The sequence below is a fragment of the Carex rostrata genome, chromosome 6, assembly GCF_964058835.1.
Source record: "Carex rostrata chromosome 6, lpCarRost1.2, whole genome shotgun sequence".
Lineage (NCBI taxonomy): Eukaryota > Viridiplantae > Streptophyta > Magnoliopsida > Poales > Cyperaceae > Carex > Carex rostrata.
This window is the reverse complement of record NC_135923.1, coordinates 7837957-7908816: the sequence shown is the minus strand read 5'-3', so window position 1 is coordinate 7908816 and position 70860 is coordinate 7837957. Positions and strand designations below refer to the sequence as shown.

The following is a 70860-nucleotide window of genomic DNA, read 5'->3' as shown; positions in this document are numbered from 1 at the left end:
TTATACTAACATTTTCAACTAGTCTGGGCTTTTTGTTGTGTCCTTGTTTTCATTTTTTATTTCTTCTTTTGTGAAAGAGAAATTCCAGCGATGATGGATGCAATTTATTCAAAGTTCCTGCTACTTCTTTTGATTATGCTCTGGTTATTTTAAAATTTGCATTTTCACATGCATGTGTTTCGCACAGGCTAAAACAATGTACACATGTACTCTCTCAATTTTGTTTTCTTTTTGTAGTGTAGTGTTACGTGATCATTTTCTTTTATTAAAGAGCTTCAGTACACACCAACATCTATATCGAGAAATGAACCTGCATCTTTCAGTAGAAAGGCGAGTGCTCGTAACACGGCACTAAACTCGCAGTTCTATTGTCCTGTGATCATAATTTGATTTTGTTTGTGTGGTTCTTTTTGTTTTTTTTCATGTAGAGGAATGCCATTTGATCCGGCGGCGTTTAAAAGCTGGGCTGCAAAAGGAATGTGTCCGGCTATCCTTCCTGTGCTTGACTTATTTAACAAGCTCATCAAGCGAGGATACAAGGTATTCCTTCTCACCGGCCGAGACGACTTGACATTCCGTGACATAACCACTGCAAATTTGCAGGATCAGGGATATTTCGGTTATGAACGGCTCATCATGAGGTAAATAACGGAACCGAGTATGTTGATATTGCCCAATTTCCAAATCAAATCACCAATAAATAAACTGTGTTTGTGTGAAAATAAAATTTCAGGACCGCAGATTACAAGGGAAAAAGTGCGAAAGTTTTCAAATCGGCAATCAGGAAGCAGTTGATCGACGAAGGATACAGAATAAGAGGCAATGTAGGTGATCAATGGAGCGATTTACAAGGCGATTATTTGGCTGATCGGAACTTTAAGATCCCCAATCCTATGTACTACGTTCCTTGAAGCTCTTTTTTCCTATTTTTCCTCTTAAGAAGAGGGTTAAAACTTAAAAGTGTAGCGATGAATAAGAATTTAAGGAGATATTTATGATTTTCAAGATGAATTATCAGTTGTTGAGACTTGTTTACTAGATTGAAAGAACGAAGTTAAATATATGCGAATTAGACTTCAACTAAACAAATTATTTGCACGTACGGTGTTCATTCAGACGACAGTAATAGAGACGACAAATATTTTATTATTCAATTTGGACCGTCTGATAAAATTTGAACTACCCAGATCGACTGATGCCATGTATTTTTAGAATGGATTTGTTACTCGACCCAATCCGTCCAATTCCAGTTGGAATGATCTTAAGGGCGTGTTTTAGATCAAGATAAAGAATATGTAAAGAAAGGGAAATAGAAAGGAGTGGTGTAAAAAGTATATTTTATCTGCATTCTAACTTTAGAGTTATAAATTTAAATAGTTTATATATAAAGTTCACATCGTTTTCTTTTTCTTTTTGGACGATGTTCCTTAATTAGTATTTTTATATGATTAGGGTTATGTTTTGTTATACTAAACAGAGGATCCAAATGAACTAATATATAGGATAAACAATAAAAAAAAAAATCTAACATAAAATACTACAATTCAACATAAAAAATATTACAATCCAATCTAACATAAAAAAATATATATATAATCAGTCAGTGTGAAACGGTATGGTGTGTGTGTTTTGGGCCTGAAAGACAAAGTGTACATCCTCTTCTCTTGTATGGTGTCTGAGTACGTGGCCGGCGGTGTCACAAAGAAGGCCTCGGTTGTTATTTGCGACCCACTAGACTCATGATCGTGGGCTGTTGGAGGATACGGTGCTGAATACATCGGGCAATAGCTCGTCTCATTTGCATCCTCAGATGGTGCAAGGTCATCCAAACTAAATGACCGATAATATTGTGTTCCCATATAGCAATCACGTTACGGTAAAAAACATATAACAAAACAATTAATATGTTATGGAAAATAATATAACAAAAAAATAACGAAACATCCTGAAAATGAAAAAATAGACTCGCTGCAAATTGTAGTGATTTTCTATCTAACCTAAAAATAGCAAAAAAAATAATATCTAAAAATGTAAAATTTGACATCAAAGTACAATTTTTTTTATGAAGATTATGCTTAATAATTTAGATCAAGTATTTAAAGTTAAAAAAATAAAAATATATATCAATGGTACGAACCGACATGTGCTGTACATAGTACCGTAGTCTCACCTCTCTCGAAATTTTTATTAATAGAAAAATGAAATAAAAATTATTGACAATAATGAAAGGTTTTGTCAGAATTTGAAATCTAAGAAAAACTTCATGATTTATAACGGCGAACGTTATGAACCATTACATCCTGGTTAATAAAATCTAACCCGGTAGTTAAAAAAAAGGACGTTGATTTCAATAACGTCCAAACACCATGAATAAAAATAAAATAAAGGACGTTATGTATTGTAGATCTCTGGAGATGGGTTGTTTTTGTATGATCTTTGGATGTTACAGACAAGGAAATAGGTTCTTTTCATGTGGAGGGATGCCATTTGATCCAACGGCGTTTAAAAGCTGGTTAGCAAAAGGAATGTGCTCAACCATCCTTCTTGTGCTTGACTTATTAAAAAATCTTACCGAGCAAGGATACAAGGTATTCCTTTTCACCAGCCGATACGACTTGACATACCGTGACATAACCACAACAAATTTGCAAGATCAAGGATATTTCGGCTATAAACGGCTCATCATGAGGTAAATAATGAAACCAAATATTGCCCAATTTCCAAATCAAATCACCAAGAAATAAACTGTGTTGTGTGGAAAAAAAATTCCAGGACCGCAGATTACAAGAGAAAATGTGCGAAAATTTTCAAATCGGCAATTAGAAAGAAGTTGATCGACGAAGGATACAGAATAAGAGACAATGTAGGTGATCAATGGAGCGATTTACAAGGTGGTTATTTGGTCGATCAGAACTTTAATTTTTTATTTTTATTTTGAGAACCTGGCAGAGACTGCCAAGAAATAAGATTTTATTAATAAAAGAAGGCCGATCGAAACTTTAAGATCCCCATTCCTATGTACTATATTCCTTGGACCAGTATTTTAAATAGAGCGATATAGTATTTTTGAATCCTAAACGCTAAGTTATGGCATCAAAACGAGCTATTTGAGCTATGGACTCTATAGCGGTAATAACGGTCCACTATAGCGCATAGTGTGTAGCGTAAATAGCGCACACTATGCAACATGAGCTGTTTTTTTTTTTCTTTTCAATTTATATGAGCTTTAAATAAATGCTCAAATTGAATTTTAATCGTGATTTTTTTTTGCAATTGACTTACTAAGCATAAAATGATACTTGCTATAAGGTAGTTGGAATATTTTGAATAGATTAAGATAGTTAATTATGCCATGATGTATATATGATAGTTGGAATATATTAAGATATTTCTTGAAGTAACAAAATGATACTTACTATATGGTAGTTGGAATATTTTTAATAGATTAAGATAGTTAATTATGCCATGATATCTATGTTATTTTGAAATTTAAATAAAAAAAAAAAAGATAGGTTATGTCATGATGCTAAAGATATTTTGAATAGAAAAAGATTGATAGTTTATGATATTAGTATTACTATGGATATTTTGAGTCACAATTTGGACTTTGTATTGGTTTAATATGAATATTATAATTTTTTAATCAATTTGGTGTTATTTATTGTTCTATGAGACTTAGATAATATTGATATTTAGTACAAATATATAATATATTTTTTTATAAAAATAAAAAAATGCTATGTAGCATAGCTTTCGCTATAGCTTTTTATGTAGGCTTCCCACTATTACGCAATAAACACTATTTAGAACCTTGCTTGGGACTGTTTCCATATTTTTCCCTGTAAGATGAGGGTTAACAGTGTAGAGAAGAATAAGAATTTAAGGAGGTATTTATGATTTTCAAGATGAATTATCAGTTTTTGAGAATTGTTTGCTAGATTTAAAGAAGTTATCTAATATATTTTTATGAAAGTTGGTCTTTAGAGAGACCATTCACAGAAGAATAACTAAAAAATGCTCTGTTTGCCTCAGAACCAAATAGAGCTCCTGGTCGTGATGGTTTCACATTTAAATTTTATCAATTCTTTTAGGATGTGGTCAAATCAGATCTTATGGTGCTCACTCACTATTTTTTTTTTAAATACCCTAGATTTACATAAAATGAATAAATCAGGTATTTGTCTCATCCCAAAAGAAAAGGATGCCAAACTAATCACCAAATTTAGACCCATTAGTTTAGTAAACTATAGCTTTAAATTACTCTCTAGACTTCTTACTATTAGGTTAGAACCTATAATGTTTAGAATTATAGATCCTAGTCAATCTGCCTTTATTAAGCATAGATTTATCTTAGATAATCTAATACTTAGACAAGAGATTTTACATTCATGTCAAACAACTGAATAACCAGGTGTAGTGGTCAAAGTGGACTTTGAGAAAGCCTATGATAAGATCCATTGAGATTACTTACTTGAGGTCTTAGAGAGTATGAACTTTGGCTCTAAATGGATACAATGGATTACACATTGGCTTTGTAGTTCACAATCTAGTATACTTATCAATGGGCACAACACTGAATATTTCTATTGTAAAAGGGGGGTTAGACAAGGAGATCCTCTCTCACCCTTTTTGTACATTTTAGCTGCTTACACACTTAGCAAGATTTTCTATAATGGTAGAGTTCAAAATAAAATTGTAGGATTAGGACCACCATGCTTACAGAATAAAGCCATCACCAACTGCCACTATGCTGATGACACTATTCTCTTCTTGGCTGCCAATGAAAAGAATATATAATCAACATGGTGGGCTATGATGGCCTTTGATGCACTTTTAGGCATTAAAATGAATTACTCCAAAACTTATATGTATCCAATTCATGTTAGTAAAGATTCTAATTTCCACCAATTGTTTAGATGTCAATGCGATTCTTTCCCTTTCATGTATTTACAACTTCCTTTGAGTAATAAGAAATTAACAATTTTAGATTGGCAATTTCTGGTAGACAAATTAGAACATAGGTTGCCTAGTTGGAAATGACAACTGCTTTCTTTGGGAGGCAAACTTACACTAGTCAATTCAGTTTTATCCTCCATTCCACTTTACACTTTATCTGTATACAAACTCCCTATTACCATACTAAATATAATTGATAAACTTAGAAGACAATTCTTATGGCAGGGTAGTACTAGGTCGAAAAAGAAATACATTTTAATGAAATGGTCTGTGGCATGTCTAGCTAAAAAGTTTGGAGGAATAGGTATATTAAATCTTAGAGAGATGAACATCTTATTGTTACTCAAATGGTGGTGGAAACTCAAAAACTCTCACTACACTGACACTTGGAAAGACCTCATACTCATGAAATATTGTTCTGAAAATGCTACCTACAAATCTTTCTTTTGGATAGCTATTAGTAGATTAGAAACCCTATGTAATATGAGTATTAGCTTTGAACCAGGTTATCAGCATTCTAGTGTTAGGCTTTGGGAAGATATATGGTACCAACATTGTACACTAGCTACCAAGTTCCCTCAAATTTACAACTTGTGCACCAATAAAGAAATACTCTTATCAGAAGTCATCTCAACACAAGGGGGTCGTACATTTTAGAAGGACTTTAGTTGGAGCCAACCTGATTGACTGGTCTAGTATTCTCTTCATAATTAGCCACACACATCTTCCCTCTTCTTTAGACACACTTCACTGGAGGTGGGAGGTTTCAGGGAAGTTCACCACTCAATCTATATATCACTTGCTTAATCATAGAGGAGTATTACCTAATAATTCCCTCATCTGGTGGGTACTACCAGTACCACCTAAAATCAGGATTTTCATGTGGCTCACAATGTCAGATATGTGCTAAGCATGAGACCAGAGATCATCTCTTTCTTAATTGTTTTTTGGCCCAACAAGTATGGTTTTGGTTAGGTAAAAGCCAACAATTTCTTAGTCAATAGACTACCTGGGATGACATATATCACTATGCACTTTCACTTCCCTTAGTGGAATGCAACGGTCTTCTAGTGGTCCTTAGTGCTGTATGTTGGACGCTATGGAAATATAGGAATGATATATGTTTTAATAATTGTGCACCTAAAACAGCTAGGACTATTATTTTTCTAATAAAATTCTTAATTGATTACTGGTCAGGTAAGATAAAGTAACAAACTGCTGAGGCTGCTCACTCCTGGATGCCAGTGATTGAAGATGCTGTGCCATTCAACATCATTCCACCTGATATGGAGATAGTGCCATATGTGACTCCTGGAGCAGCAGAGACATATATGGCAGCTGGAGTTTTCTCTGGTTCTGAATGAATGATAATGCAATTCATTTTGTAGTTGTCCCAATCCTTAGCCCCATATTGAGTGGTTTATGCTTTGTGTCTTTAGTACACTTTTGGTCTATTGCCTCAAATAGAACTGGTTGTACTGTAGGTTGATGGTTGAATTGTTTTTTTTCTTTACTGTTGGTGTGACTAAACTTCCTCAATCATCTGACTGATGGTGCTTTTATAATTAAATTGTTTAAGTAATGAAATGGGCTTATAGCCTCTTTTAAAATATATATATATTTGAATGAAACTTTAACCAAGCCAATTATTTACACAGTGTCCATATAGGCTACCATAATAGAGAATAAATATATATTATTCAATTTGGACCGTCTGACGAAATTTAAACTATCTAGATTTATACTTTATTTTCTTTAGAATGGATTTGGTATTCAACCTAATCCTCTCGATTCCAGTTGCATGGATATTAAAGACCCACATAAATAAGGGTATGTAAAGGGAGGTAAGGGAAATGACACAATAAAAAGTTTACCTCATCTATATTCTAATTCGAAAATTCGAAAATTTAAATAATTATCTTCCTTCCTCTTAATGCTTTTCAAAATTAAATATTTTTAATCCAACAAACAGAAATTGGTCAGGTCTGATCACTCATCTTTTCTTCTTGTGTATTCTCTTCTTTGCAGTGTTTTTAAGGCCACATAAATAAATATCTAAATATGTGTCGTGTCGTGACTAGTCATGTCATAACTTGGATCATGTGCCGTATTGTAACCAACTCATATTTATATGTGATGTGCCGTGACCAAATTTGGATGGATGGTCACAATCTCACAACATATTAGTAATGTTGTGACCACACATGACATGTCCAAAAGTAATTGGTCACATTTGTCACATTTGACTATTTTTTTCATATTTTAAGTAAGTTTATTTAAAATTCACCATTCGATCAAGATCCAACAGTTCTAATTACACGTAACTCGCGTGACCACGTGCTGTGCCATGATCAAATTTTTCGCACGACATGTTGTGTCAAATTTTGAAAAGATGGTCACGTCACGGGACACGTGATCGACATACATGTCGTGTCATGACGTATCTGTCCACGTCGTGTTTTTTTTAGATCCCTACTATGAACCGCATATGCATATATGGCCTATTGTTGCACTCAAAATGTCATGCAGTTAGGGGTGTCAATGAGACCCGTTTACCCGTTTGCCCTACCCATATCATATTCGATAAGACAGTATGGGTGAGATTTTTTTTTTCCGTTAACTTATTGGGTATGGGTATGGGTAAGATTTTTTTTCGTTAGATAAACGGGTATGGGTATGAGTAAATGTTATTTCGTACCCGTTGGGTAACAGGTAATTATATAAAATAAATTATATCATAAGAAGAATATTATGTTAAACATTTTACTTTTTTTATTTGAATGTTAATTTATTATTTAGTTAAGGAATTGAATTTGTTAGAAGAGATATTTGTGATTTTATTTTTTTGCTTAATAAAAAACTATTATTTAGATATTTGTGATTGTATCATGATAAGTTTTGATGGTTTATTTATAAAAATAATAAAACTATTATATTTGTATTATTCGTTATTCGCCCACTACCTTTTCGTTACCTACTAATCTTAACGGGTATGGGTAGGAATTCTTAACGGGTATGGGTAGGATATGGGTAGGGTATGGGGAATGCCAATTCTTAGTGGGTATGGATATGAAAATGGTTCCACCCTACCCGTATCGTACCTATTGACACCTCTACATGCAATCACACACATATATATGCGGATTTAAATATGCATCCGCATATGCAATCGGGCGGACACATAATACTATACGGTACAATCCATGCAGACATATGTTCCGAAATTTTTATTAATAGGAAAAATATTAATTAAATATCGAGATTAGAGGAAGCTTTTGAATTTTTTTCAGAAATAGGGAAAATGGGATGGGAAATCACGGCCACTGGCCGTTATGCTTTATCCCGGCCATAGTTAGTGCTTAATTATCCTCCACTAAGCTCAATAACTGGTTAACCGGGAAAAAAACCAAAAAAAAACCGGTCCGTTATGGCTTGAAACGGACAGTGTCCGTGATGGGGCACTACGGCCAGGTGATACACAGCGAAAAAAATAAAAACCAAATCCTGTCCGTGATGCGTAGTAACAGACGGAAAAAAAGGGGTCGTGATGGGCCATCACGGACAAGTGAAAAACATAATTCGGTCCCTGCCAGACCTTTCTCTCTCGCTCTCTCGCTATTTTGGATTTAATTTATAGTATGTCTACAAGGCCGTTATGGGGCATCACGGACATAGGCCGTTTTACCCCATAACGGACAGGTTTTTTTTGGTTTTTTGTCCGTCCGGTTCAGTTATTAGATAATTAACGGTTCAGTTATTAATTAAGGTCTAAACCTGGCCGTGATAAACCATAACGGCCATTGGTCGTGATTTCCCGTCCCGTTTTCTCTATTTCTGAAAAAAAATTCAAAAGCTTCCTCTAATCTCGATATTTAATTAATATTTTTCCTATTAATAAAAATTTCGGGACATATGTTGATTAGGGTTTATATTAGTGGTACCCCATTTTGTGCACCTATAATGTCTCCATAACTTAAAAAAATAATTTAAGTTCACCTCTTTTGAGCTTTTAGAGTTTCTTTATATCCAAATTCATGATTTTTCTATGTAGAATTTTATGATAAATTTTATTTCATGAAAATTACTATCCATTATTATTTATTAGTGATCTTTAAGAAATTGAAATTTTAGAGTATTATTCTCATTTCAATTTTCAAGGAATTAATATGGTAAAAATTTTAGATATATTATCAAATTATTAGATTTCAACAATAGTTTATTTTAAAATATGTATATATAAATCTGTGTTAGAATTTACATATACGATCGCATAACATATATACAGTTTGCCACTATTTTTTACATGTATAAACAAAACCGTATTTTAAAGCATTATTTCTAAGCACACTCTAAAAATATAATCCGTCCAATTTCAGTTATTTCATCTCGTTTTGATCCGAATTCTCCAATTCCGATGGGACGGTTCCTTTGCATTAATGGGAAGCTGGATGTGAACTTTTGAAATCGACACCTACGAGTTGAATAATGAAAATATCAACTGTTGTTCACATTTTAAATTTAACAATACTATGCAATAAAGGTTATGGAAAATTATGATGCAAAATCAAATAAAGTAAATCAATAAGACATCTTAAGTCTTATCTGACTTAGTCTTTAACATTTTCTTTTCGTTCTTTTAATTTTTAATTCTGGTCCTTTTGTTGTCATCAATTTTTTATTTTTTTATTTACTTCCTCCTGCGTTTCTAATTACACCAACGTGTACAACTTTTTGACTTAAAGACTTTTATGGGTACAGATTTTAACAGAGAAGTTTAAATTTTATGCAACACATGAATTATACGCAACATTATTTTGATTAAAACTGCTCTGTTAAAATAAAGTCTTTACGACTTTACCCCTTCTATATGTGAATGTGTGATAGCATATAATGGAGACATTGTTAAAAGGGTTCCTTTCACATTAGGTATGAAGTACTTATACCGGAGCCATTGTTAAAAGGGTCTCCTTTCACATTAGGTATGAATTTAATACAAATATTATTATGAATGACCCGGTCAATCAAGACTTTTATCTTTCGTAAAAGTCAAGAAGATTCTAACATTATGTTTTAGTTTACACGAAATAAAGAGGAAAGATAAATAAAAAAAAAGAGTAGAAAAAGATAGAGAAACAAATATATTATATTTTTAATTATCTTATTTCTTTAATCTTGGTTACATTTATTGCATTTTAATTTAGAGATGAATAAAATTTAAATTTTAAGAAATAAAAAACATAACAGTCATTAATCTTGTCTTCTTATATTCAACAATATAAAATTTAATTATGAAGTTTCTTTTACCTTTCTCACCTTCCTCTGACTTGTTAAATACCTACTCAAATTTAACCTATCAATTTGCAATAATCAACACAAATGCTGACAAAGGATTATTACGAATCTATGATAATGACTGGTTAAAATGCAAAATGACACGCTAATGGTAATTTTCTCTTTGCACTAATTACACTGAACACGCCATGTAATACTTCCCAATAAATTATTACATGAAATTTCATCGCAAGTATTAATTGCAAAGGTTTAAATAGCATTTATCGCGTCATAGCGAACTGGTTAAAAAAACAGCTATACTCAAATAGCGCCGCTATAGCGCTGATAGCGCCATAGCTTTTATGGTTTGAAAATGCTATAGCGCACTATTTAGAACCTTTGATTAATTACGTATTTTGGTATCAAAGCTTCTATAGTTGACAGGTTGACACAAAAACATGGGCGGACCCAGAAATTTCGTCAGGAGGGGGTAAAAAAATATCGAATTAAATTTAAATAGCTTATTGGATTTAAACCCATTAACTAATTTGGTACTCGAAAAAAAATCAATGCTTTGAATTATAATTTATGATGTTTTAACTTATAATTCTAATTACGAATCATAATTCAATAAATTTATTTTGATTTTAAGACTAAATTTAACCTAAATTACAAATCAAACATTTAGAGGGAGGCAAAAAAAATTTTAGAGAGAGACAAAGTCGATTGATATCGATAGATCACCACTAAAACTCGAAATCCATGAGGGATACTGGATCTGCTCCTGCACAAAAGGCTGAATTCTCTTCTTCTTTTTTCCCATCTTTTTATTAAGCTAGGTATGATTTCGGATCCTCAGCACTATCTCACAGTTTGAGTTTGAATATTCGAAACATATGATAAGAATCTGGATCAATTCAGTCCAAACTTGTAATGCACGAAATTTCTTTCAAATTTGTGCTAATATATAATGAATGGACTGGATTCAAACTCAAACGATACAGTACCTTAGCTAAAATGAATTCAGCTAGATACGGGAACTAATAGTCTAAATGTCTAATACAACCCGAGCATAATTATGACTCACAGTCTTTTATAAGGCTTTAGATTTGAAGTTTAATTTATTAGAAAATTATTGATTGTAAACAAAATTTTGTGCGATCAAGTAATCCACTAGGCTCAACTCTGATAGCCACTATCAGTTCTTTCTTTCAAAAAAAGTAATCCACTAGCTGAAATACTGAATATTCATTTTTATAAATGAGGACATATAATACATATATAAATGGCCCAAAATATTTTGCAATTAATAAAAAATGAATTTATAATTAAATCTACGGAAATAATAACAAATAAGTTTCGAGAAACAGAAAGGATGAACTTGTTTTTGCTACTCTTACTATTTTTTTAAAACAGAAACAACAACAATAACAAAAGAGAGGAGAGATGTTATAGTTTTCCAAGATTAGAAATGGATAATATTTTTTATCATCAACAATCTCATTTTTTTTCTCTAAAAAGTTAGTCAGAGAAATAAGGTTGAGAGCAGTGTTGTAGATAATGGTATGTGCTCGTCGGACAGATAGGATGTTGTTAAGCAATTAATATGAAATAATTAGAAATAATCAATCATAACTAAAAATAATTAATTGATTAGTAAAAAAAACTCATAACAATCTGATCGCTGCCAACTATTAATCGGCCGTTTTTTTACTACGCTGAACTTGAGAGATGTTTTTCTCGCAAAGGAAAATATTATTCATTCTCAGTTTTATTTGCTATCGTTAGTGTAAGAAAAATCAGTTGGAATGGAGAAAAGAGTTCGCCTTCTTATATCTTGAAACTAATTTGTTAACTTCCTAAATATTTGATTATGAGTTATGTTTTTATTATTTTATATAACTCTTTTTTATATGTGGGTTTATTTCTTATCTAGTTGCTACATTACTCAAAACATTAATTACAATAATTACCTTTATTGTATTTATTTCATATTATACATTTGTTCCTTGTTTTTACAACATTGATGTTACAGGTTACTACTATTCCAACCTTGAATTGAAGAAGACCCTTCAATTCAGGTGATTATACAATTCCAGTAAACTCCACATTTCTTTGTCGTTTGGTAATCACAAAACGACCAATTCTGAGTTAGAAACACAAAATAAAATTTTCAGAAAAATAGGTTGCAGATGTGATTCCCATCAATAGTTATTAAAATAAGTTAACTTATATTAATCTTTGTGAACAAAATTTTAATTTATATTTTACCCTTTCTGCAATTAAGCATCGATAAAGAAATATGTGGACAAAAAGAAAAGACACGAGAAGTAATATCAAATAAAAAATATGTATGAAACGTTATATTAAACTCTAGTGATTTCAAACACAGCGTATTTGCATCTTCTCATCCACCAATACCTGGCGGTGACATTATCTTATTTTTTCACCATAGTCTCTACCTGGATTTAAAAAAATATATATTGTATTATTTCCCAAATAGTGTATTTACGTTAACAATCATAAAATGCGGAGTTTTTTTTATGCAAAATTAAAAGGTAAAAAGCTCGGCGATGAATTTAATCACAATAGACCATTGATTTTTGAGATTTTTTATTTTCAACATGAATATTATTATTGGGAAATAAATTAAGACAAATGGTTCATAATTGTTGTTTAGAATTTAGATTTTGAATTAATGAAAACAAACTGTTCATAATAGAGCACAGAGGTTTTGGGAATCGGAACCCTTATCCATATTATTATATCTATTATCTACAATGTACTGGGAACTAGTCTTACATCATATAATATTTTCATTGGACCAAACAGCATAAAAGCAAGGTCTGACGTTCACTTGCTCGAGTCCGAGTCCCTCCAGGTACCTGAGGTACAATTTTAAAAAATGAACGTTTGAGATTAATTACATCCATATCCAACTCAATCCGGTCCCTATGATGACTGTGGGGGTCTGCTTTGAGATTTGTGTCAAGCTAAAATAACGGTTCATATTTTCTTCTTGCACCTCAGGTACCTGGGGTGATACGGATCCCACTTGCTCACTGTCCATGCCAAGTTCAACCGTCGTACTTTTTATTTGTTTTTGTCTTACTTTCAACCTTCACTATCCCTCTCCAATCGCTGAGCTTGTCTTACAAATATAAACGCAAATCAATCACTGAGAATTAAATTTCCCACCAACTCGCCTCCAATTTGGACAATATAGTCCGCTTTCATGAATTTAATAACTCGATTGCAAAGTTGGATGAGGTCTCTTTTGTCTCTATCAGTGTTCCCCAAACGACCAAGTCAGACTCGCACGGCTGAGAAAAATCTACTTCTTTTGTTGTTAGCTTTCAGTTTCATTATCGGGGTTTAATTCGCCTCATTGGGGCTTGCGTTTGTGCTTTGCTTCTGTTCCTCCACTGGTATGCCCTTTTATGTTTTGTTTGTTTAAATTCCAGTAGCGTAGAAATTCATGCTGCTATAATTAATTTCGTTAACCAGTGAAACTGAAGTGGGATTAAGTATTTGATCTGAATACTGATTTTAATCCTAGATCGTTATATCAAAGCATACAATTTTTCTTTTACACATGGCGGCTGGGCTAAGGAGCATTTCATCGAGCACCTTAAATCATGCAGCAAAGCTGTACCCACAAACTTTATGAATATCATTCACAGTTTCTCTCATTTCTGGGGTGATTACATGCATTATTTCTGCATCATTTGTTGCACACAACCATATTTTGTCTTATGTTAGTACAATGCCTGACACCTCTTGTAACCCCCAAGTAACACTGGCATATTATAACAATTGACCTGTTATTTATCAGGTGGAGGTGTGATCTTTGGCACAAGGGACTTGAATTGGAAATTCTAGAAAGCTTCGTAAAACCACGATTTAGATGACAGGAAGCAAGTGGCTTGTTCTAATAATTCCCTTTCTAGCCATAATATCTTCTCTGCATTTGCAACTAACCAAGGCACAAATCCTTGATCCAAATGAAGGTGAACTTCTTTTTTCACCTTTTTTACTGACCTTTGGTAGAGTAAAATTGACTTTCTGTGTTTTCTCCTGAAATGCAGTAAATGCATTGAATGATATAAAAGGGAACCTAGTTGACCCAGCAGACCACTTGAAAAATTGGGGGAGTGGAGATCCGTGCAACAAAAATTGGACTGGAGTTATATGTTACAATACCACATTGTCAGATGGCTACCTGCACGTGCAAGAACTGTACGTTCAAAACTTACAATTAGTTTAGTGCAAATTTAGCAATATCTAATGCTTTATGTTACCAGTCACTATTTCCACTCGTTTTCTTCCCAAGAATTTCAGATGTGGTTCAGATAATTTGATCTTTCATAACCAAAAATATGCATGTACACCCATTGAGCTCTTTCTATTGAAATCTGAATGGTATTAATTCGTCTTTGTCAGTCTCATCTCTGTAATAACTTTCAGTACTGATGCCAAACACTTATAGGCTTGCTTTAAAGTTTAAACGATTGGTGATTACACAGGTCAGGTTGGTCAATTGGTTTCATGTAATGTCCAGTTTAGTTAAACTTAGGGTGCTCTTGGGTAATTTGGGTCAGATCATTTTAAGTTGCAGTTTTGTCAGATCACCAGTTGATTTTGTTTGAATCGTTAACTTCTATGGAAATCGGTGGGGTAAGCCTCCTCAGTATGGTATGCGGGTTATTATGTTAGGTTTGCTAGCATCTTCTTCTACAACGATTTTTTAACTTTGGGAATACCATAATGCTTTTTTTCTATATTTACATTTTTGTTTTATAATATGGAATTATGGATATCAATCACTTTAGTTTGGAAATAAGTTTGTTTAGTCCTCAATAGAGGATTGTTCTGAACTTTTTGAAATAACATTGCAATTTGATATACCCAAAACAGCCAAAAATGGAGAAGTGTTTGTTACTTCAAAACTACAAAAGTAAAAGATAGTGTCAAGTTTACTGGCTTTGTTCTTCTTCTGGCTTGCAATTTACTTCCTACTATATGCATGGTCCATACATTTGTAATACACATAAGACAAGGTTGCAGTGACCATAAGTATTTATCTGCTCTTCTATTGCAGACAGCTTCTAAAGATGAATTTATCTGGAACTTTGGCTCCTGCTCTTGGTAATTTGACTTATATGAAAATTTTGTAAGTGAACAGAAATCTTAGTCAAAGTATCCTTACAAAAAGTCAAACATTTCCCTTCAATATTATAGCCCTTCAATGTAGTACTTACGCACCCTCTCTCTCTCTCTCTCTATCTCTCCAGAGATTTTATGTGGAACCAACTTACTGGAAGCATACCTGATGAAGTTGGGAATATAAGTTCACTGTATCTACTGTAAGTGTAATCTTTACTCATCAATCACACAATGCATTTTTAAACTACCTTGCATGGCGTCCTTTTATTGCCTTCATGCGCATTGCTCATAACATTCTTAGCCATGTTTCATGCCTGGTTTACCTAGGCTGTTGTCTTGGATTACGGTAAAATAAAGTAGCCGTGCTCATCCTGTAGCTTCCAGATCTGGTATATTACCAAATTCATTACTTTGCTTGTTAATTGAACCCTTGACAGCACCACACCCATAACACACCAGTACCACATTACCGGTACTAAATAACCTGGCTGGTGAGGCACTCCTTGTTTATGCATTTTTTATTAATATATATGTCACAATATTCTTTCTTTTTGCAGGTTATTGAACGGTAACCAGCTGAGCGGTTCACTGCCAGCCTCAATCGGTTACCTCCGAAACTTGAATAGGATACAAATTGACCAGAATCACATATCTGGGCCCATACCGACATCGTTTGCCAATTTGAACACGACAAAGCATTTGTGAGTAAAACTTTGGTTTGTGTTCTTTCATAAACATATGAGTTCAATTTTTTTTGGGAAATAATAACTTGAATGTCTTCTTTCAGCCACATGAACAACAATTCACTCAGCGGTCAAATTCCACCCGAGCTATCCCGACTACCCAATCTTGTTCACTTGTAAGTATCTATTATTATTAATTTCAACTTTTAAGTGCACTGGTACCTAACAGGTTGTCAGTTTTTATCCTTTTGTTTTATGCGGTTTCTTTTGTGCTTGTCTTGGACTGTGCCCAAAAAATTTAAATTGAAGCTCCAGAACTAAACTTTGACGTGTGATCATCCATAAAAAGCTTGTATTGACAGTATATTACCAATTTCTCATAGAGATTTATGGAGGGCTAGTTTTTTGTATCTCTCTGCTTTAAACATATTTTAATATATATATTTTTTTTTTGCAGATTGTTGGATAACAATAATCTATCAGGCTATCTTCCTAAAGAGCTGTCTGAAATGCCAAGCCTTCTGATCATGTACGTCATATCACACCAAAAAAGTAATCTCGGTTCAGGATTCTAAAACCAAGGAACTTTTTTTTCATCCAATTTAATATGGTATTTAGTGGCCAGGCTTGAATATTAGTTGGTAACATCGTGACATAATTTATTCTTCAGTTTATCTCTTCAATTATTTGCTTCTTAAATATATTACATTAAAAATATTTGCTACTTGAGTACGAATCAAAGTAATATAAAAACAATTTTACTTATGAACTTAGTTATTTCATTTGTTTTCATGCTGACTTGGGTCATAATTTCTTTCTCCAAAAATTGCAGCCAGCTTGACAACAATAATTTCTCAGGGTCATCAATACCACAATCGTATCAGAATATGAGCAAACTTCTGAAGATGCAAGTTCTTTGTTCTTTTCCCCTTTAATGCCATTTGAATATATGAATCCTACTAATTCAAATATCAGGATATCTAAATGGTTTGTTTTGTTTTCAGGAGTCTGAGAAATTGTAGCTTACAAGGAACCATACCTGATCTCAGCACCATTCCACAAATTGGCTATATGTAAGTCCAAGTTTCTGTTTTAGTGCATCCATTTGACCCTTTCATTTTGTTTATTGTAATATACAAGAACATATAGTTACCATTATTCTGATCTTTTTTGTTAATTATCATGTTGCAGAGATCTTAGCTGGAACCAGTTAACAGGATCGATACCGACGAATAAACTTTCTACAAATATCACCACAGTGTATGAATTGAAGGACTTTCTTTCCAGTATTATATTAATTATTTTTTCTTAAAGTGTGATTTTCTCCCTTTTATGAGTACTGAAGTATATCTATATGGCCAACAACAAAATGCTTATCTTGGTTATTTGTTACTTGTCAATTTCTTGCAGTGATTTTTCTCACAACCTACTAAATGGGACCATCCCTGACTTCTCTGGACTCCCTAAGCTTCAGAGCTTGTAATTATTCATTTTTCTGTTGTTATTTACTACAATAGATCTCATTATTAATTCTATGTGAATTTGTAACTACACTTGCCTATTTTATGTCATGATTGATAATAAGTTATCTGCTGCAGGTCTCTTGATGACAACAATCTAAGTGGTACAGTTCCATCCAATATCTGGCAGGGCATGTCATTCGCTGCAAACAGTACCCTTATTTTGTAAGATTTTAATAGTTTGACATATCTTTATCTATTATTTATGTTTAATTATAAGAATCTGACAAAATCTTTACGCTTTCAGGGATTTTCAAAACAATGATCTCACAAATGCATCAACCTCTATCAATGCTCCTCGCAATGTTACCCTCATGTGAGATGCTTTACATTCATCTTTATCATGTAAAATTAACCTTTTATTCATCTTTATAGTTCAATGCACTTGATTGTGCCAAATGTGAGTAATGTGTTTGTGTTCTTAATCTTTTCATTTTAGTGTCTATGAGGCTAATACTCATTATATTTTCAGGCTGTCTGGAAATCCTGTATGTACAAATGCAAACCTACTCAATGCGGTAAGGCCGTATTGTGGGGTCCAGACTGTAAATGTATCAGGAGGTATCGCGAGCAATGACACCACCGCCAACTGTGGCCCTTGCTCCAGCATGGATTATGAAATCAACCCCTACTCCCCTTTCACCTGTTTCTGTTCTATTCCATTTACAGTTGGGTACCGGTTAAAGAGTCCTGGTTTTACCGATTTTCGTCCTTATAACGATGATTTTAGGGGCTATTTAACAAATGGGCTGGTAATATCACTGTATCAATTGGAGATTCAGTCGTTTATGTGGGAAGAGGGGCCGAGGCTTAAGATGAATTTGAAGTTCTTCCCTGATGGAAACAACACGCAATTTAGTGAACATGAATTAGATCGGATAAAAGACATGTTTACTGGTTGGTTGATTCCCGATTCAGATATATATGGTCCCTATGAACTTCTCAACTTCACCGAGGGTTTCTACAGTTTCTGTGAGAATATATGTTTAATTCATCAATCATTTTTGTTACACAACTGCAGAAGAGTTTAATGGCTGATGTAATTACTGCTAATTCTTGTTCAATTCCATTAATGTAGTGTATCAAAGTAATAAGAAATCTGGTCTAAGCACTGGAGCTGTCGTGGGTATTGCCTTGGGGGCATTTGCTGGTGCAGCTATTGTGGCTACATTTTTAACCATAATTATCATGAGAAGAAATGCAAAATATCGCACAGTTTCGAAGAAAAAATCTGGTTAGCACATGCTCTTATTTTGTGTATTTTGGTTACCGTCTCAGGCTTCAGCTATTGCAATCACTCAGAATATTATTCCTTGTTTCTTCTCCACTTTTTTGCCTTCTGTTTGTTTGGAGAAGGATTTTCATTGACAAAATATTTTCCTCAAAATGTGCAGTATCAAGAATACCAATGAAAATTGATGGATTGAAAAGTTTTACATTTGAAGAGATGGCGCATGCTACAAATGACTTCAGCAACTCTGCTCAGATTGGCCAAGGAGGGTATGGCAAAGTGTACAAAGGAATCTTGGCTGATGGAACAGTGGTAGCTATAAAACGTGCACAACAAGGCTCTTTACAAGGTTCAAAAGAGTTCTTTACAGAAATTGAGTTGCTCTCAAGATTACACCACCGCAACCTTGTTGCTTTGCTGGGTTACTGTGATGAAGAAGATGAGCAAGTATATCTTTTTTCTTTTTCTCATTTAATACAGTTAGTGCCTTATAGTAGTAAAAGTTCATGTTTGTTCATTAGTATGGTTATCCCCTGTAGTCTAGTTTGGTCAAGTGTTATTTCAAATAAAATATAATAATCAGCTAAATTGAAGGTTTTCTCCTTTCTGTTGCATTGGATCAGATTCTTGTAGGTTGTAATAATGTGCAAATTCGATAGCTCTCAAGGTTCCTATACTTATTACTACAAAGTCAATTTGATACTGCAACAAAGGAGGTTTATATGTAAATGAAAGAAATGGAAGGGGCTTCTTTGTAATATTTCTCGTGATGCAGGGACCTTCTAAAATATGTCCTATCTTGTTATAACTCTTATTTTCTGTTATAAGTGGGATCCTTCAGCTTTCTAGGGCTTCTGGGCTAATATTATATTTTGCTACAGTAGGTTCTGAATTTTTTTGACTATTTTACAGTGGCCCTCTTCTTCAATGATTTGGCTTTTTTTTGCCTATGATTAGAGTAATTTGGTCTCATCTTTTGTCAAAAAATGATAAAAACAAAGTATTGACTGATTATCCAATTTCCTCTTGTAGATGCTTGTGTACGAGTTCATGCCGAATGGCACTTTGCGTGATCATCTTTCTGGTTAGTGTACCTTTTCTTCTTGATATTTTTCTACTTTATTTTACATCATATCTGAACTGAACAAAAAAATTGGTCAACAAACAGAAACTGTGTATGGTTGTGTACCTCTAAATCTTATGAGCTCTGGCCTTAATTATAGTTTTAAACTAAATAATTGTCATCTAACAGGTAAACGCAAGGAACCACTGAGTTTTTCAACTAGGCTAAGGATTGCATTGGCCTCTGCAAGGGGCATACTGTACCTACACATGGAAGCAGACCCGCCTATATTTCACCGTGACATTAAAGCAAGCAACATATTGCTGGATTCGAAAATGGTGGCAAAGGTTGCTGATTTTGGTCTCTCACGCCTTGCGCCAGTGCCAAATATCGAGGGGGATGCACCTAGTCATGTCTCAACTGTTGTCAAAGGGACACCGGTGAGTAGACAAGTTTTTAGATTGTGTTATAGTTGAAATAATAAACTGTTGATTGGATCCAAAGTTTCATCAATTATGTACTGATGTGGGATTTAACCTTTGAAGTGTGAGTTGGGTTTACAAATGAATTTAATCTATTTTTTTTTACATCAATCAACCCTAACCCCTCTACTGTGCATAATGCCTCATTTTCTTGAACTTGACTCATTCTATGTTGAATTTACTATCAATTCTGCAATTAAACAAAGATAGACCAGTTTAAGAAGAAACAATGAAAAAAAAAGTACAGAAATGGCTAAAAAGGACGGCTACCAGTATGGCCGATCTTGTACTCCTTTCTCTAACATACAAAAAGAAGGTTAAATAATCCAGTCTGTAGAATGTCCTAATTTTTTTTTATTTTATAACCATAATCTCCAACATTTGCTTAATATGTGCTGTTCATGTATCACGACAGGGTTATCTTGATCCAGAGTACTTCTTAACACACAAGCTCACTGATAAAAGCGATGTGTACAGTCTTGGTGTTGTGTTGCTGGAGCTTTTGACAGGAATGCAACCAATTACTTATGGCAAAAACATAGTTAGAGAGGCAAGCAATATATTCATAAGAAGATTCAAATTTCTGATTGTATCCGGCAATATTTCCCGAAGTAAACAAATGTATTGTATTTTTCTTCTCTGGAATTACAGGTTATGATGGCTTCCCAGTCAGGCCACATCTTGTCAGTCGTAGACAGCAATATGGGCTCATACACAGTTGAATGTATCCAGAAATTTGCTGCACTGGCCCTAAGCTGCTGCCGGGATGATACCAATGAGCGGCCATCAATGAAGGAAGTTGTCAGAGAGCTGGAGACCATCTGGCGCCTGATGCCTGACGGTGAGCTTGGTATATCGGATTCCTTGTCATCGTCAGACTATGCCAAGAAGGGGACTCCCAGTTCGTCTTCGTCTCTGAATGTGGAGCACCATCAGCACCCGTTTGTTTCTTCGTCAGATGTTTCAGGTAGTAACCTCCTTAGTGGCGCCATGCCAAGTATAACACCGAGGTGATTTTGGTGGTGGTAAAATTCATGCATTGTTGTTTGTAACAACAGCATGGCCGGAGAAAACAGTTGGCATATTGTGTTAGCACAGGGTAATGGTTTGCATTTCTGGTTGTGTACATTGGAATTTGGTCTTTCAATTTGACATCTGCTGATAGACTGTGTTGTACTCTTAGGATGTAATTAAAGGTAATAAAGGAGCTATAAAACAAATGACTGCCAAAACAGCTATCAAGCCTATGATATGAATATTGCATCTATGTCTGTGGACTCTTAAGATCTGAACCATTCATTTTTAGATCTGACGATTCAGATCAAACCTTACCCATGCAATTATGGGTATATGTGTGGTCTGCGGTCTGCCTATGCAGCATCAGATTTTAATCTGAACGACTAAATTTTTTAGATCGGTGCAAGTAACGTGGAGTCAGGCCTAGGATAATTTCATACTTCCATTTTTCATATACAACATTGTTAGAACGCCACTAAACTTTAGCTGTATCTGAACATTAATTCTCCAGATGAGTGCTAAAAAAATATCATTAGCATAGTCCATAAAGCCGATTTAAATCAAAATATACATATTATATATAAAAAAAAAATTGCATAGAATTGTGGCTAAATATACCTAGAGTTAAGACAACAAGATATTCCTCACAAATTACGGCATTTATTAGAAGAACCACCAAACCTACGCCGTGCTAAAAAAAATGTAGCCACAAACCTTGTTTTGCTCAATGTTAACCAAGTAATGGACAGATCCATTTCTGTTATAACTGGATGAGTTTTCAACACAAAACCTGCTGATGCCGTTGGAGATTTCTCTCTGATATTCCCTCTGTCAGTACAGCTCATCAGTCATCAGCAGAAGAAGCTTCCACTCTTTACCAGGGTTAGATAGTTAATTAGGTTAGATTAAGCTAGTTATTAGACTTATATATATGTAAAAGTACACATAATTGAATACAGAGAAATGAACCTTTAAGTTCATACACTCAATTTGTCATGACCCGGGTCAGCCAAACGGGTCAATTCTGAAGACAGTTGAAGTTAGTTGGCTTATTGAATCAGATATGTTAATTGAAAGATCCGTTAATCAATTTACTGCTTTTCCGTTGTAACCTATATAAGGCAGAGAAGTGAATGTGTTAGGGTGGTGAATAATCAAATTATTTGTTGTTTGGAATTTTATGTTTTTATCTTTCAATGGGCTTGGCCAACCCATTGTACCAATTTACCAAAATTAATAGAAATTTCTATTTCGTTCTTGTTTCTTTCTCTTGGTAGTAATTGGGGTTGTTACTTGTTACACAATTTTGTTTCGGACTACATCCACGATGGGTTAAATATGAAGTTATGTAATAGCATTTAAATCGAATGATAAGATCACAAAATTGATATGAGTGCTCGAAGTAGCCCTTGTATTATGTATCTAGGTTCGTTCAGAGCAAACTTTGTTGAAATAAAAAAGTTGCATTGTTCATGGGTTAATAACTTCAATACGTCGTCGGTACATTCAATCGAAATATGTTGTCAGTACTTTCAATTGAAATATTAGCAGGGTAACGATACATATTATTGTGAAAACTACATCATAAGTAATCGATTTGGAGAATTAATGTTCGTGATCCATTGAGAAATCATGGTAATAGATCACAATATTTTTGGATTATAGTTGGAATTTGCCTAGAGATTCTTAGTGATACGGCCTGGCTAATAAGATTCACAATGACACAAGCTAGTTCAACTAATACAGTACTCGAAGAGGAGCAAAGTTCAACTCAATAGAGGAAAGATGAGATAAACTCAACTTGATAAAATTCGTAATATTTCGAAGCTGCCTTACAAAATGAGTTTGACTTCTTTCATAGCTTCATAATACCAGTCAAAAGCCATCTAAACATTAATACTACTCCAACTACTTTTTCTACTTTCTTAATTACTATCTAGAGACTACAAAACACAGCTTAGAAGACTGAACACAACCATCCATTTTGACTAAATTTAAAACACACTCATAACTCTCACCTAACTAATTAATGGTAGAATCCTCCAAAAGTTGTTACCTTGTTAGTGTGCCATTTTGACCATGTTATGTTCTAAATATGGAAGAACATATGACATAAATATTGTAGAGCTTGTTGTCAACTTTTCACAAAACTTTGAATCACATTAATTGGAGCTTGTATGAATAAGTTATGGCCAAAATACTGAAGCGTATGTAATGATTGTAGCTTTCATGGAAACGTTGCTGTAAGTGTCATTCCGTCGTGTTGATGCGTCCAAGATGTTATGAAGATCTGTTGAAGAGTCTCAGATGTTGTCATGGTTTGTTGTTGGAAGTTGGAACGATGAGTTCAATCTATTGGTTGAAAATGTTGAAACGGTGCGATTCGGACACTGTCAATCAGTATTATATTGTTAGCCGAATTATTTATTTGGTTAAGATGGCAAAGAGTTAGACATTCTTAAGCGGGACAGGCTGTTGGTACAGACCTTGAGCTTGCACCACCCCCTACCCAAGGCCTCGAACTTACAGCTATTGAGGCTTTGCATGTGGTCACATAGCCTTCACCCCCTACCCAAGGCCTCGAACTTACACGATATGTTTGATATGCTTATATGACTTCTCCATTGTAGTGGAAATCAGTGCTCTTCCGTGTCAACACTATTATCATTTTATATCCATTAAAGTCGCACCTCTATTGTCACCCAAATGTCTTTATTGTAGTCAATTCATTGCAATTGTTGATGTCTAGTTCGAGGTGTGAATATCCAATACTAGTTTTGCATGTTCAAAATTTAACGACTGCAATATACCGTAAGTATATTCAATCGAAATATGTCGTTACTACTCTCAATTTAAATATTACATATATAATAACATTACTTATTTATGATTGACCGTACCTGAAAAGATCGAGGTTGTTAGCTCTCTTTACGGACCCCTTGCAAATTCCTTAATAAACTCCCACAAGAATGTTGTTTCGGTTTTTGCATAAGAGCCTTGTTGAAATTGTTGAGTAATAACTGGAAGTATGCCTCCAGTGAATTGGTGAACCAAATTTGTTCAAAAATTGGAGACAGCATTTAAGTTTGGACAAAATATAGCATTTCTAACTAGTTTGGCAAAACCTATAACCAGAGTGAGGATATGGTAACATGCATGTTATATATACATGCCCCACGCCATGAATTCAATCTTTGTTTTTAAATTTCAAACAATCAATCTGAACCGTTCAATGTAATCTTTATATGAAAATGTACTTACAACCAAATTTTATATTTTTTAGAATTTTTTACTATTTTTTTAGATAGATAGAAACTCACTTGATTTGAAATTCCAGACTATCCAAAAGTAGTGGCTTTTTACTTATCTAAAAATAGTAAAAAAAATATAACAAAATGTAAAATTTGATCTTCAAATATATTTTTATTTGAAAATCATGTTTAACACTTCGAATCGACCGTTTAAACTTTGAAAATAAAAATATAAATGCATAATACAGTCAATCCAATAATATGCATATTAGCATAGCCTCACCCATTCAACAAAGTCCAAATTTCAGAAGTGCTCTAAATGATATCATGTGTCATATAGCAAAGTCTAAAATTACAGCGCAATTTCTTGATCAATTGATGATAAAATGTCTTTCAAAAATAACCAAATATATAAACATCATTATCAAATTTCACTACGAACTTGCTGGATGTACCCTTGAAATTTAATTTAGATCAATGCTCTATTTCTTTTTTTCCTAAGATTTAGCCCTAAAGTTTGAACATATTTCAGTATATTAAATTATTCCTGGAGTCTCTTTACTAACTTTATGGCCATTGCTGTTCCAAAGTTGTATATTTTATCTTGCTTCAAGCGGAACCAAAGAAGATCTTTGCAACCTCTATCATCATTGCTTCCCTCCCGCCACAATCTTCCTCTTGATGATGCATATATATATGTTTAAAGATTTGCAGCGGGCAGCAGCAGCCAATACTTCCTCTATTTTGGAAACTTGGCAATAAGAAAACATCACATTATTCCAGCATCTCAGAAGCTGAATTCATTTAAATTCATAGGCGACTATGAAGGTGCATTAAGAGTAGTGCACGAATGAATTCCCTCAAGAGTATATTACAAACCTGAAACCCAAATTACAGGGTATTGTGCCAAAAATATTACAAGCTTGTTCGGTGGTTAATCTAATATGAGATCTATAAGCGCTGAAATAACATAAAATTAAGAAACAGAGAGGCCAATGCAAAGTCATACTATTGTTAAGAGATCACCCATAACAAAGAGCAAGTGATCAAGTCGCATTAGTAGAATGGATCCATATACGGACAAATATTCTATGGTGGAACACAATGCACCATGCGAACATCACTCCGAAAGTTTTATGGCTATCCAGACATATATATATTAAGAGCAAAAGTCATCTCAAAGAGAGTTTTAGATGTGATAGTTGTTACTTGAGAAAAACTAGCAAATCTCAACAAAAAAAAGGATAATTAAAAAAAATTGCTTCACAAAAGACATTTCTCAAGTGTTGTGTGAAAACTTGTATCTGCATTCGGGGCACTCATAAAATACAGTTTGGCCTTCATCAGCTGAGCGTAACTGTAATTTAATATTTCGAAAGATTAATTTCTCAAATAAATAAAACAAAGGAGAGATAAAAAAGTAAATATAAAAGTTTAAGCCATGCTAACAAACCTGCTTAGTGTAGTATTCGAGCTGGGGATGTTGGCATTTGGGACATGATTCATTTACCTATGGGACAAGAATGGACAAAATTTAGCAAAAATAGCATGAAAAAACTATGTTCTCGCATATGTGCAAGGCATAGAATTGAGAGATACCAGTTGCAAACCATGAGGTACCTCATACGAGTTTGCATTTTCCAGAGTTAACTCAAATTTTGGGTTGAGATCAGGACCGTCCGATTTAAATCCGCACAAATATTAAAGAGCCCCGGGCACTACAGACGTGGGCTGGATTGGCCTGGATTTTGATCAGACAGTCATCTGAATTAACTCAAATGGTGACTTAATGAGGATGTGAATTCACCTCATACACCCCTAAGAATCACAATAGTACCCAAAAAAAAGTGCATTTGGAGAGACAGCTGTAGATAAGTACAGATTGACATGGATATTTTGATCATTTCCTATTTTCACAGTAAATAGATAGTATCAGTTGGCTAATCATTAGTAATTAAAAAGATGAATAAATTGCTTACGACTGCTCTTTGCACTGTTTCATCCTGCTTTGGAGCTGATTCAAGGATGACAAAAGGTTCAATCTTCAACTCTCTTCTAATATCCTATAAGAACAATAGAAAATTATCCCTTTTGGATAAAGGACAATATAATAACGAAAGAGATTTCAATTTTTACTATATGCTTCTCAACTCTTAAAAGCTTTTCTTATTTACCCTCCTATTATAACATTTTAAGTTAACCCTTAGATAATGACTAAAAAGCCCTTATCCCTCTTCCTCTTACCTTCACTTTTTTTATTTTATTTTCGTTTGACTCTGTCTGTTCTCATCTAGAAAAGAGTAGTTCAGCGTAAATATCACAGGTATAATTGGCCACTCATCTCTGTTGATCACATATACACATGTTCTTGTTTAAAACCTCTCTCTTCATCTCTCCCATTCTCTAATTTAACAAGAAGTAATATCTAACTGTGTATCACGGACATTATAAATGAAACTTATCAAGTCTGAAATCACAAGCTCTCCCTCCATGTGAATCCCTACAACCTCGGTAGTACAACTAATTTTTTTCTTCTTAAATGATACAGTACTTGAAATCTAGTAATGACCAGAATAGTTAGGATAAATCCGGCACAGAGGGCACGACAACCAGGAGGAGATTTTGCTGGTAATTTTAGCACAATGATTGCTGTACTATTTAGTTTACAGGTCAATTGTAACCACAATTTGCATCAGAGATTGTTGATTGTTGATTGTTTGATTTTGTATCCATATTTTCATACATAAAGAGCAGTGATATAAAATAAAATAAAATCTGGGTTGAAAATCAATTTAAGAGTCCATACAAGTAGGATGGATAAAGAAGATGGAAGAGAAACATATCCATAGACCATAGTAAGGCTCACCAAAGGAATGGAGCTTGTGCAAGTGAAGTGGTAAAGAGAGTTCAAAACACAAGCCTTTGAAGTCAAATTCAATGTTTGGTCTGACGACAACAAAATAAAATAGAGAATCATACAAGAGACAAGATCAGAGATGAAATTCAAAGAACAAAGAGAGATGGGTATAATGGAGATTTTAAATTTACTTGGCTTGTAGTTAATAAAATGGGTAAATAAGAAAGACTTTTTAGAGTTAAAGGGTAAATATGATAAATTAAAGTGTTGAGGGAGAAATAGGAAACTCGATTGTAGTTTAAGGGCATATAAGGAATTAGGCCTTCAAATCACCACTACAAATAGCAAGTCTGGTATAATCCCCAACTGACGATCTGTTGTATGATACCTCATGAATCAATCATGTTATCAGCCCAGATACCTATTAGCATTCTTAGGTTTGATAAACCTATCTATACTGCTTCAATGTAGACAAGTACAGATTGAAGAAATCAGAACTCGAGCAAATTGAAAAACCTACCTCTGCAGTGATGGTGTAACTGAGCTCTATCCCTTGGATTTCTGCAATTAGAACTCTTACATCAGAAACTTAAAAGAAAATAATTCGGCATGCTTGCTTATCCTTGTATTTAAACACAATGTTTCCTTGAACTCTATTGGAATCTCTTTTTTTCTTTTGGAAATAAGTTTTCTTTTGGTATTCACAGTGAATATGTACTGAGGAAAACAAAACAATTTACTCTAACGGAAACAAGTAAAAGCATGTCGAGAGAGAGAAAATAGATACCTGAGGCGCTGCGCTTGAACCCACAGAGGGGGCAACAAGCGAAGTCGGAGGAAGAGAAGGAGAGACTGGTGCCGCAAATAGCGCAGAACATAAAGTCTCTCGCCTCGTAAAAGGCCATGGCGCGCCGCCGGATTTTACAGGGAAGAGAGCGCAGTGAGTGCCGGATACAGCTTCCGAAAGCGAATCCTCTCTCGCGTTTTGCCCCATTACAAATTTATATCGCCAAGGTAACTCAATTTGAGTTTAGATCTGGACTGTCCGATCTGCTTTTGGAACGAATATTAAAGCCCCTACGATAAGATTGGACCGGATTCTGATCGGAAGTTGCGGATCTAAACTCAAAATTTAAGTTATCGGACCCTACATACCTGTATTTGGCGGAATCTATGTAATACCCTTGAGAAAAGTTATGATCCACAGCCTTTATTCACGATTTGTCTACGTTACTTTATCCAATTATATCTAACTGTTTTTATTTTTTAATAGAAATCTTTCTCTTTCTAATTTGACAAAATATAAATGCACGACCACTGTCAGTTTTCTCCTCTTTCTTTTCTCCTTGCTTGCCGTCTTAGAATTTGACCACTTGGACCTCACAACAGCACCGACGAACTTGATTCAGGAGATAGATCCAGCAATCGGTCGACTCGAATCACCTCCTTAGCGGCCTCTCCCTGCACACTCTCTTTTCTCAACCCTTCCGCCTTTGTCAAATCTCCTGTTAGACGATCTGCCTCAAACGATCTCGATCGCGCCTCCGCTCAGACTCACCCCACATAGCCTCACCCCTGCTCCCTTGCGACGACCCCATGGCGGAGGAAGGGGGCAACCGCTGACCCCGCTTGATCAGAATGAAAGAGGCAAAAGACGCTTTTCTTTTTCGTTGTCCTAGAGGTGCTTCTTCTTCCTTCTCTTTCTGATTTTAATCTTTAGAAATTACCTCTAATAAACATTTTAAGCAAAACATTGCCTTTCCTTTCGAGATCTCTACGATTTTGACTTATCCGAAGTCTCCATCACGAAACCAATAGAAGAAGGAGAGGAGCAACAGATCTGGAGGATCTCAATGCTAATGGAGTCATATGCATGGAGCAACATACGAGGTGATTTGGAGTATTGATTGATATCTCCATATTTGATCTATTGTTCCGACCAATTCTTGTACCAAAATCTGCGTTTTAAACCACCAAATCGCGTATTTTACATTGAATATCCATAGAATGTGGTACTGCTATGTTTTGGTTCTTACTTTGCAGGAATCAGGCGAAATCGGGCAAAATCAGGCAAATGGCAGACTCCAGGAAGATATGATGCGACCCTCACTCATGCCTTGCGACCCTCATTCCAGTCTTGAAGACCAGTTGATGCGAGTCGCATCCACCTGAAGCGAGTCGCATCACGAGTTGCCGCCCAATTCAAATTGAACCTGACAAGCCCCAAGTCAGACCCGTTGCCTATAAAAGGAGGTCCTATGCCAGAATTTCGGGAGCTTTTTTCCCCTTTACATTCCAGATCACTTAGAGAGCAGAGATCAAGAGAGAAGAAAGAGATTGGAGCTTGCTTGAAGAAGAAGAGAAGAGAAGATTGCAAGATCCTCTCCGATCCACCTTGGATCTTCGAGCTTCATCATGATCTGCCTATTCTCCCTCTTTTTTATGCTTTCTTTCACCATGCTTGAGTAGATCTTTAGTTCCTAGGGTTAGGATGTAGTCTCTAAACTTTGTCTTTGAGTTGCATGTTGTTTTGATCTAAGTTTGAACTTGTGTGATTCTTTGTTTGAGTATTCATTGATTGCTTGATTGATTCTTGATTGTCTACTGTTAGATGTCTATAGCATCTCTTCTAGTAATTTGACCTTGATGTTTCTTGCAATTGTGATTGAGTATTTGAAGTAGATCTAAGATCAATAGTAGCCGAGAGGTGAACTTTCCATTATCGAAAGGTTGTGGATACTTCTAGCAAACCAGACAATCAATTTAGGTCAGATACCAGTAGGTGAGAGTTACAGGTTGAAGCCTCGCACAAGAAATCAACTTAGATACGAACACATGTCAGCTCTGCTCGAGGACCATGCGACCCTCATCAGAAATGATGCGAGTCGCATCAAACGGGTCGCATCAGAGATGATGCGAGTCGGATGATAGGTCCAGAGAGGGCAAAGTTTGGGATGAAACCTGAAACCCTGGGAGCGCCTTTTATCATTGTTCAAAACCAAAACCTTTAATTGCTTTCATTTACTGTTAATTGAATTGTCACTCGAAATTAGGAAATATAAACAAACCAAACCCAACTTTTCACACTTCTAGTACCTAACTCAGATTAGTAAGAATTTAGAATCGAATTATACCGTCCCTGAGGATCGATACCTTATTATACTATACGGATAGGATTGTGCACTTGCAATCTTAGACGAGAGTAGATTCAAGGTTTAAACTAGTACAGCTAGCTGTACCTGAAACTTTGTAGCATACTTTTGTAAGTGAACATTGATCTATTAATTTTATAGTATTTCCCCTGTTAATTTTACAGTATTCATCTTGTGAAAATTTAGAGGAAAGAGATGATAGAGAGGCGATATGGAGTATTGATCTGTTAATTTTACAGTATTTCCCCGTTAATTTTACAGTATTTATCTTGTAATTTTACAGTATTCATTTTGTGAAAATTTGAATAAAAGAGATGATAGATAGGTGATATAGAGTATTGATCTTGTCATTTTATAGTATTCACTCTGTTAACTTTACAGTATTCATCTTGTAATTTTACAGTATTCATCTTGTTAAAATTTGAAAGAATGTGATGATAGAGAGGCGAAATGGAGTAGTGATCTTGTCATTTTACAGTGTTTACCCTGTTAATTTTACTATATTTATCTTGTGATTTTACAGTATTCATCTTGTTAAAATCTGGAGAAAATAGATGATAGAGAGGCGATATGGAGTATTGATCTTGTCATTTTATAGTATTTACCATGTTAATTTTACAGTATTTATCGTGTGATTTTACAGTATTCATTTTGTGGACAGTTACTAATGTTTAACAATGTGGTTGTGAATATTTGATGTTATTGATGATTTATAGTTTGCATCTGTGTGTTTTACTGTTTACATCTTTTAAATTTATAGTATTAAATTTTGCAGTGTGTTTATCTCAGTTTTATAGTGTTTTAGGTTTCAGATTTATAGTTTTATAGTTTACATCTGTTAGTTTTATAGTTTACATTTGAAAATTTTACACTATTGAAGTTCTATAGTTTGCATTTTTATGTTTTACAGTATTGAAGTTCTATAGTTTGCATCTTTATGTTTTATAGTATGTGTAGTTTTAATTTATAGGATATAGATGCATATATAAATATTAATAATTGAAGAAAAGAAATTATGAATTTTTTTCAAAAAAATTAAAATTAATTTTAATTTTTGAAAAAGAAAATTTGATTCAAAAAAAATAATTTTGTATAATTTCCTAGATTATTTTGAAAAAACTGCAAGTTTGATAAGTGGTTCAATTTTAAAATGTTATAGAAGATTTTAAAACTGTCATTAACTGTAAGTTAGAGAAGTATATCAAGTGGTCCCGCATCAAGTACAGTTAGTTTGGCAAGTTGTGCAAGTTGCAAGTACACAAAGTGGTCCCGCTGAATGTTAGAAACTTAAAGTGTGTTTTTTTATAAGATTTGTTATATAAGTTACAGCATTGAATTAGTAATTTTACAGGATTGGCACAAGTTAAATGACAGTTTTTTTGTGGACAAACTGTGGACAAAAAGCTGTGGACAATTAGAGATTTCAACCCCAGTTCTAATCCTCTATCTATCTCCTTCGCCGTTAACTACCTATGACAGTTAATTAATATGTTAAAGTCTAATTGTCTTGATCCCATCTTGACCCATCTCTCTCCCGATCAGCAAAAAAACAAAATTATATTCGTGCTCTACACAACCTCTGCCTCTTCTCTTTTACGCTCTTCGATGAGACTCTGTCACTCGTTCTTAGCACAATCTTATCTTGCCTCGCAAGTCCAGCATTTCTGATGAAATCTGGCAAGGAGAGCGTGGTGCACCATCGAGATCCGACGAGGAGATCCGGTGCGATCTGGCACAATCTTATTTCGTCTCCGATAAGATCCAGTGGGGAGAGCGTGATGCACCGTCGGAGGGGGTCCATGCTAGCCCAACAAAGGTTGTCAGAGTGCAACATATGAATACTTCATATTTACATTAATTAGTTATAAGTACTTCATTAGTTAGATATGAATACTTCATTAGTTAGATATGAGCAAAATATACTTACTATAAAAAATAAAAATAAAAACTTTTTAAGTGAATTGAAAATGTGTCTTGGAAGAGGTGTCTGATTTTGAATTGTATAAATTATTTCGTACATGTATGAATACTTCATAATCTTCAGCATGAATATTGTTAGTGTCAAGTGTGAATACTTTTTGTAATATTAGGCTGTTTGGAATACTTTCTGGTCCCCAATCTGGGCAGGTGTGAATATTTCCTGGTCCCCAATCTAGGCAAAAGTCACTTTCAAGAAATGGTTGCGGTCCCCAATCCAAACTGTTGGGAACTGTCAGACGTCGTTAGCGGTCCCCCCTAGTCGTTACTGGTCTCCAAAATTAATGGTCCCCTCCAGTTTGTATTTACATTTGACGAATATTATAGATAATAAGTAATAGTACTTAAATTCGTAGACATGAATACTACACGTTTTGACGATTAATAAAATCACGTTAGCTCTTACTCATTGCCAGCAGTTATCACATGCACATCAATTAGTGGTCCCCCGTTGTACTTTTTTTTGTTATTTAGTGCGAGGGACAAATAGGGAATGGAATGGAGGTACTGTTAGTCGATCCAAAAAAATTTTGGTCAATTTCCTATTAAAATCTAAAAATTTCTTAGTTTTTCATTTATCCCTGAAGTCTTTATTATATCTAATAAATCCTCCAATTCTCTTTATCTTTTTTCTATTTACTCATAGAGTTAAATATTCATAGTCAAAATTTACTCGTTCCCATTACATCTCAACCTTTATTTAGATTGTAGCCTCTCTTATCTCTCTTTCTCAACATAAGAAGTTTCAACATAATGTAAAAAAATAATTTAGAAGTTGTCTTTACATATTGTAAAAAATGGCGGGCCAGATGATTAATATTCTTCCAAGCAATCATGGCCATTTGTAGATTGGTACGAGGTATGAAAAACTTTATTTGTTAAATGCAATCAATTACATTTTGTTAACTATTGTCATTTTTTATATCATGGAGGAATTTCTAAGCTGCGTTTACATTTTACCTAACACATAATTGTTCTGCGTAATGTTAGTGGAATAATAAAGCCGAATAGGTAAATGGAGAATAAAAAAGCTGCAAGGAAAATATTTCTTACTTTCAGCGAATATCGGCAAGTACTTAAATAGCTAAATTACTAATAAACTAAACATTTGTACTTTATTAATCACCAAGTAATTGTTTGTACCTGTCCTGGTATTATTGATATCAGAAAGCAAGAGTAGAACTAGTGTATTCTTAAGCTCACTAAGTCTCTTGGTGAGCTCAATTCTAAAATCCATTAAATTGATTTCAAATGACAAATCTGAACCGTTGAGATCTGCCTACCTTACTAGTGATGCGTCTACATGTGAAAATTTTAAACATTTGAATTAATTTAGTATAAAGTCAAGCGGTAAAAAAACGTTCAAAAAATGAATGCAAAATTAATTTATTCAGCTTCTAATTTTGACCACTTGACTTTATACTAAATTAATTTAAATGTTTAAAATTTGCACATGTAGACGCATCACTTGTAAGGTAGGCGGGTTTCAACGGTTCAAATTTATCATTTGAAGCCGATTTGACGGATTTTAGACTTGAACTCACCAAGTCCATAGTTCTAGAATAGAAAATCTGGTACCAGTAGTACAAAATCAAAGTGAAGCTTAGGTAAAAAAATGTCATATATACAACACTTGCTTTTGAAACACAATCAGGTATCAGGACATGTCATCTACAACAGTCACATGATGGATGAGTTTGTGCTAGAAAGACCTCAGCATGTATAAGCCAACAACACACACACATAGGAGAATTAACTGTTCGAAAAACCCTTAAAAATCCAAATTACAAAAATGCATCATATGTGTACTCATCGAGCAAACTTGAGCCCTGCGATTGAGGAATGAGGATAGATGCTTCGGAACACCCATGGCTTCTTGACTAGAAAATATAGACTTCCGATCAACAAAACCGTACTGTAGAGAACAATAAAAAACTTACCGTTGTAAGGGCTCGAGAGGAGAAGAGAGAGCGGCAATGGCGAAAGAGGAAAAAACGAAGAGACCTTTTGGAAATATATTTTTATCTTTTATTATTTTAACCACATATTTAACTATAATTAATTTTATAATTATTGTGTAATGGGTAAAAAAGAAAGAGTTTTAAGAATTTAGGGACAAATTAGATATATTAAAAAGTGTTGAGGGATATATAGAAAATTAGAGAAATTTATAAGAATATACGGAAAATTAACCTCTTTTTTTCCTCCATAATTAAAATTTTCATATTTTTGTTCTCAAATTTATGTCATGTGTCAATTTTCTTTTTGCTTAAAATGTGTCAAGTTAAGAGAATAAAAAAAAAATTAAGCCTTCAGTTTAATATTTGAATAATTCCATTAACATAAAGTTAGAATTAGATATGTCGGGTTAGGAATTACCTACCTATATTCGAATACGATACTCAAAATAACAGTACTCGCACACAAAATATAATCAATTTAAAATTACTAACAGTACTTGACAATGGATCGATTAATCATGAAAAATATTAAAACATAGATTTCAGCCAAATATAAATGTTCTAAAAGAGTTATAATCCATAAGATTCCAACCCTCCTGAAAATTTATCCATCAGTTCTCACCTTCTCTGACATAGCAATATCCTCTTGAGTCCTCCCTCTTGCTCCTATATTCTTGAGTAGAAAGGAGAATGAGGGAGAGAGAAGGGAGCCAAGCTGAGCCGACTGAAATCGAGAGCGTGTTATCGTCAGAACTCCGAGTGTAAAGTCTTCATTTTGATTGGAGCACGACGGTGAGTAGATCAGGTTGTCAGAGTGTGACGACGGTCGAAAGAGCGGATCCGGTCGTGGAACGAGATAGGAATTAAGGTATTTGGGTGATTATGAGTATATATAAGTAGAATAAGAAGAGTAAATCTAGAAATTTTGAGAGTGATTAAGAGTGATTACAGTAATTTTGAGTAATTTAGAGGATTTTGTGATTATAAAGGGAGACCGAATGATCTTCTACCCCTCTGGGGTAGGAAATTCATGCCTCTAGACTCTAGAGTCACTGCCGGGTGGATCTGAGGTGGGCCCAAGATCAAATATTTAAATGTTAAAAGTGACTCCGGTCCCACTCGGCAGTGGCTCCAAGATCAAGAATTTCCTGCACCCCTGAGGGCAGGTGATTTGATTCCTTATAAAGGAGTAAATTTAGAAATTACAAATAACTTGACTCAATTGTAAATACATTTTTTTTATCAATCAAATTATTAGTAGACATTTAAGTCACTAATCTTAAAAAAAAACTATCTATCGAGCATAATTTATTCTAATTTATGTCAACCTGATAAGCTCACATCCCGATAAATAGTCTAGGTTTCCCTAATAACTGCTTTCTATATATAATACTAGTGATTTTGTATAATTTTTTTTATCTGAAAGTTAATAATTTTAAATGTCTATTAACAATTTTACTAATGATAAACGTGATCCACTAAATAATGAATATGGAATTATATATTCATGACAAAATCTGATTTGCTAGACTGGCCACCCGTCTGAGCTAAATAAGAGAGTTTCTAAAGAAGGAGAGAGATAAGACCTGTTGCGGCACTATTCAGATTGGTCATTCGTGCATATATCCTATTTTTTTTGTAAAACCACATGATAGGCAGGATTGTATAAAATCACTTAAATTTGTAACTTGCTCGTTAATTACTCGCTTTAATTCGCTTATTTACAACTCGAGTTGGCTGACTTGTTTAATAAATATACTGAGTTTGAGCATACTCCAACTCGCCCATTAATAACTCGAGTTACACAAAATTCATCACAATAAATCTTATGCCCTTCTAAATAACTCGTAAGTTGTTGTTTGGATTTTTTATTTTGTTATTTGTCTTGTTAATTGAATTATTTGTGTTTAGATAAACTCTTACTAAATCATTTGAATTGTTTTTTTAGATACTCTTACTAGTATATAACTATAACTAAGAAAATTGACTGGTTTAACGAGTTGTAAGCCAACTCAAGTTGATAATAAGTTGAACTCGAGCTGACTTTACAGCTCGTAAATGAGCGACATTCCAACTCGAGTTAACTCGCTCATTTACGGTCTTAATCAAAGGCATGCAAGTCATCCATTGAGGGGCCTTGGTAAAAGTAACGTAGCGAAGTTATATTGCATAAAGCGCATTCTTTTTCTCTGTCTTCAGAGAAATAGGACTAATGAAGATCCAACCCAATTGGTTTGAATGAGTTATGAGTTACGAAAAAAAGAATATTTATAAGCAAAGCAGCCCAAGAGAGTGGGCGAGTTTCCTCTTTACCAAATAGACAGGCTAAAAAAAGCATAATCGAAGGAAGTAGTAGTTCATATAAGCCTAAACAAGGTCAGATAGGATTTTTTTTTTTTTTAAATAGAATTCTTTTTAACCCTTTCAACAGAACAAGCACAGTGCGCAGAATTGTTATAAAAATAGCCTCCACCGATCCTAAGAGTTAGGATCGGTGGAACAAAAAAATTATTTTCTTCACCGATCTCTAGGATCAGTGGAGCCATTTTTATAATAAAGTTCACATTTATCCTTAGGATCGGGTGCAAAAATGGCTCCACCGATCCCTAGGATCAGTGGAGAAAATGATTTTCTTGCTACACCGATTCTAGAAATCAGTGGAGGTTATTTTTTTAAAAATCTCGTATAGAGTGCTTGTTCCATTAAAAGAATTAAAAAAAATTATTTTAAAAAAATCGTCGGATAGAGTCAATATTCGAAAATCGATAGAAAAACCTATTTACAATAAATTAAACTATTCGAATTTCTATAACTACTCTTTTATTCTCAGTGATTTTATGTATTACTTAGGCCGGATGTTTCTTACCCAAGACAAAAATATACGGATTCACGTTAAACTAGACAAAAAGTTTTACCTTTCACAAAATTTATCTTGTATGTTAATTAAGAAACAAGAAAACACATTCCGGAAAATTTATTTGTTAGTGTATTTTATTTGAATAAATATGTGCCATTACCAAGGTTCTAAATAGCGTTTATCACGTCATAGCGGGAAGCCTACAAAAAAAAGCTATAGCGAATAGCGTTGCTATAGCGAAGCTATGGTACATAGTGTTTTCTTATTTTTATAAAAATTATATCATATATTTGTACTAAATATCAACATTATATAAGTCTCATAGAACAATAAATAATATCAAATTGATTAAAAAATTATAATATTCATATTGAACTAATACAAAATCCAAATTGCGACTCAAAATATCCATAGTAATACTAATATTATAAACTATCAATATTTTTCTATTCAAAATATATTCAGCATCATGACATAATCTATCTTTTTTCTATTTAAATTTCAAAATAACCTAGACATCATGGCATAATTAACTATTTTAATATATTCAAAATATTCAAACTACTGTATAGTAAGTATCATTTTGTTACTTCAAGAAATATTTTAATATATTCAATCTAAGCCTTTATTTAAAACCCATATAAATTGAAAAGAAAAAAAAATAGCTCATGTTGCATAACGCGTTGTAGCTTTATTTTGATTTCGTTTGATGGATCTGTTACACTAAGTGCACCACTAATTGCTCAAAAACTGAAATTAAATTGCAATTGAAAGTAAATAGATGAGTTTAGAGAAATTTGACACGCGAGATGTTAACAGAGTTCGGCAAAACAAAGGCCTATGTCTCCGGGGCATCGCAACCTCTTCTAAGTGCGCCTTTCTATTACCTAATACGAAAGGATTACAACTTGTGAACCGGTGAGCCCTTACAAAGTAACCGGGAAGTCACACGGCCAACTAGAGATGAGAGCCGGCGAGCCCTTATAACCAAGGGAAGTCACACGAGTTACTCGAGGTGAGAACGAAGTCTCAAAGTCTAGATGCTCAAGATAAACACTCAATAGATCACTCTAACCTAATCTAACTCAAGATTAGTGAAGTGGGTTTGAGGTTGTTTGAGAGATATTGAAGTTTTAAGCTCAATCAACAATGGTGGAACCAAGCTCACAGAAAATCGCCTCTTTTGCAATTAGGGACAGCTGGGTTAATGTGGGAAGAAAGCCCAATCCCCTATTTATAGAGTCAGCTAAAAAATGAGCTAATTGAGCTAAAATGTTACAACGTTTTTCCTTTGCGATTTTAGGTTTTCAAATGATCTGACAACTCAGCTTAAACGATCTAAAACGTTACAACGTTTATAAAACATTACAACATTTATTAAACGTTACATAACATTTTGCTCTGTAAAAAACTTGATCAAAATCAAGAATTTCTGAAGTTTGGAAATTAATTAAAACGTTACCAACGTTTTAAAACGTTACAGCTTTTTCCACAAATGTTATAACTTTTTAAAACGTTACAGCCATAACTTTTTAAAACGTTACAACAACGTTTTTGATGTTTTTTTTTACTTTGATCGAGTTATTTCACAGCGTTTTCTTAAGATATAATCGTTATAACGTTTTACAAACATTACCAACGTTTTTATAATGTTGAAACAACGTCAAAAACACTTTACCAACTTCAAAATATTACAAATTAAATTCTTGATAAATATCTTCATGATTTTCTCAGTTCAAGCATTCTACATTGCAATTCCAATTCAGCTTGAACCTACATAATTCTAAAATAGAAGAAATTGTAAATTCAATAATTGTGTGTTTTGCAAATTAGTCAAATAGACGAAAATGATTATTGCTAGAACAACAGGATCTCTCATTAAATATTTAATAGTTTAATATAAAGCTTAGTACGTCAATTGCAAAAAAAAAAAATACGGTTAAAATCCAATCTGAGCCTTTATTTAAAGCTCATATAAATTGAAAAAAAAATCAGCAAATGTTACATAGCGGGCGCTATTTGTGCTACACGCTATAGCGTCCGTAGCTCAAATAGCGCGTTATTATGCCATAGCTTAGCATTTAGGATCCAAAAACACTATAGCGGTGCTATAGCGCGCTATTTAAAACACTGGCCATTACTATACTATACCATACCTAACTCTTTTCCTTGAATGATATGCATTACATGTACGGTCACTACCAAGGATTTTAAAAAAAGAAGATATGCATTACATGTACCACTATCTTTAAAGCCGGCAAAGTTTCCTATAATATATTTGTTAGATTGGCACTTTGCCAACTAACCTTAAAAAAAAAAGTGAGTAAAACTAGGGTGTTCTTAAGCTCACCAAGATATTTGGTGAGCTTAACTTCAAACTATATTATATCGGTTTCAAACGACAAATTTAAATCGTTGAAATCTATCTAATTCACAAGTGATGAATTTACATACAAAGATTTTAAGTTTTCGAATTATTTTAGTATAAAGTCAAGCGGTCAAAATTGGAGGGTTTATAAATTAATTTTAGTGCATTCATTTTTTTTAACACTTTTTGACCACTTGACTTCATACAAAATTAATTTGAAATTTTAAAAACTTTACATTTAAATTCATCACTCGTGAAGTAAATTGATTTTAACGGCTTGAATTTATTGTTTGAAGCTAATTTAATAAATTTTGGAGTTAAGCTCACCAAACACCTTGAGCTTAAGAACACCCTAGTTCTACTCGATTTAAGTTTCACATCTGATTTCCGCTAACATTTATTCAACAACAGAAACAGCTATGTAATTTTGAGTCATTTTTTTATTAAAAAAATATATAATATCATTTAATTAGAAAATAGAATAATCAAGTTAATAATGTCCTATTGGTTTTGTGTCCCATCAAGCCCCAACATCGTTATCTCTATTTTCAAACTTTAAACAGTCAATCCGAATCGCTCAATATGATATTCACATTAAAATGTACTTGAATACAAAATTTTATATTTTATATTTTTTTTTGTTATTTTTAAACTAGATACAAAATCATTGTTTTTAGAAGATTCTGGATCATTCAAAAATAATGATTTTGTACCTCAATTAGTAAAAAATTATAAAAATTATAAAAATTGTTATTTAATTACATTTTAGTATAAAAAATCATGTTGAACAATTTAGATCAATTATTTAGACTTTAAAATTAAAAATATTAATAGAACCATAGTATTAATAGCACACAAAACCAATAAGATAGTTTAGGATTTTTTTTGTAAACCATAATTAAGAAATTAGTTTTTGCGGAACCAGCATGAGTGCTTCTGATTTTTGAAAAACTAGAAGGACCGAATAGAGCACTCGGTCTCCAGTTTTTCCTTTTCTCCAGACCGAGTAGACCACTCGGTCTCAACCGTTTTTTCACATTTTCCCTGCAGGCGCCACAGAAGATCCTGAAAATGCCAGACCGAGTAGACCATTCGGTCTTGAGTTTTATTAAAATGCACCCCACCCAGCCCCGTCTTTGCTTTGGCGTTCCCCCCCCCCCCCCCCCCCCCCCCCTCACCATTTTTCTTTCCTTCTCTTCTCTCTCCGTGGCTGCCTCCATTTTTTTTTCTCTCAAATTATTAGTTTAATTTTAATTCTAATTATATAGGTTTGTGTATTTTTGAAAGGAGAACAAGAAGAGCTTCAGATCTACAAGTTTTGTTAGGTATGGAGTTTAATTCTCTTATTTTTGCTTAATAATCCGAAATTATAAATAAATAGTTAGAATAAATGGTTTAGTAGCATAAATGATTTATGTAGTAATGGTAGTATAAATAAATAGTTTTTGTGTAATTTTTTCTTATTTTTGGTAGTAATGTAATTTTTTAGTAGTATAAATGGCTTATGGACTAATTGTAGTATAAATAAATGTTTATGTAGTAATTGTAGTATAAAAAAATAATTTATATAGTAATTTATTTGCATGTAGTTTATGTAATAATTGTAGTTTAACTAAATAGTTTATGTTGTAATTTATTTGTATGTAGTTTGCATGTAATATAAATAAATAGTTTATGTAATAATTGTAGTATAAATTATTTTTGTAGTAATTGTATTAATTTATATTTATTTTTTTAGTGTAATTTAAGTTTATATATTGTAACTATTAATTGTAGAATTATTTAGTGTACATGCATTTAATAATTGTTGGATGATTTATTTTTTTAGTGTAATTTAGATTTTTCTAGTGTAATTGTAGAATAATGAAAAATAATAGAATGACTGTTAATATTTAATTCAATATTTGCATGTCAATATTGAATTGGAATTGCATGTTAATATTTTTTTGTATGAATTTATTTATATTGTAGTGGAAAATGGAAGGTGAACAATCTTTATTGCAGTTGCCCCAAAAGCAACATAAATTATAGGCGGCGACTACGAAGGTATTTATTTAATATCGGTTTGAATTTAAATTTACTTATTAAATTGTTGAATTCTAAATCTAATTTTTGTAAAAAAAATTTTGCATGTCAATTATCGTTCCAGCCTGAGTTTGAACTGCGTACTGGTAGTTGCAAAATGGCAGTTAGGTACCAACCTAAGATGAAAGAAGGTTTAAAAAATTTAGGCTTGTATCAGATGGTTCATGTCCATCACTGTCTGATAGATAAAGGGTTGATCACTGCTCTCGTTGAGAGGTGGAGGCCCGAGACAAATACTTTTCATCTTCCAGTGGGGGAGTGCACAGTGACATTGGAAGATGTTAGCTGTTTGTGGGGCTTATCTGTCACTGGTAAAATATTTTTTGTTGCTAATTTATACTTTTATTATTAATTGAAATTTTGTACTAGTATAAATTTATACTTTTTTCCAAGAGCCAAATAAATCAGCAATAGCCAACTCCCTCCCTCTCCAAATCTTGTTGTATGAAGGCTCAACCATTTTGTATCGATTTCTAACTGCAAATCGACATGCTTTAATTGACATCTCCAGGTCCTCCTTCAAACCAGGTTTGATTATATCTGCAATCATCCTGGCAGTCAGCTGACGACTGTCTACTTTACAAGCAATACTGTAACAGTTGTGCTCGTATGGGTTTGTTGCAATTGTCCAATTTCCCGTCTCAGTAGTTCTTGCGTATAACCTCCATGGACAACCCTCTGCTTTACATATAACTATATAGCCAGTACGATTGGTATGGGTTTGTTGTAATTCTAAGTTATGATTTAGGGCAAATTCACCCAACTGAGATTTAAGATCGGCTTTGGAATCAAACATCTGTCCCACTGAAAATTGACCGTCAATTCTGGGTGGATAACCAAAAAATGCTTCATCCTTGTACGGCATCGGCACATCGTCATTAAATGCCGGAAAAGGATGCTGCAATCCTTGATTAATAAAGGGAATAGAATTTACCCACTCATTCATTACATCTTGCATTCTAATTTGATCCTCCATTTCAGCCATATCATCTTCCCCGACAGCTGAGCCACCAAGGTCAGAGTTTGTGTCTGAGCTAGAGTTTGTGTCTGAGCTAGTATTATTATTCATCTCGTTAAAATGAGTTACCAAATCATCCACTATCGGTATTTCGGGTGGGTTATCACAATATATGGGTGAATCAGACACCGTTGGGTCTCTACTACTTCCAGGTACACTACCCGGATATGGGTCATAATTGGTCTGACTAACAAATGGTACTGACTCAACCACTAAATCAAGAAGTTTAAAATTCAGTACCGGAGTGACATGTTCAAGCACCATGTGCCATATCGTTCCGTTGTCTATGCTAAACAACTGGTATTTTTCTGCTGAGCCAGGGGGTGCGGTATTCAAACGTGCCCTGATTGTCAATTCGAACTGGCTAGGAAGCAAACGAATGCCAAGATATATATTTCTTCTTAGCTCATCAAGACTCGTTAAGTTAGTAATAGCAAATGTGCAGGTCGGTGCGTCTGAAATTTCGCGTTCATGATAAACATTTATTATTACTTGAGACATTACCTGAAAAAAACAAATTTCACAATCAATCATCGATATCATTTTTAATTTTACAACATATTTAAGTGGGATTTATAATTTTATAATTTAGATTTATTTTAAGTCGAATTTAATTTAAGTTAGGTTTTGTGTCAGGTTAAAATAATAATTTGACTATTCAAAAAGCAGTATATCACCACAAAAATTGCTAAGAACTGTCAAAACTATATAATTAATTATTTATCATTATATCACCACACAAAAAAAATTATCATTCAAAAGCAGCTAGCGCTTGTGAAACAATATACCTTAGTCTTTATATTATTTTTTCAAACTGAGAATTTATAAAAGTTATGAAGTTGCATGTAAGTTTTTTTTTCTTATCATGTCAGAATGTTAAAAAATATAGTTCATTTTATATAAAATCACGAAATGGTAAACCCTCAAGATCAATAAAAAAAAAAAAATTCAACTTCATTACTTTCTATAAAAAAAACCAAAATTATTATAACGTTTTTGAAGTTACATTTTTCTTTTAAAATCTTAATTTCCTAATGCAAGAGAATTTGACCATATACAGTGGAGCGTAAACATTTTGACTCCTTCTGTAAAATATAATTACGTGTATGTTTTGTCTTAAAAAGTATTCAGCTCATGTCAATCAACATTTATATATCGATTTATTTATTTTATATGATTTTTCTAATGAAAAAAAAAACATACAGTTAATATCTTCAAATAAAAAATGGTCTTATGAACGTAATTAAAAAAAAAAAAAACTTACTACAATCTTTAGATGAAAGCTACCAACACAATGCAGAGGCCGATATGAAAAAACACAATAATGTGATGGAGCTTGATTTTCAGCTAGAAATGGTGAAAATGGAAGAGTGAATTGAAGAAGAAAAACTTGAGAAGGGAGTGAATTGAATACGCTTCAGAGAGTGTTAATTTTCAGCTAACATCTCTATGTCTTATATAGACATATTCTGTCGGTGCGTGCACAGAAACAAAAGGTAAAAGTGTCATTAGAAATTATAACTTGTAATGATGTGAATTGTCGGTGCAAATGGATTGTATTGGAAAAAAAACATCAAGACCGAATGCTGTATTCGGTCTGGAGGCAATACCATACCATCCGCTGCAGGGAAAATTGTGAAAAAGGTGAAAAAACGGTTGAGACCGAGTGGTCTATTCGGTCTGGAGAAAAGGAAAAACTGGAGACCAAGTGCTCTATTCGGTCCTTCTGGTTTTTCAAAAATCAGAAGCACTCATGCTGGTTCCGCAAAAACTAATTTCTTAATTATGGTTTACAAAAAAAATCCGATAGTTTAACCCTCCCACCTATTCCAGAACAATCACATCATCGTGTAAAAGAGGAAAATATGTCGGCCGTAACAGGCTTATAGGCCAACCAGAATCCTTATTAGAATCTGGTCCAGAAACATACATCAAGGCCTTAGTCAGCCCATCGCCGTATCTTTTTTCGTCACAGCATACCTATTAATCCAACACCAGAAAATTTTTCTATGTCCAACTTTGTGTATCACACTGTATCTTAAGACACCGCAGCAGTGAAATATACAGTGAAAGCAGTACTCCTCGAAGAAACATATTCAAATAAGTTTCTCTTTTTTTTTTTTTTATATATATATATATATATAACGGATTAATTTGTGGTCCTAATTAATATCTAATTAACTAGGATTGTGTTGTCAGAAGTATTTTACATACATCACTACAGAGATGATGCCGCAAGAAAATGCGTATGATTTATCTCAGCGCTAAGGCGGTGCCTGCGGCTTTTGTGGACCGTAGAGTGATTTACCTCAGCGCTTACGCGTTGCCTGCGGCTTTCTGGACCAAGTCTACAGATCATACACTGCCTATATATGTTAGGGTTTTTCATTTCTCAATCGTTTCCGCCTCCAACATCTCCAGCACTCGCCGCCGTGTGATCGTTTCAGACTCCACCATGGGAAGAAGTAAGCCTCTTTCACGCCTACCTTAATATTTTCATTGTATCTAATTTATCTGCTATTCGTTCGTTTGGCTGAGGGTCTGATCGGAACCCACTCTTCTTCTCTAAAACGATAAATATGATTGACGAATTCTTAAATTCTCTGATCGGGACTGATAATGTAGCGAGAGTTAATTTCGTTTAAGGAGATTTGGAAGATATTTTAGTTCCAGCCTGTGAAAATCGTTGAGATTTGGCGATAATTGATTTGGGAAAAATGGTGCTAGTTTATATTTCCAACAAGTGTTATGTTCCGATTTGTACCACCTGCTTGAAATTAGTTATGTTGAAGGAATTTGAGATGGATACTTAATTGTTAGTATCCTATAAATCTGGAAATTCTAAATAAAATATTACTTAACTTTATAGATAGATTTCTATATGCATGATTTCTTTAAGCAATTACTTGTGTTTACTGGTTCTGCTGTTGAAATAAAATTATGGAGATATTTCAGAATCATGTATCTGATAATTGCTTAGTGTAGGTTGACCTTGTGGCTGCCTTTAATAAAACTTCCATATTATACCCAATATGAGATGTAGTATGTCCTCGATTGTACAGAGTGCCTCTTTTCCAGATAAATAGAAAGCGAATGTAATCGAAAAATAAATTTAACGAATTGGGATGCACACAAATGGACATCGATGAAATTCAGAGCAGATATATAGTTTTAATCTGATGCACTTATTACTTCCATTCTGAGTTTTCTGAACTTATGATTTATCTTCAGGACCGGCGAGATGCTATCGTCAGATCAAGAACAAGCCGTACCCGAAGTCGCGTTACTGCCGTGGTGTGCCCGACCCGAAGATCCGCATCTATGATGTCGGCATGAAGAGGAAACCTGCCGATGATTTCCCATTCTGTATCCACCTGGCCTCCTGGGAGAAGGAAAACGTCTCCAGCGAAGCCCTCGAGGCTGCTCGCATTGCATGCAACAAGTACATGACAAAATTTGCTGGCAAGGATGCCTTCCACTTGCGTGTCCGTGTCCACCCCTTCCACGTGCTCCGAATCAACAAGATGCTTTCGTGTGCAGGAGCTGATAGGCTCCAGACTGGCATGAGGGGTGCCTTTGGAAAGCCCCAGGGGGTATGTGCTAGGGTGGCTATTGGTCAGGTGTTGCTCTCTGTCAGGTGCAAGGACAACAATGCTCAGCATGCTGAGGAGGCTCTCCGCCGTGCCAAGTTCAAGTTCCCTGGCCGTCAGAAGATCATTGTCAGTGGCAAGTGGTATGCAGAGAGTATTGACATATTTTTGTTTTATACTTGAAGGATTTATGATTGTTGGTATAATGCTAATTTGCTATTTTTGTCAGGGGATTCACCAAGTTCACTCGTGCTGAGTACATGAAGTACAAGAACGAGGGAAGACTCGTCCCTGATGGTGTCAATGCCAAGGTATATACTTTATATAGTTGCAGTTCTCTTGAATTTCACAATATCATACTATATTTCAGGTGATTGTATGTTAAGACTGCATCATATTGCCTCAACATGATATCAAACTATATCAATGTCTCAACTTGTTTAGTAGTCAGGAGTTCATATTGCCTTGAATCCTTTTCTTTCCAATTATGCAATTTTGGTACCAGTGTCTTACTAATTCATAGGTTTGTGTTTATTTTTAATGTTACAATAGGCTGTCTTTTTCTGACTAAATCCTGTTCTGTTTCAGCTTCTGAATTGGCGTGGATCTCTCCGGGGCCGCCAGCCTGGACAGGCAATTGCTCCAATTACAGCTGATGAGAGTTCTTAGATTTTGTTCTACCAGTTTTTATAGTGCATTGCTTAGTGAATCAACATCGAACTGTTTGAATATTTTGTATCTTCTGTTGGTTTTGAGTTGGCTTCCAGTGGTTTCTGCACCTACTGCAAGCTTTTGTTGTTATTTTTGGTAGTTTCTTTGTCATGGATATGCTATGTTATCGAGATACTTGGTTCATTTTTTATCCTAAATATCAGTCTTTAAATTTCAATTATCCGTGGGGCTAATTATCTTCGTTCTATATTTGCCTGATTTGTAAAGATCCGTAATTTTTGTGCATCCCATTTAGGTTGTTAGGCTGTTCACAGCATTGTGTAGCTCGCATGGTTGAATGAACTCTTGAGGTGACTAGCTAGATGGAGGATGGAAATTTCTTTTTGTTGGGATGTATTTCGAGAGGGCTACCTTCTACTTCTTTATTGTAATGCAAGTAAAATAAGAAAAATGTTTCTAATTAAAAGTTCGAAAAATCAAAACTAAATCAAAATCAAGCAAAGGTGGTTAGTTCTGTTAAAATAACTCAAATTTGGATGATTTAATTACAGCATCGAGCATTGTGATTTGTGAACGACATCGCCGACATGTGACTTCTATGTGTAACCGTTTATATGTTCAATAAAATAGAAGTTTTTTTAGAAATTAAGTTTGTTATCTAATATGCTGTGGTGTATGTTATACTGTGAAGCTATTTTGCACAAGAATTTTAATTTAAAACAGTGGCCAAATCTGACTCCTAAAAGCTTTCAAACGGAAGCTAATACGACCATGTTTGACGGACACGGTATTGTACCGAAATGAATTTCTCATTGCGATTTAAGATTAATGTTTAGATGCATGAACACTGTGATAGAACTGCTTCAGATTTTGTAAATATAGTAATTTCAGACAATATTTGGATTTGGTGTACTTACGACATTATTTTATTATAATAATTATTACTATTATTAAAAACTATTCATTATCTGTGAGTTTTTTCTTTCTAATATATATTTTATAGAAGATATATATCTGAAAAATATCTGTTATTTTCTCTGTGACCAAAACTTGCTCAAACTTTTTATTATTATAAAAAGTTTGAGAAAGGCTGATTAAACCAAAATTTTAATTCATAACATTACAATCAATCAAATTAAATAAAATGACATCACTTTTATGGAATTTTCAGAAACAATATTTCTGTTGGATAATCTAGCGGAATTGGCCTCCAATTCCGTTGGATTATTACTATTTTTTTTTTCCCAATTCCACTAAACTATTCAAGGAATTAGGCAAAAAAAAAAAAAAAACTAATTCCGTTGGATAATCCAGCGGAATTGGGCTCACACCCAATTCTGCCGAATAATTCAGTGAAATTGGCCATAAATCATGATGGATAATTCAGCGGAAATATCATATTTGGATTTTTTTTTTTTCCAAATAGTGATATCATTTTCTTTAATTTTATTGATTTTAATGTTATTCATGATAATTTTGGCTAATTAAAACTATGAATGAATTAAAATTAAATCTTCACAGATCTCCCAAGTTCTTGGAACAAAAACTCCAGCCCAAGCTATAATTTTTCAAGAAAATAATTAAAAGTTTGAAAATTAAACCATAGATTGTAATCACTAAGTCATTAGAAATATTTTTTTAAGCATTCACAGATCTCCCAAGCTCTTGGAACAAAAACTTTAGTCCGAGCTATAATTTTTTTTTAAAAATAATAAAAAGTTTGGAAAAGGGCTAACTAAAACTATAAATTAATTAAAATAAAAAGTAAATTGTTATCACTAATAATTTTATATTTTAAACATTCACAAATCACCCAAGCACTTGGACCAAAAAATTCAGTCTGAGCTAATTTTCGGATCACCTTTTTTCATAGATTTGGATGAGATTCAGCTTAGATATTTTAGTCCTTGATGAGTTAAAAAAAGAAGTCAATCAAACCTATCATAAAAATTACGAATTCATGAAAAGATCATTCACAATTTTTCTTCTAGACTTGTAAAAAAGATTTATCAAGGTTGTGTTACAATATCGGAGGAGAAATCCTCATTAAAGAGAAGGAAGGGAACGGAACGACAGGAAGACAACCCTCCGAACAGTAAATTCTACATCTCAAATTGAGAATGACAGATTTCGCCAAAATTTTCTTGTCGCTCTCCTCTGAACAGTACTCGCTTTCTTTCGTTCCTCTTTGCTCCCTCTCCGATTCTCTTCTTCTGGAGCAAGTGAGCTCGTCTGGTTAGCCCATATTTCGCGAGCTCTCACCTCTGCACACAAGAAATTTACCATTCCCTCCCTCCGCGTCCCCCGTCTGAAGTTGAACCTAATGTGTAAAGTTGGTAGGTCATATTTGATTTTGGAGCAAGTGCTAAAGTAAATTTCTACTCTACACTTAAAGCTGTCAAATAATATATAAAATTATAATAAAATTGAGTAAATACTGAGTAAATTAAATTAACTTTTTAGACAGATTAATTATTTTATAATTGTTGCGCTTATAGTGTTTATTGTTGCAGATAGATGTTTAGTTTTGAACATCTACTTCTTAAAAAAAAAAAGTTATAACTTACATTATCAAATAAAATATAAAATACAAAAATAAAACGGAATAAGAAGCAATTTAATTATTCCAAACATATTGTAAAGCCGAGTTTACGAAGAGGGAAATAAAGAGGAAACCAAACCAACTAGGATTATTCTACCAAACAGAACTACAGGAGCCGCCTGAGTTCGATCCATGCTGGCCGTAGGATCTAAATCGAAGCACTTCTTAAATCCTTTCTCCTATCGACTCTCACTATTCAGTTCCTGGCTCTTCCAATATCTTCGTCGAGTTTCCAGAGAGAGAATAGTTAGGCTGAGAACGAGAGAGATGAAGATCGTTCCGGTCCCTTGCTTGGAAGACAACTACGCCTACTTGTAATTGTTTTTTTCAATTATTCTCCCTCTCTTAGCTAATTGTGCAGTTGAATTTATATGTGTAATTTTATTCCAGAATCGTAGATGAGGCCACAAACGAGGCTGCTGCTGTTGATCCGGTCGAACCAGAGAAGATCCTTCATGCCGCTAGTGAAATCGGCGCCTCTGTCAAATATGTTCTCACCACTCACCATCACTGGTTTTCTTTCTCATCTCTTTATTATTTGTTCTTCAATTTTTCATCACACAGTTTCTGGTTTCTGACAAGCTGCTTCATTGATTTGTTTAATAGGGATCACGCTGGTGGGAATGAGAAAATGGCGTTGTTAATTCCAGGAATAAAGGTGTATGGTGGATCAGTTGATAATGTCAAGGGATGCACTGATAAAGTTGAGAATGGGGATAAGTTATCAATAGGAAAAGAGATTAACATATTATGTCTCCACACTCCATGGTATGTGGTACATCTAAATTTTTTTGTTTTGCCATCATGCCATATATTTTCTGGTGCTAAACTGATGACATTACTTTAATGAAGTCATATAGTTAGTATATTCTGATTTCTGAGATGGAATGCCAATTTACCACCACCTGCCCAAACTGGTTATCCGTAGTTCTCAATTATTACTAGTTAAATAAGATACTAGCCTAGGAATGCTTCACAATGTTTATTGTGGAAGGCACTGGTGATTGTAAAAGATTTGTTTATTACTTTTAATATCAATTTGGATTCTTAAAGTACCAGTTGTCTCTTGTTTTGGTTATCTATCCGTTAAGTGTTTCCATTTGGTTAATAAACAGCCACTTATTTTTGGTTGCACTACTGGTCTCTTCCAGTCATTTGTTAGCCAACAAATGAATATAACTTTGTCAGAGTAAAAGATCAGATAATTTGTTTGACTGAATTTAGCTTCTTCTTTTTTCACTCTTTCAGGAAACAATGTTTTTTTTTTTTTTTTGTGCTATCACCTCTAAGACTAATAAAAGTTTGGTAATTTTGTTGGTTAAGACACCACTTGGAATTTATAGGACCAGAATGGGCACTTAAATTTTTTGGTATTAATGCAGGTAATGTTTCAGGACCATATGCAGTTTACTATGGTTGTGAGCTTGATTTCATGCTAACGGGTTTTGTTTTATCAGCCATACTAAAGGTCATGTCAGCTATTATGTGACTGGTAAAGACGAAGAAGATCCTGCAGTATTTACTGGTGACACCTTGGTTAGTAGATTCTCCACTCTATACAGTTTACTAATCATTTATTGCTTCTATTTTAAAATACTAACTCTCTCCTTTTATATATGTCTCTTTAGTTCATTGCAGGCTGTGGAAAGTTTTTTGAAGGCACAGCTGAACAGATGTATCAGTCACTCTGTGTGGCACTAGGCTCTCTGCCAAAACCAACTCGAGTTTACTGCGGCCATGAGGTATTTTGGTTTTTTCGAGTTGTGCTTGTAAATTGGATGTTTCTATTGTCTATGATAGAAACAAGTGTATAGAAGACTTGCATTTGTTTCAAAATGAGTTCAAATTTGTAGTTAATGCGCATCTATATTAGTCACTCTGTGTGACACTAGGCTCTCTGCCAAAACCAACTCGAGTTTACTGCGGCCATGAGGTATTTTGGGTTTTTCGAGTTGTGCTTGTAAATTGGATGTTTCTATTGTCTATGATAGAAACAAGTGTATAGAAGACTTGCATTTGTTTTGAAATGAGTTCAAATTTGTAGTTAATGTGCATCTATATCTTCTATGCTTAAGATATACAAGGGAGCTTATATTCTGAAAATTTTCTTCTTTATAACTGGTGACAGTACACAGTGAAGAACTTGCAATTTGCTCTGACTGTTGAACCCGAGAATGAAAAGATAAAACAAAAGCTTTCGTGGGCCCAGGAGCAACGCCTTAAGGGAGAACCAACAATTCCTTCAACTATAGAGGATGAATTTGAGACTAATCCTTTCATGCGTGTTGATTTGCCTGAGTTACAGGTACTATATACATAACTGTGTGATGAGTTTTAGACTATTTTTCTGGTTAAGTGCTATTTTGAAGCTGTTGTGTAGGCTAAAGTCGGGGCGACATCTCCAGTGCTAGCAATGGGGGAAATGAGAAAGAAGAAGGACAATTGGAGAGGTTGATTTCTCTGTTAATTTCTAAAGCTCCAAAAGGTGAGAAATTGTATGTTGCGGGCATGTATCAACTCATCTCCTCAACATAGTATATTAAGTGGCATGCATAACCGTTTGTTGAATAAAGGAAATGGCAATCATTCTAGAACTTTTAATAAGACAAGAAATTCAAGGTAGTACATATACTACATGGCATAGAACTTTTAATAAGACAAGAAATTCAGGGTAGTACATATACTACATGGCATGTTGAATTAGAATTATTATACCGAATCAGATGAATTAGATGTTTATAAAGCTTATGCAGAGCCATCAGAAAAAAAATTATCTTAAAAGGAACGGTAATGCAAGATTTCCAGTTTATTGCTTTTATCTATCTTATTTTTCTTTTTGGTCTCTACTATCTTCAACAGGTCCAGCTGCTATTAGGGGAAGTATGCTTTAAACTTTTCTTAGTTTAATAAGTTGATGCCTGTTTAGTTTGTTATCCTATCTATTAATACAATGACACCATGTAGTTTATGCAGTGTTTACAATAAAACTTTTTTTGTTGCACGGTGCTGTAAAATTCTATCCATGCTTCATAATATTTGCTAACACTTTTCAAGTAAAACACTCTTGTTTATGATTAGGATTTTAAATGTAGTGTCTAAATAAAATACAGTTGGCGATGCATATTTGCTAAGCCTTAAAAAAATATACTAGTTCTGGTGATATGAAAAAGAAAAAGTTTTTTTTTTTTCATTTTATTCTGAATCTCTCAATGATTCTCACACAACCGATTTGAGTTCAGGGTTTCTCCATACATAAACTGTTAAACTGTAATAACAACATCATGAAGAGTGGTGCATCATTCATCGGATGGTCCATATTAACAAATTAAATTACGTGTAATGTCAACACTGTCTGATTTCCGGATCCAAGTCCCCTTGCTGCTGCAGGTGTTCCTGGCTGGACTCGATTGATTTGCCCAAGTTCACTGCTAGCTGGTGTTACCCAAAATGACACATGGTAATTGTACATTTGAAAAGCAATCATATTTCTGCTTCTGAGAGAATAACAAACCACGATTGATGTCTGAACTCGTGCAATTGCGGTTCGACTTCTAAGAGTTTAAGACCTTTTAACTTTATTGATCCAATCAGCTTTGACATTATATCAACTTTAATATACCACCAATTTAAACTACAGAGAGAATATCACTAATCTCATTTATTTTATTTTGATAACTGATTACTTTATTATCGTAGTCTTAACTAAACAGACCTGATTTGTAAAAGGGTCTCGCAGAACAATCGTTGAAAACTCCATATAAGATTGAGCAAACATGTGAAATTAGAAACCAAATAAAACATTCACTAGAGGGCATGTTGGGCAGGCACTATCGTTTCTTCTCATCAAACAATAAGATGGCCACAATAGTGAATTTCTGGTGTTGTGCTATGCCAGACGGCAGTGCTGCACTTTCAACTTGCTTGTCAGATGTGGCCGTGCCGTGTTGACACATCTGACAGGTTAAGATGTGCTCTGCCATGCTAGAAATTGCTGGAAGCGGACACTGCACACTGTGCTGGGGCATGCACGGCACATAAAAACTTCAAACAAAATTTGAGCCAAGCTAGATTCAAACTCGGGTTTGTGCATTGGCATCCAAGTGCATTTCCACAGGGCCATGGTGAAGTTAAAAAATATCATGCATACAAATATCTTAAATTACTGGTGCCATTAGACAACACAGATGCACAAACAAATTTTAATTTTCGCATTGAAACTTATTGTACTCCCTAATAATTAAACACTATCATCAATTTAAAGGGAGTGAACAGCTTAACCCGCAACAGAGAATAAATGAAACAGCAAAAAAGAGATCAAACTTCTAATTTAATGGAAGCATTGTCAACTGAATCATTCTGCTGGGCCCACAGCTGAGAGTACCGGCCAGGTTTCAACAAAAGTACCTCATGTGGCCCCTGTTCCACCACCTTTCCATTTTCTAAGACTACAATCTGAAATGTATACAATGCACAAGTTGCACCATTTCTGTAAGTATTAATCTTTCTTAAAGATTAAAAGGTCAAGGGTGTTTAGTCAAATTGATCCAATTTGAGCATTTATGAACTTTTTTGAAGGCTTTTGGCCTTTTATTTATTTAATATTTTTTAGAGGGGGTGGGGGTGTGACTGATAAAGTTACAAGTTCAGGGGCTATCTGTCATCAACATGTTTTGGGGCCTCCCTTGGTATTCCCCGTAAACATAATGGCTAGGTGGTAGTAACCATCTAGCAATACACTATTAAAAAATGCCCCTACTAAATAAAAAAAATATATATTCCCCCATTTATGTTAGATCCCTTGCAATGTTAAATTTACTTTGACAATAGAAAATTGCAACATAAATAAACCTTACAAAAAAAATCAATGTACTATCTCAAAATGTGAAAAATGAATCTATTTTAACTAAGGTACCCGATAACTTAGCTAAGGTTAATTTAATATGCAATTGTGATGGTAAATAAATGAATTCTCAACTTTCTAATGACTTAATTTTTAATTTACCAAGGATGTGCAAAAAATTTCATTACTAATAAAAGAACTTCCTACGATTCTCAAGTAAAACTTTTGCAATATTTTGATAAACAGAAAAATAAAACAAGTGCTTCCATTTTTCCTGCATACAAAATACAAGACTCGCAGTTGTCAATAAAATAAAGGCCAGTACCTCATCACATTGCATAGCGGTTGTGAGACGATGAGCTACAAAAATTGAAGTTCTGTCCTTGGAAAGAGTGTTCAACGAATTCAGTATGGCTGCCTCAGTAGTGCTATCAAGTGCACTGGTCGCTTCGTCACATAAACTTAAAAAGAAAATTCACAAACACCCAATGATTAGCATGATATTTGACTAAAAAACATTTACTAACTGGATAAGTCAAGAAGCATACAGAATTGAAGGTGCCTTCAAGAATGCACGCGCAATTGATACCCTCTGCTTCTCCCCACCACTCAACTATAAAAAAAAATCATATTGTAAATTTATAATGTCAACAAATATATAGAAGTAGGAGGACAATTGGCTTAGGAGAACTATATAATCATCATACCTTTAATCCTCGCTCTCCAACAATGGTCGAGTATTTAGCAGGAAAATTCAAGATTGTGTCGTGAATGGACGCGCGACGGGCTGCTTCATACACCTAAGGTTGACTTGCAAACTTAAATACCAACAGACCCTTTTTATAAAGAAAGCATAATATTAATAACTGAAGATACTAACCTCCTCTTCAGTTGCTGATAGTCGGCCATATTGTATGTTATTGAAAATCGTGTCATTAAAAAGTACCTATGGGAGTAATAATGGACAAGTAAAACTTCTTGTCATCAAAGGAAGCATTATTTTAAAAGAAACTCAGAAATCAAATTAGCTAATATTGTACAGCATCCATGGAAAAGAGATGAATAAGTAAAATAATTACAGCGACTTACAGTATCCTGTGGCACAACACCAATGCACTTTCGTAGACTTTCTAAGGTTACATCTTTTATGCCCTGGCCATCTATCCTTACCTGAAACCAACATAAAAGTTACAAAACTAAAAGCTGTCCAGAAATTCACCAAACTTCCCAGCACTGAACCACAAACACCGCCTTAAGAGATGTTATGATAATATTGGACTACGCCATGTCTAGCTAATTTATACAATCTTTGAATTTATAAAGCATAAAAATATCACATGAAGAGAGAAAATGATCATTTAGGGAATTTGATTTTATTTTCTAAGTTGTATGTTTCATCAGAAGATAAAAACAGGTATATTGATGAATCAAAGAAATAAAAGAATTAACCACAAAAAAATTCCCACCGCTCCTGAATCAGCATCGAAGAATCTGAACAACAACCTAATTATAGTTGACTTTCCTGCAGAAAGAAGGTCAGCAAACAAGTAAAAATGTGTTGACTTCTTGAAAGAGAAGTTCATGAAATTTGTTCCTAGATATAAACATAACGAGAACCTACAAATTACCTAGCTAGGCAACACAACAAAGTTTATGTAATGGCAGAAATTTAGCTACAGAGGAATAGGTGCTATTCAAAAATTCTACAATTAAATAGCTTTTATATCATAAATTCTTCGTTATTTTTTCATGCATAACAATAAAACATTTAACAAAAAAGCATGAACTTCAAACTTTGAAACAAGACTAAAATAGGAACAAAAATATTCGTAGACTTCACTGCACCATACACAAAATAACAAGTTACTGGATGTATATTTGGCATATCTCTGAAGAAACAGAAGAAAAAGACAGAAGGGATGGAACTCTTACCACTTCCACTGGTTCCCACAATAGCAACACTTTTCCCAGCTGGTACAGTAAAAGATACTCCATCAAGAACCTTTCTTTCAGACAAATAGCTGAAATGCAAAACAAAAAAATATAAGCATGTTTCCTCCAAAAGAAAAAATAAATTATTTCCAAATAACTAGATTAACAAATTTAAGCATATATCCACCAAAAGATCACATGTTTTGGTGGATATATGCTTATAGTTTTTATATACCCCCCTTGCAAAATATCAAATGTTTGCTTGGAGTGTAGTGGTTAAAGTTGCTCATGTGGTTGTGAGAGAACTTGGGTTAAAATCCCACCTACCACAATATTAATTTTACATTTTATTTTTCAGCCCCCCCCCCCCCCTGTGCATGCTTTCCAGTAGGTGTGCTAACTTTTTGTGCAGAGAGAAATAAATAAATGACCAAGCAAGGCAGAGGGCAATACCCAAAATGCACATTGTCAAATTCAATGGATCCACCTTTAAAAACTAACGGATATGCATCAGGCTTGTCCTTGATGGCAGGCTCTTCCTGTAAACCCATCATAAAATCACCTGTTAAATTAACCAAAATAAGTAAGGATGCAATGCACCAGTATACATACTTTAACAAGATAAATCTCTCTATTACAGAGGCCCAACTACATTAGCAAGGAATTTAAGTTGTGTGCCTTTTCAGCAAATTCACTGTTGGAAAATAAATACATATGTCAAATAATTGAACTGGCAATATATGCATGTTAAGAAGTACTATAGCAGAAGATGAAAACAGCACTGAGAAATATACAAGTGCATATGTTGAAAAATATAAATTGTGCAAATTAACATGGAATTCTAGATAACAGAAATACCTCTAGCAATTGAAACATGGATTTCATATCAATCAAGCTTTGTCTTGTTTCTCGGTATACACTTCCCAGAAAATTGAGCGGTACAGACAGTTGGAAAAGCAGTCCATTTACCATGACCTGCACATTAGCATAAAATATTTCATGTAAATCATAATTGTTCTGAAATTCCAGTAAAAATAAATTACAATAATCACATCAAGCATGAAGGATCAAAATAGTAACAACTGTCTAGCAGCCATTTTGTGGGATTGCAACATTTCAGTACAGTAACTCTGTTTTACTGTTTACTAGGAGTTTTGAGGTTCCCTTGTACATGTTATTGTATTTATTATCTAGAATATAGGCATGCAAATGACAGCAACTGTTTACCTTACAGATTGTACAGATTGCATTAAAGGATATTAAAAGAACAAGCATAACAAAGCAAGAAGATGAATTTACCAAGTCACCAACAGTCATTGCACCACTCATTATCCCATAAGAAGAAAGGACCATTGCAGTGGATAATGCAGTGCTAAATATAATACTCTGCCCAAAATTTAGAAACGCAAGACTAGATTGCGTTTGCAGTGCTGCACCCTCATACCCTAATATTATCCAAAGAAAATTTTCTCAGCATACAAGCAGCACATGATGAACAACATTTTGAAACTGCTACAAATAACATCATTATCTCACTGTAAAAGAAAACAGAGAGTTGAAGCTAAGTACAAGAAAAAAGAATGAAATGTGTACTCACTCTTCAAGTACTTGTCATATTTCTGAACTTCATGTGCTTCGTTGTTGAAGTACTTAACAGTCTGAGATAATATCAAATGAAATAGAAAGATCAACAAGGAGTCATATTAGAGTTAGACTAACAGAAAAAAAACAAATATGTTTCATGATAACTATATTACATTACCTCATAGTTCAATAGCGAGTCGATTGAGACTGTACTCGCATCGTTATCTGCTTTATTCATTTGTTGCCTGAATTTAGTCCGCCACTGTTAACACCCAAAGAAAGAAGTTATATTTATGTTTTACTTATCCCTAGTTGTGAAAAAAAAAGAAGGAAACTGGACAAGGTCTCAAGCTATGACACCTGTGTTACAACCAAAGTGAAAGCCACATATGCAGCAACTGATAGTGATGTTATCCAAGCAAAAGAAGAACCAAAACTGTATGCGAGAATAGTTGACACCATAGCTATCTGCAAGATAAAAGCAAACAAAAATGAGAAGGATAACTCTCAACTAAGACTAAGACTAATTTTGTGAGCTGAAACAACATAAAAAGTTGGTGAACAAGAACATGGGAGTACCTCCAATATTGTAGGTACAACATTGAACACCATAACCGAAAGAATGTAGTTGATAGCACGGCTACCTCTGTCTATGATGCGATTTAGAGCACCAGTTTGGCGGCTGAAATTTCGAAATAAGAATTTTTTAAACATGAAAATAGTGGAAATGATTCTTGGGCGTGTTCAGCAAGGAGGATAGAGATGACTTGAGCCATTTCCACACAATTCCAAGTGAATTTGGGCATATCTGGACCATTCCTCAATTCTATGCCGCCCCCTCCCCCCCCCCCCCCCCCCCCCCCCAAATGGAATGGATAATAGAATAGTCTATTCCATGGAATAGTGAGGGATCAAAGTGCAAAAATAAGGGGTCTAAGTGCAAATTTGCATCCCAATTCAACTTTTCCACCTTTCCAGAATTCCATTCAATTCCAATCCTATCCAGCACTTACTCCAACACACTTCCACCATAATTCCTCAATTTTTTTCTACTATACGAGTCTCTTTGGCATTACAATGACAAGGAATCAGTAATTGAAAGCTGTAACAGGTAATGGAGTATTTGTATTTGCAAATACAATATAAGACATGTATTTTGTATCGAAAGAGGTTAATTTTCAAACAAGCTACCTGAGATGATACCGAAGATCAAGTTCATGTAAATGTGCAAATACCTACAATAATGGTATAAATTTACAATATAAGAAGCATAGTCAACAGGCACATCTATAGTGGAAATGACAATTAGAAACAGTTCTCACTCAACAAAAGATTTTTTTTGCCATGGAAGTCGTAAAACTAGCACTAAGAGTTGTATGTTAGAATAAACTAAACTGTACTTTTTCATCCTTTTTTTAATGTACAAACAAACATTTACTCAGCATAAGCAAACAGAATCATTTTAAGATTCCAAGGTACCTTCCTAGACACAGCACGAATTGCTCCCAGAGCTACCTTAGCAAAGACCGCATTTCGTAATTCTAATTAAAGAAAGAAATGGATTGTCAGAAAATAACACAAGTATCAGATAAACAGGAAATAAAAAGAAGAGTCTCAGGAGATAAATCTCTTTCAGAAATAAGATATACCATTACAAGCTGCTGCACCCGATCGAGCAATTCCATATCCTATCAAAACAGCTGCCGGGCTAACGAAAAGTGCCAACATAGTTGAATTAGCTTCATTAAATGATGCCAACGCAGTCTCCGTCCCAGTAATAGCTGACAGCCAATCCACAGCAAGCTTGAAAATTATAGGCACTTGCACATTTATAACCTAAATAACAGAAAGTTGCTATTATGTCTGCAGTAGTAGTGACTTCTCATACAAAATTATAAATCTATATATATGTTTCATTTATAGAGATGAAGCTCTAAAATAAACCTTTGCACTGACAAGGAGGCCGAGAGCCAGGAGGGTCCTCATACGAAACTCTGCACTATCATTCAAAAATAACTGCTTCGCAAGGCTACGCAAGATCTTAGTATCGGCTATTTGATCGTCAGCATCCTTCTTGGAAGAATCTTTCACTGTTTTGTTATTATTCCCTCCTGCTGGATTTGCTGCTGCTGCCACCTCATTGGATGAGGTGGAAAAGGATGACGCATGTGTCTTCTGAAGTTGTTTCTGAATAATATAAATAACTCACTCATGCAGGGAAATGAGCATCAATTTAGAAATTTAGGCTTTTTGCTTTGCCCTCAAACTAGTAACAGAATTTTGCCTTTGCATTTAACACTCAACACAATTTCTGGATCATTTGCAAGGTAGACCAAAGTATCAAACTGAGTTTAAATACAAAATAACCTTACTGTTGTTCTTATTAATCCAAATTTGGCCCATACAAATTTGGAGCTCATTGAATGCCCCTTTTCCAGCTCTTTACATAACACCAAGATATACCATAATGCTAATTGAAATTGATAAGGGCATGCAGTAAAAATCTGGGTTTTATTGAAAGACGGTTGCTCAACAACTAATTCCACTGCCACTGGCAACAATATGCTATACTAATCATCCCTACTTTCTTAAGGTAGGCATCACTAAGAATTAGATACCATGGAATGTGGAATTGGAGTTTCCACCTCCAGCTCCACCGCAGTAACGAGTTGGATATAGTGTGAAATCATGCACCAAACTACGTCAAGTTCAACCTTCTTATCACCACATTCGTACAGAGTAATAAAAGCTGAAGAAAGAAAAAAAAATACCAGTCCACTAGAAAACCTCCCACCATTGACAAGGTAGGGACCGGGCCAGAACCCAGAGAGTCCCCTATAATCTCCACCATTTCGCGAGAAATCGGCGGTGGGGAGAGAGAAATGGTGAGGTCGCTGTGCTCGATCAGACCAGTCCTTCCTATACCCGATCGATCCGAGCGCGCGAACCGAGACGGGATAACTGTAGAATCGGCACAGTAGGAGCTGTCGCGCGCCAATCAGTCTTGATGCGGCCCTCATCAGTGGGAAAAATTGGAGTAAAAATAGGGCTTCTGTTTTCTTTTTTTATGCTTCTTTTGAGATACTTTTGTGGGTTTTTATGATATTTTTTCGTGTTTTTGTTTGTGATCAAGGCTGCGCGGCGGGATTGCCTTTTCGCGTGTTCGACGAATCGGGTTTGGAATACAGATCGAATCGGATCGGGAGGTGGTGGGTTGACCACAGTTTCGCCGTTAAGCCACAAGTGAGTCTTGCTCTCAGATTTGGTCTATATTAGATAATTACAATAAGCAGTAATTTGGGGTAGAGATTTTGATAGAGCAGATTTTATTTCATGCAAGTACAAATTATCTCCATTCTATTATTAAGTACGTTAGGTGTCCGATCCGTCAACAGCTACAATTGCAATATAAAAATTTGAATTTAATCTTAACCCTCTAATCACATTATTTGTCTTTTTTTGATTAAATACATGAATAATATGTAGAAGTCTAAATTTAATTACAAATATACTCACCATACGTAATGGCACACGATACGTTATAATTAAAATTAAATAGACACAAAAAATATAACAATATATTTATTCTTTTCCTTCTCTTTTGTTTCTATACAGATCATCTAACGATATAATGGATTCCATTCGATTTTTTCTTTGTTTGATTGCCGTGGAAAATTTATATATTAAGAATCAAGAGATCACCAATCTATTAGAAAATCTATATATTAAGATTATCTAACAACATAATGGAAAATTATATATTAAAATTTTTGTGCAATACAGATCACCTCATTTTATTTTCTTATTTTTCAATTTTGTTTCTATACAAACGGTTCAGAGAAAATCAAAAATCAAGAGTTTACTTTTCAAATTAACTTGATAATTCTTAATTCTTTGTCTCTCTTATTATCTCTTATTATTTGTTTGAAAAATTATATTTTGTTTAACTTTATTGAACAATTTATATATTAATTGTCACCAACAAGAGCAAGAATCTTGGCCAATGAATGTTCCCTGATTTTAGTCCAAGTACACTACCTTTTGATCGAAATGAAACAACTTTGGAGTTCAATTAATTCCCATAGAAAATAATTTCATAAAGATAATTTTAAATTAAATTTGATGATCGGAACTAAAAAAAAAAAGAATTGAATTATTCTCTGTCTCTTGGTTGGAGTCATTGACAAAATAAAAATAACACCCGTATATGTAAGAGAAAACTCTAATTCTACCACGTTAATGTTTTTGAATTTAAAAAAAAAAAAATTATTTGTTGCAACATGACAATTTAATCCTTATGATCATCTTTCCAGTATATGTAAATTCTACCACGTTAATGTTTATATTGTGATTAATAATATCCATTAACAAACCACAATCATAATGAGAAATTAAATATATTTACTAGTAATGACATGTGATTCATCTAAATAAATAGTTAAATACACTAACACCCCATAACATCTTTCTTTTTCTGATTTTGGTGGTCTCTAATCAATATAAGAGAAAACTCTTTATTCAATTTTTCAAACTGTAGCCACGCAGATAAATCAAACAATTAATAATGTACAATACGCTTTACTAAAAAGTTTGCATCAAAATGTAGGTAAAAATAACAACTTCAGAAACAGAGGAATATATATATAGAGGTTGACTAATATTAAAACATTTGTTCTGGAATCGTGGTGTAACTAATTGGTTTTTTTATTTTCAAAGTTCAAACGGTCGATCCAAACAGTTAGATGTAACATCTATATTAAAATATGCTTGGAGACCAAATTTTACATTTATTGGAATTTTTTTTACTATTTATTAAGTCAGTTTTAAAATCGTTGATTTTTAATAAACAATGAAAAAAATTCTTGATCATTGAAAACAATAATTTTAAAACTAGCTTAATAAATAGTAAAAAAATTCAAAAAAATAAAAAATTTGGTATACAAGCACATTTTATTATAGATTGAATGTTGAATGGTTTGGATCGACTATTTGGACTTTATAGGTCTTGCCCATTATAAAGACTGAAAGAGATTTCATTACTATATATTTGGAATCACAAGTTAGAAGGATGCTAACAGATCCTAAAGTCTACAGAGCTGCTGCATGTACATACCACATTTATAATTAAAACAACAAATTTCACAGCTCCTCTTAAATTTGGTTCAAAACTCAATGATATTAAGCTTATTTGATACCTCTATATATATATATATATATATATTCTATCTATATATGATACATTCAGTAATGAAATGGTAAATATTAACATGTAACATACAGGCTTTTTGAAGGGCTCAGGTAAATTTGCCTTCAAATTACATGGCCTGGCCAGCAACAGCCAGTTGCCATATTGTCCTGTCAGATAAGGAGAACATTTCTTTTATCAGAGGAAAATGAAGTCTGTATATATTTTTCTATGTGATTTACAGCAACTACTTTATATGCCTTTCAATGCAAATAATAGGTGGAGGGAAGGGACCAAAATTTATGAAGATTAAAGACCCCCAATAAAGGCCTTCTAGAAAAGAATCCTGAGAAAGAGAATCATCCATCCAGCCATGGAGAAAACAGCAAATATGTGGACCCAGAACAAAATTGCTGCTGATTCTTTTGCACAGCCCCGTAAATTTGAAACGGCACCTGTAAAAAAAATAATAACTATGACAAAGCATCTTTTTTTGTAGTAGTACGACAAAGCGTTAAATACTTAAATTGAACAAAGCTTTATTTAACATTAATTATATAAAACCCATATGATAATTTTCATAATAATTTTTTTTTTATACGAGATTATAACAACATAATCCAGTTTTTCTGAAATTTTTTTCATTGAAAATTGAGAAATAAATGTTTACCAGAGAGAACAGAGGTCGGCATTGAATGCTGGAGCAGAAGAACAAACTTAAACATCTTGTCATCCTTGGGGAATAAATTTAGTTTGTCGGCAAGGGTTACAATGCCTAATCCAACTGGTGGAACCAACAGCAAACGTGCAAATATTATTGCAGCCATTGTCTTCAATCCGAGCCGTTTACTTCCAACACCAGGACCTAAAAATAAAAAAGAAGAGAGAATTTAATTATACTTGGTGGATTTGTTTAGGTAAGAAAAGTGGAATTTGGAGGAATAAAAGAGATGGTATTGAGAAAGGGGAGGTAGCACAATTGGCTAAGAATAAGTTCTAGAGTTGTTGTACTCAAAGATCGAGAGTTCGATTCCTCCTCACAACTTCGCAATTTCTGCAAAGTTTAAAAAAAAAAAAAAAAGATGGTATGAAATTACATACCATCAACGAGATTGCCACCCAATGCTAACAAAATGCAAGGAATCATCGCCTCCCTGAAAAGACATGTTACATCACTACGTATAGAATTGAAACTATATGCCATTTTTACATAACAAACCACAAAAATGCAATCAAAAGACTAATTCATTATATTCTTGATGATTTTCAATTTGCGTATATATTTATGGTTTTCGTGCACCGCTGTTTATCTAAGGAAGTTGTATATGTAATAAATTGAAACAAATTTTGGGACAGTATTGGTAATGTTGGGAGTTGAACTGTATGATCATTCTGTTTCCCTTCGCATTAGTTAAGAAACAAACTAATGCAGCCATTTATTATGATGAGAAAGCTGCTCCCTTGCACAGGTTGCTAGCTCGAGATATAGGCAACTCAGGTGCAAAGAAGTTCCATATATTAAAATTATGTCTCATAAAATTTACCCAACAATTCTAGTTCTACAAAATAAATATTACCCTAGAATCAAGCAGCTATCAGTGAAGAAGAAGAAAGGAGCATCATCAGTGAGGATCAATTTCTTCAAAAATGGTATTACCCCAATGACAATGGCAAGAACCTGTGCAATGCATACTAAACTTTATCAGTTTCCACAAATGAAACAAAACAAAACAAAACAAAAGGCGCAGATAAGACATTAGCATTATGAATTAAACATACCGAAGCAGTAATAGGGGGCTGAAATATCTGCTTCAGCTTCAATTTCTCAACAAGGTAATTCCATCTATTGTTTAGCTGCAGAAAGAAAAGGTGGTTATACATTAGGTGAAAATTGTTACACCAATAGCAAAGGAGCTAAAAAGTTTGGCAATTTAGTCAAATAAAATGAATTACTTACTGTAGGTTCTGTTGCAGAAACTGCTGTTCCTGTTTCAGATTCTGCCGGTGTTAGCAGTGGCACCTTTTCTGGATAAATCTCATCTCCAAGTGTTATTGTAGGAAGAAGTTTGGGCTCATGTATGCTATCATAAGTTTCACCTGGGGGTGGTGCAAGCATCTGATAAACGTAAGTATACAGAATGATAGCACCGACCTAAACAAAATAATCAGAAAAATAACTCATATCACAGGACGAGAAATTTTTAAATGATAAAGGGAAAAGAAAAGTGATTAAAAGAGAAAACTGACCCATTGACCAAAGGAGATATAAGCAGTGCCAGCTTCACTGCACGTGTCACCAAATGGATTTGTTTCATCCCTGCAGATCGCCGCTAGCAGCACAAGTGGTATGTTCCCGATATTTCCTTCATATAAATTACATTCTTTCAAATCATGAAACATGCATAACAATGTAATCAAACAAATTGCCTGACTGCAAAGGATATGGTTTAGAGTAACAGAGATGCAGAAGAAAATGCAGTCATCTATATAGCCATATTCATAATCACAGCTTATGCAACAAGATAAAAATTGATTAAAATGGTGTTGAGTTTCTATTTTTTACTTAAATGTTTTTTTAATATAAACAGTGGAGTTACCAATTCCAATGTGAATAATGGTGAACTTGAAGTACGGGTAGGGCGGCCGAATGATAGAAGCAACAACAAGCCCGATAATTGACCCAAAGATCGAGCCTAAAATAACATTCATAGGGATAAACCACCTGCAAATTCAATTTTAACACTTTCTTACTATTCAAGGATTTAAAATACACCATCTTTGTTTTGGAAATGTGTATATATAGTTGAAAAGCAAACCATTGTAATATTTTTTCGAGGGTAATAGCACGGCCAAGCTCAGAGAATATCAGACAAGGTAGGAGAAGCGAGAAAACCAGCTGCAAGACATATATATAACAAGCAAATCTGATTATTAAAATCTAGAATCAGATGACTAACTAAAAGTAATTCACATATGTGAGAAATGTAAGACAACAGAATTTACAAGAGAAAGTAACATTACCCCATTAAGAAGCTTTCTACCATTAGGCGGTAAAATGTTTACGTACTTGGATGCCATGAGAAAACCCATGAAACATACTGTGAATACTTTAACAATTGGAAGAACAGAAAACCTCAGCGCAGCAAGCAATGACGCACTCGAACTACTGCTTTCCTCCATAAGAATCCCCATTAAAGATCTCTCTGCCATTTTTGGCATATCAAATGTAGGAACTAAAAAGAATTCAATGTCCTTCTGGCTCCAAGATCAACACCTTTGTTTCGCTGCCCTGGAAAGAAAAGAGTATTTGTGGATTATATATTTTTTCGAAACCAAAATTGTGTGCTTAAGCAACTGGTTTGGTATAGAAAATGTTATTACCTTTTCTTATATATAAGACCCATAATATAGTTCAAAAAAGAAGACAACTGTACAAGGAATTGACAAAATGTATTGAATATTGTTTTAGGACATTGGATACCACATCAGGACAGATGGAAATTCTTTTTTGCACCATGAATACTTGATTTTAAAATATTAGTACATTTTTTTAGAGGTCATCAAGTCAAGATAATAGTTCCCCCAGATGTCATTTCTAAATTGACTTCCCAAACATGCAAACAAGTACAAGATCGGTAATATATCTCAAATCAATTCAAAATTACTTGGAAATAAAAAAATGTTAATGAATGAATTGATTGTAGAGAGATCGCCCACCTACTAAATTTGTGAAATTTGGGTATTTCTTGATAATAAATATATATTATTGAAAAGTTTGAATCGGTCGATGACCGGTAAAACACCCACCAAATTCTATCGTATAATACATGTACATATATCATATAAATTTTGCCACAAAAAGTTCGATTTCTGATGTCATTTTTACTTTTGATTATCGTCAAGATTATTGTGTTGAATCTTTATTAAATATTTATGGATCTTAACCCTTCAAATAAGGATGAGAAAATTTGTAAATGCCATGTGCCTGCAATCGTAGAACCTAGATATCTGTGGACCCGGGGATAAAAATATGGGTGCATAAATTTTTAATGTTCACCTGTAGCAATACTTTTGGCCAGTTTTATAGATTTGAACTTATGATATCGCTTTATATGAATGTTAAGGCTAGATATTTTGCAGATACAAGTGCATGCAAGGATACATATCACTAGTTTTTTAATAGTTCATTAAATGAATGTTAAGGCTCTCAGTTTCATTAAATGGGGGTTTGAAGGAAGTTGATAGACTAGATCTTTTCACCTTTCATTTCAAAAATGAATATTTTGTTATAAAAACATAATTTTCAGATGCAGATAACCCTTTTCCAAATATTTCAAGTACTTGGTATTATTCCGTGAACTTCAATAAATAAGCCAGTAATTTTACTACTGTCATCATCATCATGATTCTTAATACTATTATTATCCCTATTATATTTTTAGGGTTCAAAAACCTTCATTTTTTGTGCCTCTACTTTTTGACATTAATAACTTAAAACTTAAAATTCAAATAACAAAATAAAACGATTAGATTTAATCTATATCATTTTCTTTATGCAAATAATAAGTTACGACATTTGGACTTTGTTTTGATCGATATCAAAAGCTTGCAAAAAATATATTGATATAAATAAATTCTAGATATTGGTTTTTCAACTTATTAATTCACATAAAAAACAAAATCAAAAGATGATAATTTTTTTTTGTGAGTATAATATAATATAGATCACATCTAACAATTTTACTTTAAATTATAAGTTAAAAAAAATTGTTATTAGAAAATTAAAAAGCTGAGGCACGACAAAGATACAAAAAATAGAGGCATTTGAACTGTCCTCACTATTATTTTATTATTCATTATTTATTTATCTATTTTTTATTATTTTGGATAATCGTGGAGCGCCAACATATTCTATAAACAAGAGATTAAGGTTCAGGAAAACCAATTCTAGAAACCGTATTTGAATCTACATTGTTAAATTAACATATAAAAAAACATTTGTGCGTCTTTGTTCAAATTTGGGACTCACTGTCACTTGAACCATTTTTTTTTTTTTTGAGAAAATTCTTTAGGCGGTCACTTCAAGTCTTCAACAATTTGAAATGCTCAAATGCCTATAGATTTATTATATAAAAAGCAAATACAGACCATTTCTACCAACCATTTTATCATAAAACAATAAATTGTCCAAGGAATTAAAGAATCTTTGTAATAGATATCACTTTTAACTTATTGCATCTGACGAAACTTTGTAATAGAATACTAGATTACTAGTTGTTGCGGACAAATGCGAGAAGTTCAATTTGAAATTTTAAGTAAAATTAAAAATTGCAATGTATTGAAGTTCTTCCCATATCCCATTACTACATGCAAATTTGTAACTCTGTTTTCAATTTTAGGAAGAGAACTTTATAAAGAGTTCGAGATGGCTCCCAATTCAAACGGAAAAGAAGAATTTCAGAATCTAGAGTTCGAGATGACACCCAATTCAAACGGAAAAGAAGAATTTGAGGATCTAAAATTTACGAAACAACACTCAGCAGTCAGCAGAGTTTCAGGAGATGATTTGCAAAATGACACAGAAAAGAATGTTATACCGGGAAGCTATCAAATTACCAATTGTGTTTGACCTTTTTCTTTTGCAATTATGCCCCTAGATAAATCATTATCTCACTTAAAACAAGATAATTAAGCACTAGAGAAGATCAATGCCAAACTAAAATTTGACGTTGTTAACTCTTCCCCCACTTTCGCAATTACTTAACATTTCAATAATAATAGAGTTTCACATGCACTTGAACCTGACCATCAATCATAAGAAAAATCCAAAAATACCAACATTTTCAGTTATAATGCTGTAATCTATTATATAATTTCTGACTTTAACAAGCTGAAGTTGATTTGTCCAACTTACTGCTCGTAAAACATCAAGAAGAGACCAAAATGGCAAAAGAGGACAGGAGAGAGATAAGATCGAAATACAATACAAAACTAAATTGCATAAATTCAAGGAGTAGTACCTTCAGTAATGAAATGGGGCTCTAACCGTCACCCTCCCAACCAGTCAATCTCTCTTGAGATCACTTTCTCTCGTATCTTCAAAGGAAAGCATGGATTGTAGAATGGTAGCTGGCGCTTTGTTAAGTTGCAATCGGACAGAACAGAAATGGAAGGTGATTATAGTTTGAATCTGTCTTTATATAATAATGATTTATTTCAAGCTCGTCAGGACTGTGAGGTGATTGGGCATTTAAAGAATCGAACAGTCATTCTCCCAAATCGGTACCAAAGTTCATGGAGATTACATATTTACCCCTCCTCACGCGATGCACGGTGTATGAAGTTAAGGATTACCTGTCTCGTGAGGTTCCAATTATCTCCAGTAAATCGAAAAGGATTTGTCCCTCATTTATTCACAGAGCAACAGACACTGGAGAGGAATGTGCATAACTACAGAGAGGATTTCATAACTACAGGGTACGAGCAACAGATGGATAGGTCCCCCTCTTCTTCTGTCTTTTTAGCAAAAAGTAAAAAACAGGAGAACTACATGAGATGCGCATTTTTAATCGAGACTCCACGTATGAATTGGGTAAAGATTTTTAACGAAGCAGTTCTGACTTTATGCAGCACACACATCAATTATATACAATTTTGTTTCGATTATATAGTACGTGCACTGCATGAAACTAAAATTGTTATGTTTATAATTATATAGGAATTATACAACAACATGACAATAAATTTTGGACTTATTCGATGATTATTATTTTATTTTTTTTGGTATCTTATTCGATGATTATGTGTTTTGCAAATATGATGCGAAAGAGCAAAATTAAATGTCGTACTAGTAAATGTTAATTACAAGTGTAATATTGTTTCTATCTATTAAGTAGTTTCATCTCTGAAATTTTGCTACCTAACATTTTTTTTTGGCAGAGGTACCTAACAAAAATATATAACAACTAAATCTTATCCAATCTTTGATGGGAATCACATCATATAGCTTGGCTTGTGTAAATCATTATTAGTTTCAGATGATTCGCTTTGAAAATATTAAACTCATATCGCTAGTATAATATATAAATATTTACATCCACCCGATTAGACAATAAAAACTCAGATCAAGAATACATATATAAATATACATTGTTTTGTTTCTATATAAAAAATAGGTTTGAAATTCCAAAAATACAATTTTTTTGTAACTGTGAATTAAATAGTTTAATGGCTTGATTTCATCTTCACTTTAAAAAAAAAAATTGTTACAAGAAGCTTCTCTTCCTTTTTTTGGTTTTTTTTCTTTTGAACTCAAGAAACGTCTAATTGTCTACAAACTTTTGTCCACCATTTATCCACAGATTTGATTTGCGCGAATACTGTAAAACTGCTTCTACATGCTGTATAATTATACAATACATCACATAAAATATATCAGTTAATCACAAAACATCCAGCAACTATTTGAAGTGGTAACATGATAGTTAAAAACAGATTGCAACATGCACAACATGACAAAAAAATTGTACTTTCAAACTGT

The 70860-nt window shown here is 33.8% G+C and overlaps 7 protein-coding genes across 7 annotated transcripts in view; 4 read left to right on the top strand and 3 right to left on the bottom strand.

The window, feature by feature from the left end:
* The window catches only part of LOC144556064 (HAD superfamily, subfamily IIIB acid phosphatase), a 2003-nt gene extending 992 nt beyond the window's left edge, over positions 1-1011 (top strand). The window contains exons 3-4 of the mRNA XM_078304555.1: positions 429-641; positions 734-1011. Of these exons, the coding sequence (XP_078160681.1) occupies positions 429-641; positions 734-911 (391 nt within the window). The 3' untranslated portion in view covers positions 912-1011. The remainder of the gene's footprint in view (positions 1-428; positions 642-733) is intronic.
* Positions 1012-13370: 12359 nt separating this feature from the next.
* On the top strand, positions 13371-21604 carry LOC144555100 (putative LRR receptor-like serine/threonine-protein kinase At1g06840). Its single transcript, XM_078303319.1, has 21 exons — positions 13371-13655; positions 14063-14237; positions 14316-14466; positions 15329-15400; positions 15522-15593; positions 15951-16094; positions 16181-16252; positions 16534-16605; positions 16909-16983; positions 17081-17149; positions 17268-17336; positions 17487-17555; positions 17675-17761; positions 17844-17912; positions 18069-18568; positions 18675-18830; positions 18991-19274; positions 19860-19911; positions 20080-20330; positions 20788-20922; positions 21024-21604. Exons 2-21 carry the CDS (start codon positions 14135-14137, stop codon positions 21384-21386), a joined length of 2865 nt encoding a protein of 954 aa, XP_078159445.1. The 5' UTR covers positions 13371-13655; positions 14063-14134; the 3' UTR covers positions 21387-21604.
* Positions 21605-25772: 4168 nt separating this feature from the next.
* Positions 25773-28505, bottom strand: LOC144555086 (DNA-directed RNA polymerase I subunit RPA12-like). Its single transcript, XM_078303298.1, has 5 exons — positions 28285-28505; positions 28018-28058; positions 26620-26703; positions 26094-26150; positions 25773-25997 (listed from the first exon to the last, which is right to left on the bottom strand). The coding sequence occupies exons 1-5, from the start codon at positions 28400-28402 to the stop codon at positions 25920-25922; spliced, it is 378 nt and encodes a 125-aa protein (XP_078159424.1). The 5' UTR covers positions 28403-28505; the 3' UTR covers positions 25773-25919.
* A 16721-nt stretch (positions 28506-45226) lies between these two features.
* Positions 45227-47397, top strand: LOC144555046 (large ribosomal subunit protein uL16-like). Its single transcript, XM_078303246.1, has 4 exons — positions 45227-45380; positions 46147-46648; positions 46735-46816; positions 47094-47397. Exons 1-4 carry the CDS (start codon positions 45371-45373, stop codon positions 47172-47174), a joined length of 675 nt encoding a protein of 224 aa, XP_078159372.1. The 5' UTR covers positions 45227-45370; the 3' UTR covers positions 47175-47397.
* A 2525-nt stretch (positions 47398-49922) lies between these two features.
* Positions 49923-52780, top strand: GLY2 (Metallo-hydrolase/oxidoreductase superfamily protein). The gene is made up of 8 exons (XM_078303814.1): positions 49923-50093; positions 50170-50292; positions 50386-50547; positions 51237-51315; positions 51408-51521; positions 51908-52084; positions 52160-52264; positions 52639-52780. Exons 1-7 carry the CDS (start codon positions 50047-50049, stop codon positions 52232-52234), a joined length of 777 nt encoding a protein of 258 aa, XP_078159940.1. The 5' UTR covers positions 49923-50046; the 3' UTR covers positions 52235-52264; positions 52639-52780.
* Positions 52781-53917: 1137 nt separating this feature from the next.
* Positions 53918-61274, bottom strand: ABCB25 (ABC transporter of the mitochondrion 3). The gene is made up of 20 exons (XM_078303397.1): positions 60907-61274; positions 60080-60322; positions 59785-59971; positions 59615-59676; positions 59327-59370; positions 58715-58817; positions 58496-58603; positions 58314-58397; positions 58149-58209; positions 57851-57996; positions 57410-57526; positions 57005-57090; positions 56552-56640; positions 56086-56141; positions 55709-55789; positions 55500-55565; positions 55327-55419; positions 55168-55232; positions 54945-55080; positions 53918-54231 (listed from the first exon to the last, which is right to left on the bottom strand). The coding sequence occupies exons 1-20, from the start codon at positions 61153-61155 to the stop codon at positions 54094-54096; spliced, it is 2214 nt and encodes a 737-aa protein (XP_078159523.1). The 5' UTR covers positions 61156-61274; the 3' UTR covers positions 53918-54093.
* A 1873-nt stretch (positions 61275-63147) lies between these two features.
* On the bottom strand, positions 63148-69488 carry LOC144555472 (protein PIN-LIKES 6-like). Its single transcript, XM_078303813.1, has 11 exons — positions 69341-69488; positions 66342-66609; positions 66137-66216; positions 65918-66042; positions 65568-65683; positions 65278-65472; positions 65100-65174; positions 64898-64998; positions 64422-64474; positions 63991-64185; positions 63148-63775 (listed from the first exon to the last, which is right to left on the bottom strand). The coding sequence occupies exons 2-11, from the start codon at positions 66537-66539 to the stop codon at positions 63654-63656; spliced, it is 1260 nt and encodes a 419-aa protein (XP_078159939.1). The 5' UTR covers positions 66540-66609; positions 69341-69488; the 3' UTR covers positions 63148-63653.
* Between the last annotated feature and the right edge of the window lie 1372 nt (positions 69489-70860).

What these genes read in the sequence shown, in the direction of transcription:
- LOC144555100 (XM_078303319.1), top strand. Translation starts at nt 14,135, where the DNA reads ATGACAGGAAGCAAGTGGCTTGTTCTAATAATTCCCTTTCTAGCCATA. An exon ending in ATTCCACAAATTGGCTATAT is followed by an intron (nt 17,150 to 17,267) that starts GTAAGTCCAAGT and finishes ATCATGTTGCAG; the next exon opens with AGATCTTAGCTGGAACCAGT. An exon ending in CTCCCTAAGCTTCAGAGCTT is followed by an intron (nt 17,556 to 17,674) that starts GTAATTATTCAT and finishes TATCTGCTGCAG; the next exon opens with GTCTCTTGATGACAACAATC.
- LOC144555086 (XM_078303298.1), bottom strand. Translation starts at nt 28,402, where the DNA reads ATGGCCTTTTACGAGGCGAGAGACTTTATGTTCTGCGCTATTTGCGGC. An exon ending in GTTCAAGCGCAGCGCCTCAG is followed by an intron (nt 28,059 to 28,284) that starts GTATCTATTTTC and finishes TTCTAATTGCAG; the next exon opens with AAATCCAAGGGATAGAGCTC. An exon ending in GTTACACCATCACTGCAGAG is followed by an intron (nt 26,704 to 28,017) that starts GTAGGTTTTTCA and finishes TTGTTCTTATAG; the next exon opens with GATATTAGAAGAGAGTTGAA.
- LOC144555046 (XM_078303246.1), top strand. An exon ending in ATCATTGTCAGTGGCAAGTG is followed by an intron (nt 46,649 to 46,734) that starts GTATGCAGAGAG and finishes TATTTTTGTCAG; the next exon opens with GGGATTCACCAAGTTCACTC. An exon ending in CTGATGGTGTCAATGCCAAG is followed by an intron (nt 46,817 to 47,093) that starts GTATATACTTTA and finishes GTTCTGTTTCAG; the next exon opens with CTTCTGAATTGGCGTGGATC.
- GLY2 (XM_078303814.1), top strand. Translation starts at nt 50,047, where the DNA reads ATGAAGATCGTTCCGGTCCCTTGCTTGGAAGACAACTACGCCTACTT. An exon ending in CTCACCACTCACCATCACTG is followed by an intron (nt 50,293 to 50,385) that starts GTTTTCTTTCTC and finishes TTTGTTTAATAG; the next exon opens with GGATCACGCTGGTGGGAATG. An exon ending in TTGATTTGCCTGAGTTACAG is followed by an intron (nt 52,085 to 52,159) that starts GTACTATATACA and finishes GCTGTTGTGTAG; the next exon opens with GCTAAAGTCGGGGCGACATC.
- ABCB25 (XM_078303397.1), bottom strand. Translation starts at nt 61,155, where the DNA reads ATGAGGGCCGCATCAAGACTGATTGGCGCGCGACAGCTCCTACTGTGC. An exon ending in ATATGACAAGTACTTGAAGA is followed by an intron (nt 57,997 to 58,148) that starts GTGAGTACACAT and finishes GGATAATATTAG; the next exon opens with GGTATGAGGGTGCAGCACTG. An exon ending in TTTGACAATGTGCATTTTGG is followed by an intron (nt 56,641 to 57,004) that starts GTATTGCCCTCT and finishes TTTGCATTTCAG; the next exon opens with CTATTTGTCTGAAAGAAAGG.
- LOC144555472 (XM_078303813.1), bottom strand. Translation starts at nt 66,539, where the DNA reads ATGCCAAAAATGGCAGAGAGATCTTTAATGGGGATTCTTATGGAGGAA. An exon ending in CTCGAAAAAATATTACAATG is followed by an intron (nt 66,043 to 66,136) that starts GTTTGCTTTTCA and finishes TTGAATTTGCAG; the next exon opens with GTGGTTTATCCCTATGAATG. An exon ending in CATTATTCACATTGGAATTG is followed by an intron (nt 65,684 to 65,917) that starts GTAACTCCACTG and finishes ATTTATATGAAG; the next exon opens with GAAATATCGGGAACATACCA.